At 39.0% G+C, this 72,089-nt stretch overlaps 1 protein-coding gene across 1 annotated transcript; it reads right to left on the minus strand.

Moving 5' to 3' along the window:
• Nucleotides 1-218: 218 nt before the first annotated feature.
• On the minus strand, nucleotides 219-35,693 carry ERAP2 (endoplasmic reticulum aminopeptidase 2; the record flags this gene model as incomplete). The annotated part of the gene is made up of 18 exons (XM_079701961.1): nucleotides 219-362; nucleotides 1,238-1,319; nucleotides 3,060-3,200; nucleotides 3,742-3,903; nucleotides 6,642-6,826; nucleotides 6,903-7,044; nucleotides 11,191-11,374; nucleotides 12,687-12,766; nucleotides 14,872-15,047; nucleotides 16,051-16,119; nucleotides 18,348-18,479; nucleotides 18,709-18,840; nucleotides 20,193-20,306; nucleotides 23,161-23,315; nucleotides 25,435-25,555; nucleotides 27,573-27,707; nucleotides 31,243-31,381; nucleotides 35,143-35,693. The coding sequence occupies 18 exons, from the start codon at nucleotides 35,691-35,693 to the stop codon at nucleotides 219-221; spliced, it is 2,844 nt and encodes a 947-aa protein (XP_079558087.1).
• Nucleotides 35,694-72,089: the final 36,396 nt, after the last annotated feature.

The following is a 72,089-nucleotide window of genomic DNA, read 5'->3' on the forward strand; positions in this document are numbered from 1 at the left end:
TTACTCACAAAGTTTACTTTAAAATAGGCTACTGAACTGGACTTCCCTCACCCCAGCATCATACATCTGTCAGCTAGAGATGATAGCTGAGCACAGGTATCTGTGCTGGCTGATTTCTTGAGGCTTCTCACTGGTTAAACTATCTCGGACTTTAACTTGAGCTTTGCCCACTTCATGTAGACACAGCCTGCATCTGATGTGCTGTTTCTATTGACCATTTAAATACTAATCAGTAGCCAATTCCTCAGGGTGGGAAGATTCTTCTCCAGCCACTTAATATTTTTGGATATGGTTTCCAGAACAATTTGAAAAATTTCCAGATGTGATCCTTGGGCCTTAAGAGATTCAAAGAACAGTTTCACCTGAAAAATAAGCAAGAAAAGGATAACTGATATGGTTCATAAAACACTTTCTCTTCCAAAGGGTTTCAAAACAGCTTATATATAAATTACACAAACACAGGCGCAAGCATTTCTTTGCCAATCTCTGAAAGGTTATTTTCTTCTTCTCTTTTTTGGGCATAATTATTATTTCACTTTACCTTCAAACAATAGATAAAATAAGACAGGAATGACAAATCTTACAAGTGAACACACTGTGGGTAAAGAAGTTAAGAGATTGAGCCAAGGGCTTCCCTGGTGGCGCAGTGGTTGAGAGTCCACCTGCCGATGCAGCGGACACGGGTTCATGCCCCGTTCCGGGAAGATCCCACATGCCGCGGAGCGGCTGGGCCCGTGAGCCATGACCACTGAGCCTGTGCGTCCGGAGCCTGTGCTCCAAAAAAAGAGATTGAGCCAAGTCATAGAGTAAGCAGTGATCTGAGATTTAAGTACTAGAATTCTGAATTTGCTTGTAAAGTAAATAAATTTGAGATTTATTGTGGAAAGAAGATGTAAAACACTAGAATGCTTTTTTTTAAAAAAGTAGAATTACCAAAAAGAGTAACTTTGTTAAAAAGACCTTTATGCACTCTTCCAAATTTCAATATAATCACTCGAGTGATGATACAATATGAATGAAATAATACAAAAAGACTCATCCCTCAAGTATAATTTCCATCTTGAATGCTATGAACATTAGTCCTATCCCTTCCATTTACTTGCTATGTGACATTGGACAAACAGCTTATTTTCTTTTAATAAAGTAACAACTTCAAACCAGATTGCATCTAAGTTTACTTTCAATTCTACAGCTTGAACATTTATTTTTAAATTGTTAGCAATATAGAGTCACAAACCTCTTGCAACTCATCCTTGGAAGAAAAGTGAGATGTTGTGCCAGAGATGATCATTCTTATGGGAAATGAGCCCAACTCAAATCTGAAAATAAAAGGAACCTCATAGATTTAAGTAATAGAAATAATGACCTTATGTTTATAACATGCTATATATTTAAAATATATAACATTAATAACTATATGATAAATTTGTGCCTTGCAATGGATACTATTAATTACCACAAGAATAACTCATATTCATCCAGTAAAATCTGAAAGCTATGAAATTTATCAAATTTGACCATAAGATTAAAATGTAAATAAAGCTTTTTTTAGGAAATATGACCAATGTTTACGTTTAAATTTAAGTTTATATTTAAAGCAGCATTCTCTACATTTTGGATTATACACTCATCAATAAATATTTTTTGACCAAGAATTTCCCAATATACATATTTTTATTTATGAATTATATGCATGTACTATGTTAAAGGTAAAAAAGAAAATTTAAGAGCATAAGATAACAAATAATACATGTAGTATTATTTTCTTCTTGCACTGTAGGGCATTGTCTTACATACTTCCCCACCTCATTTTGGACACCACTGTGTTTATACATTATGTTTATTGGGCATTGTTCGTTGAACTCTCATTCAAAGCCACAGATGGCATCCTTTACCCCAGTGTCTTATATAGAGAATTTGTACCGCAGGTCAAAGAGATTCATGCTGTAAAGCAGAGCATAGATACATCTCAGAAATGGTCCCAAGTCTGGACTGTGCACCATGGTTGGGCAGGAGGATAATTTCCAGTTATGAAATAAATCTACAGCATTGCAGAAAAGTCTGACCATTTCAGGAGGGGACAGACAGTCATGCAAACAACCAAACCGATGATTCCAGTAAGGTCTTTAAGGAAAGACATTTTAAAAAAGCAGTTTTTTAACTATTTAGTCTCATGTAGATGTCAACCCCTTGAAGGTCCGGGAGTGGGGTAGAAATGTGCTTTTTACCGACAAAAAGCTGTCTGTGAGGACTGAGTTCTTTATGGCTAAGAAATGATAGGGAAGAGGAACTGAGAATGACTGACATCAGAGATGCTAACTGATACAAAGATAAACAGAGCATTCAGGGTATTTTCCATAGAGTTAATAAGTGACATTTTGGATTTGGATGAGGAATGGCTGAGCACTTAGCAGGAGGTTTGTTGTGAGAGAAAGCAATGCCATCCTGTACATTCCAATGGAATCTAATCATTGTTGGTTTTTCTGGGACTCTTTTAGGTTCAGGAGCATACTGAGTGAGCTCTAGTTTTCCCCAAAGTTGAAACCCCAGAAAAGACTCATAACCTATCCAGTTTTGGAGGGGAGCTCCCAAAACATTTCTGATTGAATTTCTTTTAGCTACTCCAAGCTCTCCACTGTGCCACCTCCCCAGGGGAACTGGAAATAGGGATTATTTCTCTTCAGAATTCCTGAAGTTTTTTCCCCCCAGTGTTTGATGTACTATATATGGCTTCAATGTATTCTTCAGGGTTGTGGAGAGAGCCAGAAGGGAATGGGGGGATGGGGCTGATGACTGGATTTAACTCAGCTCTTACTTGTTCCCAGCAATTCTTCATTGCCTGGGCTGAGTAAGAGAAATCTGTTTCCCATTCCCTTTATTTCATTCCTCTCACTTATACCTGGACAGGACAATTTGGGCTAGTGAGTTTTAAAATTGACAGACTTCATCAAACTATTTGAGTAAAAATGGTATCACTGGGATCATTTGGTTATACATGGTTTTAGGCAACTGAGATATCTGGGTGGAAGAACACACACTGGATGTAAACAAATACCAACTTTTTAAGGAGATGGATCCAATTTTCTTTTACAAACTTCCAGGCTAATTGCTGCCCCTTTGGATTTCTGGCAATTGCATGAAGAAGAGCTGCCAAGTCCTGTGTCTTGATAACCTTTCCTTCCATTCCTAGTTCAATTAACCTGAAGAAATAAAAATCACTTAATTTTTCATGGTTTGTGTTTTATAATGGAAATTAACTCAGGCTATCAGTATATTAGAAGAATCAGAGAGAAAGAGGCATGACGAAAAAGTGTGATGTACCAAAAACAGTAATAAAGTCTCTACTGGCTAACATTTTTACTATTCCAATTAAACTTTTACTTTTTTCTAGAAGTAATTTTATTCACTTATTATTTCAAAGAACTTTGATTAGCATCTTATATACATCTTATATTAGCATCTTAAAATACAAGATGATTAGCATCTTGTATTTTGTACAATAATTTTCTGCCAAGGTTCTGAAAGTAAAACATAGCTATTTGTTTAATGTCAATCACATGTTAATAACTAAGGAATATCTGTTTTGCATTTTGTCAATATATATTTTTGGAAGTAAGGTCAAAGCGGTTCAAATTCTGATTCAGTTATTATTATATGCCTTTGAAATTGGTGGCTGAAATTTTAGTATCTTCCCTGAATATGTGTAAGTTTACTTTTAACAATTTAGTTAAATTCACTTACTTCATTAACTTTTCCTGATGTTTGCTGGTTGACAATGCATACATAATTTTGTTTTTTTCAGCACCTGACAATGACAATTTGTATTGCTCTAAAAGGTAATTCCATGCTGCTGTTGTTTGAGCACCCACGGAGTACACAATCTTTAAAACATCTGTTGGGATACTGTAATATTGAGCACAAAAGTGAAAAAAAAACTTCTATGAAAGAAAAAATTCTTTTTTTCTTATTATGATTTTAAATTGCTATAACAGAATCACCCCTGAGTTATTTCCAGTACCTAGCATATTAAACCTTTTTTTCTGGCAAATTTTTAAAAAAATATTTTATGTAATTCTACTTTGCAAATTATTTGTGGTTTTTTTTCCTCCTGATGATAAAATGTTAACAAGGATAATAATCATAAAAATGTAAACTACTTGGAGCTGAAAACAGAAAGTTGATGGAATGAATAAATAAAAAGGTGATTTCTGAAATATAAATGCACTCGTTTATATAGAATTCTATCATTAAATAGCATATATTGGTGCTATATGATTTTTTTATAAAGATTATTACTTGCTGCTTTAATGTCACACTAGGAGTATTTTCTAGCCTGTCTGAGGGTTATCTGACTCTCTAGGTGTAGAGAATTATATTTTAGCACAGCTGTTTAGAGTTCAGTCATTTTATAATTCTGTAAAACTGATAAGATGCAATATTATTAGTTTCTGTCCACCTAAAGAAGACACCATGGTTTTGGGGTTTTATTGTCCTATAGGATACTAACTAGTTTTGATTTTAATTTGTTATGATTTTTAATCCCAAATATCATTAGATCAATAATAAATGATATTCATATTGATGGTGTGGAATAACCAAAACACAGAGAAGTAGGGATGGGACAGGAAATTTGTATTTATCATGCAGGGACCATAAGATTGTACTAGTCTCTATACAACTTATTTAACTGTCAAAGCTACCCAGTGAGATAGAAAAATTATGCTAATTTTTAAAAAGTGGAAATAAAGCTTGGAAATGTTAAGTAACTTGCACCAAGCTGACATACTAGCCTTTTTGGAGATGGGATTTAGACCTATGGTTCTAATACTGTGCTATTTCCACTGTACTATATGTATTTAAATATCCCAAGAGACTTTGAATCATAAAACAAAAAGTAATTAAATTACATTCCACGTTATTTTGCTTTAGTGTGTTTTACTGTACAAATTTATAAAAATTGGTAACAAATAAATTGTAAGTTCCTTGAAGGCAGAATACATAGTTGTTTTGTTCACTAGTTTATTCTTAGCACCAAATGCAGTGCCTGGCACATAGGCAACAGGCAAAGCATTGTATTTTGAATTCAAGAATGAAGTAATCAATTAATCAATAAAAGGAAATTCCCCTTTAGGATTAATACTAGTGCTCTTGAAGTTTAGAAAAAAGAAACCTACAATATATGATTATGTGTTCTTGATTACAAGCTTAAATGAGATTTACCCAGAAATTTTTCATAGGCATAGCATCCTATTCAACAAGTTGAACCATTGTATCTACTGGACTTGAGTTACTGCAGGTAAGATCATCCCTCTTATAACTAGCATAAAGACAGAATAATATTCTGTTGTGTTATAGGGCAACAGATGTTTATATTTTAGCCTTACTCATACAGTTCATTTAAACATGAACAAAAAGAAGAGAAAGATATAGCTAAAAGAAATTTTTGTTCTGAAACTGATTTTAAGCCTAAATCCCAAAGAGTGAAAAAGTCCAAAAAGAAGAAAATGAATTACTTTTTTTTAAAGAAGAATTCAAGAAAAGATTTCAAAAAGCTCACTGAGATTTAGTTATGTGGAGATAAATTATAATAGCATTTCATAACAATTTGGCAGAGGGAAAATTGACACCATTGCTTTACATGGTACTAAAGTTGTGAATTATTTTTTCTATTTTAAAAAGGAATTTTCCTTAATTCATATACAGATTTGATTTCTCAAAACATCCAACTGGAGAGTTAGAGTTTTAATAGCAACAATATAAAATCATGTGTTGGACAGAAATCAAGGCTTACATTGAAAAGATCGTGGCGTCTTTCAGTACTTATGGGTTGCAGCTGCTAAACTAAACTGCAACATAATCCTTTTGATCACCAGGCATCTACTTGATTACAACCACCACTGGAATCAATTTCGCCACCATACACATCCTTTAGATGGCCCAAATCATCAGTTTCCTATCGAAGTTGAAACTTGGGGCTAAGGCTGGGGTGTGGTATTGGTTAATTGGTTAATGAAGAAGTAAACACATTTAAAAAAGGCACGCTCCCCCCCCCCTTTTTTTTTAGTTTCGTCAACTGATCACTGGTGTTTGGATTGCATAAACATTTCACATTGCTTTTTACCTTTAAAAGGCATTACTCTTGGAGATTGGGCAGCCGCCCTGCCGGCCTCCACCCTCTGGCCATCTTTCTGGTACCATGCTAATGTTTATTAGCTCTCCCCTACAGGGACTTAAACCTCACTTCCCACAAAATCTATCCAGCACTTGCTATGTGGGAGCATGAAACAAGGGTATGTAATTCCCAGCATGTTTTTTTTTTTTCTATCCTCACTAAAAGGTTTTAGATCTAATGTCTTGCATGATCAAAGACTTTTACATCAAAGTGAAAGGAACAGGGTTTCCCTGGTGGCGCACTGGTTGAGAGTCCTCCTGCCGATGCAGGGGACGTGGGTTTGTGCCCCGGTCTGGGAAGATCCCACATGCCGCGGAGCGGCTGGGCCCGTGAGCCATGGCCACTGAGCCTGCACGTCCGGAGCCTGTGCTCCGCAACGGGAGAGGCCACAACAGTGAGAGGCTCGCGTACCGCAAAAAAAAAAAAAAAAGTGAAAAGAACAAAGAAAAGGACAGAAGTCCAGATCTACTTTAATTTTCCACTGGATTCCATCCACTGAGAGAAGAGTTCAGTTGCCTTCTGGATGCAAGGAGCATGGTTCAAATAACAGGCCAGCTTCAAGAGAGCCGAACGAAGCCTTCTGTCCCAGACGGAGCCCTCGTCGCGCCAGCTTTGCATGTCAATTACTGGCTTAAAATACTGGAGAAGATAATGCTGCAGAAAGCATAGGATGGTTTACAGAAAGGCACTGTGTATTTTACTTAATGAATTTTCTGAAAGAAACACAAACCTTGAGATTTTCAGTGACATCTGAAACATTCCTTCTTTCCATGATGTGGTATTCCAGGCCTTTGAGAAGTGCAGGGATGCTTGTTTCATGTTGGAGATAGCGGGTCAGGTCAAGGGCTTTGTCTAGAGTCAACCTTCCTGCACTGAGGTATAAAACAAATGTCAGTGGCTTGTGCATATCTTACAGTTCTTAACATTTTAAATAGTAAAACAAATATGATATAGAGAGCAATAACAGAAGCAGTTCATTATATTCAGGCCATTTGGTTTAAATCCTTGTTCTGCCACTGACTTGGGCAAATTAACCTCTCTGGGCTTCAGCTGCTTCCCCAATACAATGGGGATAGTAAGAGTATCTACTTTAGTCCTCTGTTGTAAGGTTAAATGAGTTAATACAGGTAAAGTGCTTAGACTAATGTCTAACACAAATAAGAGCTTTGTAAATGAAAATGAAATAAATATTAGCTAATATTAATGTTTAGTACCAAATAATATCAAATTTTCATATATTTGTCATTCTCTAATTGCCTAATTTGTGGGTCTGACTTGTTCCTCCAAGCACATTTGGAACTTTGAGGACAGGTGCCATGTCTTTTGTTTCTTTGATGTCCCTCCTAGAGCCTAACAGAGAAGCAGCACTTATTCTGAGTGGGTCCAAACAAGGATTTTCATTTTTTTTAAAGAATCTATTTAGATTCTAAAGTGATATGCTTTCTCTACATTTTCCTTTAATGAGAAGAACAAACAACAAAACTATTATTCTGAATATCAAAACATTAGGATCTCTTCTGTAGAGGAAATAAACCATTATCCTGTCACTTTTGTAAAGTGGTTTTCACATGTGTTTCTGAGAAGACCTGTGTCCCTGAAGCATCTATAAACCATTCTTGCCAGCATCCAACTCCCAGATTAAGCATAACAGTTTTATATGGAAACAGATTCCAGAACAAAGATATCTGTTTTGAATTTTTCATTAATATAATGCCCTATCTCCTATGGGTTTTTAAAATTTTAAATTCTCATCTAAAATGAGGGAACTGAAACTAGAAAGAAGTGACATTAAAAGCAAGCAACTTTTGTTGTGACTATACTCTTCTCAGCCACAATGACATACTGCTTTAAAACAGACTTAACAGTAAATTTTCCAAACATTTCATCTGAAGACAGAGGGCTGGACTATATGCTCTATGATTTTATGGTCTGCTATATTTTTTAAAAAACAAATCCACAAAATGTCACTATTCCTGCCCACATGTGTAAGTGTCATAATACATAGTGCAGTAGATAAGTACAAATATAGTCACAACCTTTAAAATTTTAAATCTAGTGCACAATCCATTCATTACTTTGCTCACATTGGGGAAATCAATATGAAACTGGTAGAGAAATTAAGGAAGAATTGGCTGCTTATGTTTATTCTTCTTTAGACTTTCCTGGAAAGACCAAGTGTTTTCTTTCCTTTTTCCCATTTATCATCAATAGAATAAAATGTAGAATAAATCAGGTCACAAGGTCTCCAACAGAAAAAATATTAAGGATCAGGTGGAGTATTATGCATTGTAAGCTTTTCCTATTCTAAGAATTTCTGTAATGTACTCACTTTACTCAGTGTGACATATTATTTCCTTTCAGATGCTATAAAGTATACTAAGAGGATCAGTAACAGGAAGAAACTAGGTATTATATTCTAGGGTTAAAATTTTAAAAAGAATGTTTAACACATAAAACTCATTTTATATTAATCTTGTTTTTCTTTTTAGCCCAGTCTAATTTATTTTTTACTTAGACAAATGCCATTATTTACTCTTATATTTACCTACTTTAAAACACTTTAATCTTAATATTCATTTAAGAGGGACTCCTTTTCTTTTTATAAGGTTATTATTTAATAAAAAACCAGCCCCTCATTACCTGCCCTCTGCTTCAATCAATGCACAAAACGTTATCTGAATGTCTGTTTAGCTTAAAAACTAAGCCCACATATAAGCATATACTTCAGCCCAACAGGAAAAAGTCTATCTACTTATTTACATAAGGTTTCAGCTAAATGGTACCTTTGTGAAATAAACTGTATTCCTGAGGAAACAATTTGGGGCTTCTTTTTATGGTGTTGGACTTAAAGAAATAAATAATTTACCTGTAAGGAAATTATGGTTGTCATTTTAATTCCACCCAACTCAGAGGAGATCCAAGTCTTAAATTATATTTAATAATAAGTATGAAAACCCAATTGAAATGAATATGCATTCCTGGGTCAAATTCTGTCTCTAAACTAAATGTGATCACAGATTACATCCTTTAACTCTTAAATAGATATTTCACAAAGAAGGGAAGGAAGAGATATATATCACCAAAGCAAAGTAGCAAGTAAAAATATTTAGACCTATTATGAGATGTTTAAATTGTTTTCTTATATAATTACTTTTATTATAAAAGTAATATAAACAAACTACAAAACAATTGGAAATTAAAGGGAAAAACTCATAATTTCATTACCTTACATATTTACTAATAGCACTTTGGAATATTTCTTCCTGTTTTTGTTTCTCTCACTTTTAGCTTATTTTTTTTCATGTAACTGCAAACATAATAATACCTAAGCTTACATTCTGCTTTTTTTCCAATTTCACATTATTTGAAATGCATTTTTCTATGTTATCACTTCACCTTCCCATTCAACGCATGATTTTTTAAACAATTTATATTAGATAATACTAATAATGTTAACAGCTACCATTTATTGAGCATTTATTACTGTACTTAGTGCTTTATCTACATTATCTTAAGCAATCCTCAAAACAACCCTGCATGATAGACATTATTATTATTGGAGTTTTAAAGACAAGAAAAGTTTTAAAGACTAGAAAATTTAGGCTTAGAAAGGTTAAATGGCTTGTCAAAGGTCAAACAATAAGTGAAGAGGTAGTACTTAGTTGATTAGTTTTAAACCAAAATTTGTACTCAGAAGTTCATTAACCAGTCTACCTAGTAAAGAAATTATTGCTTTTCCACTGATGCATCAGTAACTATAGGGTTCCTTCTGCTAAATTTACACTACACATAAATTTAGAGGCTAGAAACAGCAAAAAAGACTTTGCAACTACTTGAAAGATTGGCTTTCATTTGCTGAGTTGTCAATATCCTTCCTTCTGCCTGGTCTTAAATTTGTAATCTACCTTCTTTGCAATCTGCTCAGAGTATCTCCTTTAAGCAGACAAACCTCCCTCAACTAATGATAATCCACTTCTCAGCTAGTCTATCATGCATCCACTCAGACGTAGGATAGCTATGCTACTATGATGCTCCTGAGACCTATGGGACTGAGGATTAAGCTCTCAATCCTCTCACTTTTCTAACTAGGGAATTCTATTGTACAGAGAAGCTGTGTCTGAGAGATGTCTTGCTGGTTACATTTATGTAATTTGACCTAAATAAGGATCGGAAAGGAAATAATATGTCACACTGAATAAAGTGAGTACATTACAGTAATTCTCAGAATAGGAAAAGCTTACATAATGCAAAATATGCCACCTGATCCCCAATTTTTTTTCCATTGGTGACCTTGTGATTTATTCTACATATTATTCTGTTGATGATAAATGGGAAAAAGGAAAGAAAACACTTTGTCTTTCCAGGAAAGTAAAAAGAGGAACAAACATAAGCAGCCAATTCCTCCTTCATTTTTCTACCAATTTCATATTGACTTCCCCAGTGTGAGCAAAGTAATGAATGGATTGTGTACTAGATTTTAAAATTATAAAGGTTATAACCATATTTATACCTTTTGTCCAACAGATTACATTGGTATTTGGTGAAACAGCAAGCTACTAGCATAAACAAATTTAAAATCTAGGTCAAAAGCTTAAATGCCTGGGGGGTCCACCATAAGTGAGTGAAGCAGGCCCCTCATGTGTACCACTTAGGACTTTGGTACATAGGAGAATGTAGGCCTGGCCCAAAGGAAGATCTGCCCACTCTACCCTCCTGTATGGTTGCCCTGTGGGAATGAAGGCCCACAGTTGCCAAATTTTCTCATTATTTAAGAGATTCCAGAAGTCAGGATTTCTACATAAACTTCTCCATATTTTAAAATGTTGGATTAAAGTTTTAAACGCTGGGTGGGTCAAAATACTTTATCAGTGGGTAGGCTGTGGCCTAATGGCCTGTATTTGACCTCCATTCATATCCATATCATGTGAATGATTAACACTGAACGTTTGATTTGAAATCTAATGTATCTGGTGATAAAGCAGTTATTTCCTATGAAATCAGATGAATTTTTGCATTACCTTACTAGCTGAAATGCATCATGAATCAGACTTATTCTGTCCTTAGGTCTGAGAAATGTGTGGTTCTGATTCAGCAGTGTAATGAGTTGGTCCCATCCATGCCCCTCATAGTGGACAATGTAGTAGCCATTTGAGTCCACATTGAATTTTACCCAACTGGTCTTCTCAGGTAAATCCAGAGTATCTAGGAGGAGAAAATTGGTATAAGTATTTCCTTATTGACGTGCACACCAGGAACATCTCCAAAAGTGTTAGTCTCCATACTATTTCTCCATACTATTACTAATAAATAAAGGAGAAGACAAAGTTTTGGAAGACTCAACAATGATCCTTATTTTCATAGTCTGCTGGATGGCTTATTTTGGGGATGATGACCTTATTAAATTAATAAATAAACTAATTCCTAGGAAAAGGACTGATGAATTTGTTCTCAAAAGCAGTCTATGCAGGTTTAAGAGGCATGCAAGGGCCCAGTGAGCCAGATGATGAACATGACTGGAATTTGGCTTGATTTATTGGTGGCCTTGTCTCAAGGTTTATTTACTGCTCATTGAAATATGTATATGTAAATAGGTGATCCATTTGTCCAGTCCTTATTTTGGGCAAAATAAGGACTGTAGGCTGAACACGACATTATGATGGGAACATTCTCAAATTTCAGTGATGTGTTTAAAGGGGAAATTAAAACTGTATTATTTTTAATATGACAGACATTATACTAGGTGGTAAAATAACATTACCATATTCTCTCAAAAGCTCTGTGAGGCTTAATCCCCATTCAAAATAAGATGAGAAAACTGAAACTCAGAAGAAGTTAAAAAATTTTCTTAAGGGCATACATCTAATATGTGACAGAATGAGGATTTGAATCCAGAGCGAATCAATTCCAGAGTGTATGCCTTTATCCACTGAACTAGTATGTATTAAAAGACATAAGATAGGATGCCATCATTTCTTTTTTTTTTTTTATTTTATTTATTTATTTATGGCTGTGTTGGGTCTTCGTTTCTGTGCGAGGGCTTTCTCTAGTTGCGGCAAGTGGGGGCCACTCCTCATCGCGGTGCGCGGGCCTCTCATTATCGCGGCCTCTCTCGTTGCGGAGCACAGGCTCCAGATGCGCAGGCTCAGTAATTGTGGCTCACGGGGCTAGCTGCTCCGTGGCATGTGGGATCTTCCCAGACCAGGGCTCGAACCCATGTCCCCTGCATTGGCAGGCAGATTCTCAACCTCTGCACCACCAGGGAAGCCCCATCATTTCTTAATATAAATATAAACCTATCTCTAAGTGCTAGAAGCACAAGAGAACTTTCCACTGAATAAAAAATTCAGACTTTCTAGCTAAATGGTTCTTTTAGTAACACATATATGGAAAAATGAGAACTTCCTCAAACATATATCATTCATTGTCAGATTGACTTACAGTATCTTTCCTCCAAATATCTCAGAACATGTTTAATTTCAGAATTAAAACAGCTATTGGCTAGTTAGTTCATTACCTGTCTTTGATTTCAGAACGTGTCTGTGAATTGCATTAGAGGAACTTGTGGAATAGGTCACTGGGATATGCCAAAGGTACCTATGTTAGAAAGTAAAGACTGTTACAGACTAAATTAATGGCCATTTCAATTTTCACATCATCAGACTTGGATAGGCTGTAAAAGACACTTAATCACTCATCCTTCACACCATCATAAATTTTATAGGCTAAGACTAGCAGATCCTTGGGTGTGCAAAAGTTCTTCCATAATGATTATGAAGGAGCAGCAATGTATACCTAGTTGAACTCTGTCACAATTACCTGTGCCATTTGCTGTCCAAATATCATACCACAACAAGTTCTGCTGATTGTTTTCTTCTAAGTAAGAGAAAAAAAAATCAATCTTCCTTTCATATTTCCAAAAATTATGACAGCCTGATATTAATTCAAATAACTGAACCAAAGCTGTAGGAAAAGCCCTCCAAGGTAACGATCTTACTCCAGTATGATTTTCTACTTAATCCTTTTGTTCGACAAAGCTACCCACATTCAATCCCCCAATTGCTAAGTGCCTGCAGCAGTGTGTCAGGATCTGCAAACCAGCCAAGTCCAGACAGCAGAGAAGCAGAATGGATTGGAGGAAAAGGCCTCAGTTACTTTTCAATGGCCCTACTATGGTAAATAACTGAAATTGGCTATTTTTTTCTGACTATTTTTTTGGCTATTTTTTTCTAGCAGCTTCTAGAACTCATTTCGTCTATCACAGCAAGCCATATTAGCTATAGTAATCCTGTAAAATCACATGCTTGAAAATACCAATAGGTATAAAACATAAAGAATAGTAACTGAGAATGTGCCCAGTAGTCTTCAGAAAAATATAAAATAGTGAAAGAAACAGCAGACACAGACTCGATCTAATAAAGGGTCAGAAGGGATAATCTACCTGCTAATCCAGAGAGTACAGATAATTAACAAAGCAACTGAAAAATTTATACAAATTGGTAAAAATAGACACATAGATATCACCAAGACTTAATGGATCGAGATTCCTGGATGGATCTTGACTCTAGAAAGAGATTTTTCCAGATAAACATGTTTGGGAGTAAAGAGAGGAAGAGTAGCATTTCATGAGTTTGGATAAGCATGGATCAGAGGATAATAATTTTATAATAGTAATCTAAATACTGCTTCAGGTAGAGGAAAAATACAGATCACTGCAGTAGATATTTGTTATTCTGGGCCAACCACACTATTGAACTCTCTCTGCTGACATTTTGATAAGTTACAGAATTATGAATCCTGTTTTTGCAATAGTAAACCAAACATTAAATTTTCCAGTCTGTGTTGCCAAGCTTCAAGTTGTTTAAGCTCTCTGAAGTTCAGACTTCAGAAGGACATACACAGAAATGGAAGATAAATGGCATAAGAGTTGCTGTTGGATCGAAATAGACATCTGATGACACAAAAAGGGAAAACAGTATATCCTATGTGTTAAAGGCTTTGAATTTGCTTCTGATTCTCAGAAAAATTCTAGAACTGTTATTAGACAGCTAGATCCTTGGGAAAAAATAATAATCAAAAGAGCCAGCACGGATTCACTTGGATTAATTTCATTTCAATTTAACCTCATTCATCTTATTGATAGGGCTAATAGATCAGAGGAAGGTGGACAGTGTTGTATACCTTGATTTTAGTAAAGCCTTTAACAAGTTTTCTCAGGACAGATGACAGTGTGGGTAATTGGATTTGCTTTTATTATCACCAAGAACATCATGTTTTAAGACATTACATTTATAGTCTCTTACTGAAAAACAAAAGAGAGAGGAAGGTCTTAGCATCTAATTTATCAAATAGGGAATGCCTTTTCTGATCAGGTGTATAGCTGTCATAACATTTCCTAGGTATGGGCCAGTCACACAATTTATTAGGGCCCAGAAGTCTAGTATACAGTCAGGGTATATTATATTAGAAATATTACCGATGACCTTCTGCATCAGAACTGAGGTTCTAAAGGTGCGCCCAGGATTACTAAGAATGTGCCCCTCAACAATGCAGTCTGGGCTGATATCAAGGCTAGTTTAGGCCTTTGAGTCCTGTGTAGAAATAGCACCCCATAAAATTGCCAGAGAAGCTGAAAGAAAGCTAATGCGATCACGAACAAACTGAGATGAGGTAAACTAGACCGACAGAAGGAAAGCAGTCACCTTTCCTGCAGGGCCCCCCATTCAGGATCCTCTTTGAACACCCCGTTCAGGAAGCGCTCCTGCTGCAGTCTGAGTGAATTCCCTTCTCGGTTAACCACCACGAGGGGGATTCCTTTCTGCAGAGTCCATGTAGCCATCATCTGCTTCACCTCCATATTTTCCTGCAGAAAGGTGAGCTGAAATGACAAGTGACTTTGGTAACTCAAGACAGAGGAGAGAAGCCAGAGAGAGATGAGAAACTTCGACCTCCTTGGATGCTGGAAACATGGGTGGGACAGGAAGCGGGGACTCTGGCTGCAATCTCCCAGGGGAGCGATGTGGAAACTAGAATGCTGCTCCTCCCCACGCTGCCCGGGGCTGTTCTGCAAATTACCTGAAGCAGGGACGTGTGTGGGAGCTTGAGGGTTAACACAGGGCAGGAAAGGTCAAGAGGAAGGGCTTGAGACTGAAGCCTCCCTTTCAAAACAGAAAAAAAAAAAACCCACCATAAAACCAAAAAACTACTCTCCATTTTATTAACGACAGAATCCAGAGAAGTGGCTTAAGAAGAAATGTCTCTCTTTAGGGAAGCTTTTTAAAAATTCCAATAGAACAATATTATATCAATAGAAGTATATGGAATGGAGAACAAAACCTCTAGCTTTTTAGCTTCTGGTATGTATTGCTGATCACTGAGTGATGCTGAATCTCCCTTTAGAAACTATAATTGATGGGATTACCATAATGCTTTTTAAAAAGTTTGCCTTTTCTTTTTTCCATGATGACTTTCTTTTCTCTTTCCTAAAATGCTCCAATAACTTCCCAGAAGTAAACAAAAAGGGCCTCAAGAAAGACATTCACTCTATTTCCAAACTTAACAGATTTGGTTTGGCATTTTTCAGAGCCTAGAGGATGCCAGTGCAGCAGTAACCACTCAGAAGAATTTTGAGCTGAGATATTTTTAGCTAGCAGCGGGGTTGTGGGAAAGCTGAATTACAACAACAAAAATATAGTAGTAACAGCGTCACCCCCCTAAATGGCCTGAGCATTCTTTCTTCAGGCAGCTTTGTTTCAAGGAAAACTGTGGAGTCTCTATTTCTCTCCAGTTATTTAAAGGGACAGTTGGGCGACTTTACACACTCACTTTGGGCCAGGCGATGAGCCAAATCTCTTCTACTCTACAAGTCTCTTTCTACTTACTGTGTTACTTGTTGTCTTGGAATCGGAATAACAAAATCCACCAGATGTAGAATCACTTTCTAAACAATCCTATAAAACAAGAGTAAAAGAGCACTGCCATTCTGGACACTGATAGTTGGCTGAATATGCATATTAGACATGAATGCAGACATTTATTAGCATGGATATATGAAAATTTAATTCATCTAAACATGGTAATAAGCTCAGCAATTCATTAAAGAATACATAAAATTTACTCTTTTTGTTTTATATGTATAATTGATGTTATGTGACACAATGCTGAGTTAGGTATTCTCAGGAATTTATCATTTTCCTACCACAGTCTCTTTTTTTATTTTTGGCTGTGTTGGGTCTTTTTTGCCATGCACAGGCTTTCTCTAGTTGCAGCGAGCGGGGGCTACTCTGGGCTTCAGTAGTTGTGGCTCGTGGGCTCTAGAGCGCAGGCTCAGTAGTTGTGGCGCATGGGCTTAGTTGCTCCGTGGCACGTGGGATCTTCCCAGACCAGGGCTGTAACCCGTGTCCCCTGCACTGGCAGGCGGATTCTTAACCACTGAGCCACCAGGTAAGTCCCCCACAGTTTCATTTGGCATCAGAAGGGGGTCACCTAGAACTTAGGACCTTTAGGGGAAGTTTGGATGGGAGACTTCCCTGATAACTAGGAAGAAGTTGTGATGTAATTGAAAGAATGAATACTGGACTTAGAGTCAGAAGACAGATTTTAAGAAATGACTACATCATTCACTTGGTATATGGTCTTAAGCAAATCTCTCCCTTTGCATTAGTTTTCCCATCTGTAAAAATGGGGTAAGAATGCCTACCTTACCTTCTTGAGATGGTTATAAGCATGAAGTGACAAAAATTAACATAAGATTGCTCACAGTTAACCTAAAAGAATCCTGTAATTATTGCCCAAATATCTCCTTTAGTCCACTTTACACCCACTACCCACACCAAAGACAGATTCTTCCTTGCTGAAAAAAGGCTTGGTTGATGTCTACACACAGAGACACATACACAAGTACACATCATAGCAAAGGAGAGGGAGAAGAAGAGGGGAGAGAAAAGCAATGTAAGGCTTGTTGTTGACAACCTGAGGGAGAATTGTGGAGAAAGAACATCTGGATCAGCTGCAAGAGGTGATGAAAATGGATAAGGAGAATCTTTATAAGTATTACAAAGGATCGTGTAATTTGATCCCCTTTAGGGTTTTCAAGAAATGGGGGTAAAATGTTTGAGCTACTTTGAAAAAAATTTTAATTATTGCATTTGTCTCTTTAACCACAAACTCACACATAAGTTAAACCTTGAGGGTCCAGACTTAATAAGGGCACAGAAAAATCAAATGAGATAATGCACATGAAGTTTCTTTTTAAACTGTGAAGTGCTATACAAATATTGAACAATATTATTACTGTCCCTGGGACATACGTGCTTATAAAGGAGAGGGGACCTCTTCCGTGTACAATGACTTAGGGTTCTTCTACCTGCAGGCACAAGCTCTGCCAGTTCATTACTTCTATAACAAAGTATTGTCCTTGCATTTGAAAATCTAAGAATATTTTAATAATTATTAGAATCATCTGAGTTGACTGCATGTTTTCTCTGTTTTACCTACTATACTACGTGAATCCCAATGACAGAGAGACCATATGTTCTTTAATCAATCATTAACTGATTATAAGGTCAATAGAATGCTAAGGGCCTGACATGATTCTTTCTCTTAAGCAAATTTTGTTTATTATTATCATTGTTATTATTGAACCAATGGAAACCAATAAAAGAGAATGTCACTGGATGGAACAGATTCATAAGTGCACTTCTAGGCATTCAGCAGAAAGGCAAATCAATGAGGGCTGGAGCTGTCTGTAAGGAGGAGGTGAAATCTCAGCTAGATCTCAAAAGATGGACAGCACCTGAATTGTTGGAAAGAAGAGAGAGCCCTTCAGGTAGCAAGAGCACTAGAAACAGAGGCATGACAGGGATTGAACAGGATTTCTTCCTATGAGGGACGAGGTGTGTCTCACTCAACAGAGAATACAGGCTGGGAAATACATTTGAGCAAGTAGAGTTCAACCTTAAATTTGGGAAGAGAAGATCATGTGTTACATGAAGGAATTACAAAGTTATGAAAGATTTGGAAAAAAAGACAAAAGTGTAGGGTCAACCATAAAAGGGAAACCAAAGAGAAGGAGGTCAAATATTGTTGCCTGACAATGTAACTATTTATAAACCTTCATAATTAGCTTGTCATTTTTTAGGCTTAACAGCAGTCTACTATAACTTAACAGAGGACTTACATTTGAAAAACTGCTCCACAAATCATCATTCTTAGCATTTCTATAGCTGAACTTCTTTAAGTAGTGAATAATTCCTTTCTTGAATTTCTCCTCACTCAGAAAATCCTTGAGCATATTCAAAATACAAGCTCCCTAAATTACAAATAAAAGCAAAGAAAAAAAAGATAAAGGAAAAGGTAGTATATGTTTTTAAAGGAAGCTTATATTTTATGGAACATGTGTAATGTCTGATAAATGAACAGCAAATAAAAAGTGAAACAGGTAGCAATAACCTGGCACCAACAACTTAAACTGTTGATGTACTGGCCTCATTATATTTCTCCCAAAAGCAGAGCTTCCACTAGTCCACAGCATTCACTACCTTTTGATAGGAAACAACATCAAACATTTCCTGTATTTGAGTAGAGGTTTCTGCTTGATTGGAGATAGGATGGGATGAATTTAATGAATCTCTTTTAATTACTTCAAAACACGTGTACAGAAAATCGTCATCCTAAAGAGGAGAGAAATTTTTTTTCAATTTCCATTTGACATTCTCAAAGCAATAGGAAACACGATAGGTTTTATAAGATATTCTCAGAAGTAGGTATTCAATATTTCTTACAAGATGTTTCTTTCCCCTTATATATTCCCCTTTCACCAATTCTCTATTTTGTAAAGGTATAAATTCGACATTCCCTCAGATGCTGCCTGAATATTTACCATGAGCCAATCCCTTCGATACAAAAATAAAACTAAGGTTCCCATTTAGTGAACACGTGCTGTGTGCTAGGATCTTACATCTATCATCTGCAATCCTTTCAACACCCTGCAAGGGAGATGCATTATATACATTTTACAAGTGAGAATGCATGAAGCTTTGGGATTAAACCACAGATTCAGCACACAGCAAATAAGAAGACACTGACTTTGAATCCATGTCTGTCTGTAATTGTACTGGACCAAATGTCTACCTCAAAGAGCTAATTATCCATTACTAACTACCTTGATATGTGCTGTTCAGACCCTCTTGTGCCTATTAAAAAAGACATGTTTGAAGAAATCTTTTCACACATTTTGGGGAAATTAACTAACCCTTTGGAAATTCTGGAGGAGTGTGTCCCCAGTCACGCTCAATTCAGGTTACATGCCAACAACTCTGCACAGGATCTATAGCCATGGGCATTGTTTTGTCCTATATCATTGTTTATGGACAGTGATCCTTTCCTCTCACCCCACATACACAGCTGTATATTTGTGCTATTTTCACTATGTATCCACAAACTTTAGGGTGAGGGATTTATGTTGACTGTTCTCTAAAACCTCCAGTGTCTCATCCAGTTCTATCATCTGTGTTATGTGCCTGCCACCCCATTCATATGCTGAAGCCCTAGCCCCCAGATTGTATTTGGAGATAGTGCCTTTAAAAAGAGGGGACTGAATTAAAATGAGGCCATTAGGGTGGGCCCTCATCCACTCTGACTGGTGTAAGAAGAGGGCATTTAAAAACTCACACACCAGAGATGTGTGAGCACAGAGGAAAGACCATGTGAGGACACAGTGAGAAGGCGGTCATCTGTAAGCCAAGGAGAGAGGCTTCAGAAGAAATCAAACCTGCCGACACCTTGATCTCAGAGTTCTAGCCTCCAGGACCGTGAGAAAATAAATTTCTGTTGTTTAAGCCACCCAGTCTGTGAAATTTTGTCATGGCAGCCCTAGCAAACTAATACAACCTGCTTATACAAAACAAAACACCATAGATTCAATGACTCAATGCTATGTTCTCTTTGGCATTCTCTAAAAATTTTAGTAGTAAATTAATGATTCCTTAGGGCATACAGTATGACATACAAAATTGTGACTTACCAGTTGTAGCTCTGGATATGTGACGTTAACAGAGATATGTTCCATGTATGTTGCAAAACCCTCATTGAGCCATATATCATTCCACCATTCCATTGTAACCAGGTTGCCAAACCACTAGGAGGAAAAAACTCAGTTATTAGAAGGTAAACAAATATAAAAAATTATTAACTATAGCAAAAAATATAATGGGTGGTAACTTCTTTCTTTTAGTAGCTGAGGCCTCTTCTCTATCTTTGCTACCCTTTTCTCTCCGCACAGCCTCCTTCTACTGATTTCCCTGCCTTCGCCTCTCTCCACATTTTTGCTTCCTTCACTTCTCTTTCTCTGTGTTCATATTGTCTCCAACTCCCCAACTTCCACTATATCCTCGCTATATTTCCTAGATATTAGATTTAGTATTAAGGAAGAAAATGAAACATTTCGTAGGGTACATTTTGCACAATAAGTATAATCTCACCTTGTCATTGACTTATGGTGATGGTCTAAGGAGAAATATAAGTCAAAATATTTTTGGTGAAGTCACCTTTTTATATTAAGTAGCAGGTACTTAAGAGGATAAGAATTCATTTAGGACTTTCAGATTGTTACACAATATTAGTGATGACCAAATTTACTTGCTGTCCTCTGCCCCAATTTACTTCTAGGGATTAACTTGGCCACTAAGACGAATAAAAGTCTGAGATTTAAATATATATAAATAAAATTAAAAGGATGCAAAAAGACAATCTAAATAGAAATTTACCCTTGACCTATATTTAATCTGTAACACATTTTAAATATTATTATTTTTATGTATTATTATATTTTATCTATTTGGCCTTTGTCATATTAGTGTGTGTCTGGTTTATCTATTTTAGGATTGCAGTCTCCAGAAGGACTGGAAGCTTAAACAATAAGATTCTAAGATTCACAAGAGCCTTGTTACAGTTACAGAACACAAATCACTAGATCTGTAGCTTCTAGAAACAGTTCAAGCTCTATACCTTTTCTTACAGCCCTCCTATCATATTGCAAGTGGGCTCCAATCTTTTGAGGGGGTTCTGTGAGAAGGGACAGCGGGTGTTTCCTCAGTTTGAGAAGTGATGAACACAAGAAGTACAAGCTGGTTATGGTCATTTCACCAGTCAGTAAAAGTAGTTTATTCATTCATTCAATAAATATCTATTGAGAATCTACTATGTTTCTGGCTCTATACCATACGTTAGAAATACAAAGATGTATGTAAGATAGCCACTGCCTCAATACAAATGGTGGAGGTCAACTGGCAGGCATATACATGCAATAAAGCATTATTGGCACTGTGATCTATGTCTGTACAAGGGACAGAGGAGATTCCAGAAGGAAAAAATCAGTTTTGCTGGGAGAGTGTGTAGAATAACTGGGAAACGATTCATTTCCTTAGTCTTGCAAGGGGTCCTCAGGAATATTGGAAGTGGGGTGTGCTCTAAGCAGATCAGGTAGCAGGAGCAAAAACACAGAGGAATGATACAACCTCACCTGTTCAGGTAATGGCAGGTAGTCTGGGATGGCTAAAGCTAAAGGTGTCATTCAGAGATGAGGCTGGAGAGGTGGAGGCAAGCCGGGTCCTCGGGGCCTTGTTTGCCACGCTATGGATCCTTTACTCACCCAGGCATTGAGAGTCTTTGCCAGGGTTTTACGCAGAGGAGTGACATAGTCATATGGAGATTAATGGGGAAACAAAATAGTCAAGGCCACTGGGGCCTGCTGCTTCAGCCCTGAACACTGCGTCCCCATAAAAGATAAGCTATTAAAGGAAGGCCTTAAGGGAGGATGGAGCCTCAGAAGTAGAGCTCTCTGATTATTTCCCTATGAACATTGGGTAGAAAATTAGGAATACCCAGACTCAGTTAAGTGCTTTAGAGCTTCCAGAGACTAATGATCCAAACCCTTAAGATGGGCCAGAGGGGAGATGATAAACCAGAGGAAGCTGTTCCTATGTTCTCAAAATAAAGTGCTGAGCATGGCTCCTATGTAACTGGGTTCTTAGTTTGCTGCTTAAAAGAAAACAAACAAAAACAAACAACCCCCCCTTATTATTATTATGGTCATGGTAAAGGATAAAGTTAAACATTTAAAAATAAGAGATTTTACCAGCTTCTACAATGGAATGATATTTGCCTACATGGTAAAAGAGAGTTTCCGGTGCCTTTAATAATTCACTGCATAATGGGGAATTTTCAGAAATGAAATAGAGTGGAAAAAGTCTCTGATATCTGTAGAGCTAGTTTTACTGTTTCATATTTGTATGTAATACAGTGTTGATAGATGGACCTTGGAAATCTTATTCTGTAAGAAATGGTAGCAGTGGTGGTCACTGTAACCATCATTAATAACTAACACTTACTGAGTACCTACTACATGACAGACATAGACACTTATCTGTAATCCTCACAACAGTTTCAAGAAGCAGGAGCTATTATGAACTTAATTTTATAGACGAGGACACTGAAGTTTAGAGAGTTAGGTAATGTGTCCAGGGTCAGCAGCCCATGAGTGCACAGACTTGAAAATACTTCATTATGGCTGAATAATCACAGATTCCAATTGAAAGGAGATTGATTTTGCCCTAGATTGGAATGCCACCATATTAGAGGGTATAAGGGGAAATATTTTTAATGGAAATCTCTATTTGTAGGGTTTCTAACTCTGTGCTTTATGTATCTGCATGGTCTTCACTTTTCTTTACTAAAAGACATTTGGAGGCTTTGCCTTGAAGGGTTTTAGAGGATATAGTGGCCACTTCTCTTGTGATAAAATTCCTGTATGAGACCCATTGTCTAGAGATTGAACATTCTTCTACTTGACATATCATGTTTGGCTTGATAATCCCTAAGGTCCCCTCTAGAAGTAAAATGACATGATTTTACGTTGTTTCAGGAATATTGGTGGTGTTCTGCATAATGCTCTTTTGAACTGATGCTAAGAGAATGTCATGAGTGCCAGGTACCTGGTGTGCTAGCTCATGAGCTATGACTTTGGTGACCCACAGTTTGTCAGAAGTAGAAGAGGTCTTGGGATCAAAGAGCAGTGACGTCTCTCTATATGTGACAAGGCCCCAATTTTCCATGGCTCCACTTTCAAAGTCAGGAATGGCAACTAGATCTAAGAAATAAGAACAACCACACTTGATCATTATGGCTTCCACACCAGAAGTGGGATTTGCTTCCTCCTCAAATATGTTATGAACCATTCAGTGTATATAAGCAGATTTTCTGAAAACATCAAGAGTGTCTTAACATTGATATGGTGTCTTGTAGTTGCTGAAAATAATCAGTATCCATTATCAAGCAGAATAAAGTCTATCAGTGAAGTTTTGGTTGTAGGTAAAGTAACCTATTGACATTTAACCACTTTTTCCTAAAACTAAACTATGAAAATACCTTGAGTGCATTACTGCTGAGAAAAAAATTCATTTTAAAACTCTCCTATTGTATTTTATATTAGTACTACAGAAAAACTTTGAAAATATGAGGGATCAAATAATTTCTAATATGTCTGGAATTCAACAAAACATATAATGAACTCATTTCTACAAAAAAGAAAAAAAGGGGATTTTAATTTCAGGGGAACACCTTTTAGGAGCATCTCTATAGTCAATATCTCAATTAATATTTCTAGCGCATACAGCCTCTAAGTGTCCTTCTAAGGCAGTAGAGGAAAAAAGCTGTTGGCATCACTTCTTTCTGAGCTCAATTTCCTTTTCAACATTGATATTTCCTCTACTTCTTGACAAAGTCTTAGGGAAAAAAAGTGAAATTTAATCATGTTTAAGCAACTGGGATATAACGTAATTTATATCATATCTGTGTGTGAGTATATATATATATATATATATATATATATATATATATATACCCTCTGCCAATGACTTCATGTAAATCAGAAAACTTCTGGCTAATATTTAATCTTGGACTTCTTTCTGTTTATTCTGTCAGGCCATATTGGAAAAAATACTGCTCTTTGGCTGAAAAGAAAGGTAATTTTTTAAAAGTTTGAAATAAATCAAGTCACTTGGCTTGCAATTACAATGTCTGGAATTAGTATTGGTTAATTCTAGTGGATAAAATCAAATATTTATAATGCAATCAAAAAGCAAACTAGCACTAATAAAGATTAGTATTCATTAGCACTTCAAATGTGGGAATGACTCCTTTTCTAAATTGCATTGATGATTTTATATTAGTTATATTATTTCCCAAAGCCATTAGAAATGCTTATATCTGCTCAATTTTTTCCTAAGCTGCGTGTTTCCTTTCAGTTAGTTTTATTTTAAATACATTCACTTCATATGATCTTCAAGGTTGCATTTTTCAAAAGCAACTTAAGATTGTTGATAGCTGTTATTTGACCTTTCCTTGATTTTTGACAGAGGACAGCAGTGGACTGTGGGTAAACTGATTTAGTATATCCGTACTAAAAGGTGTATAGAACCTGTGCTATAATAATACAGTGAGACTCAGGAACTGTAGGGACAACCACCTGGAGATGTCTTCTGATGGTCCCTTTTAACTCTCTAAAACTGTATGGAGGTTGGGCAGGAAAGGGGAGGAAGGACATGATAAGGTGTGTGTTCTAAAGTCCCAAAGAAACACAATGTTTTGTCATTGTCAGAAACTCTAAAAATTAATCTATATAAGTTATAAAATTTGAGTCATGGCTTTTATATATTCTGCAACATAAGAATAACAATTTTTAATTTTTAAGATAGAAAATTAAAACCAACCAAGATAGACTATGTGTATTTTCTCATATAAAGATCTACGACTACTACATTCAAATTATCTATTTCCTCCAAATCTTTTTTTTTTTAAGTCTGTGCCACAGTCTTATCTTCCAGCCTCAGACCCACGGTAGATAATAGATGGAAGGACAATTTTCAGCTATTTACATAAACCTTCGGCAACTTTTATGAAAGATTGCTAGTCTTGTACAAATATGGTACAGAAGAAAATATATGCTCCAGAAAATTCATCCATTTAAATCTAATATAAAATGCAGATATTTTAATATTAAACCTTTTAAAAGAATAGAGAAATGAACCACAGTACTTGGGCTTCTCATAATACTTTATTTTCTACACTCTAGGACCATCTCTGAGGTACAAATTATTGCTTTCTGGGCTAACTGAACGTCTTTAGTGCTCATTTAAATCACATACTAAGAGGGACGAAATCAAAGTATGTTCTAAAAATAAAGACGATGATGTGGAATTTGAACCTACCCAGTTTTGCGAGTGGATAGCGGATATCAAAGTAATATTCGTAAAAGTCCAGCAGCTTCAATGATGCTTCCAAAGCATAATGTGTTTGACTCCATTTGTCTGGGGCTGCATGGATGGACACCTGGGAAATGTTGGTGGGAAGAAGTGGTCTTTGAAGGACAGCTCCTTTGCACAACTCCATTCCTAACAGCCCTCACCCAAAGAAAGGCAGACTGCATTTTTCAAGAAATTATTGAGATACCGTTAAACATGTTGTCAACAGGGGATAAGATGTTCTGTAAAGTATTAAAGCAAGAATCACTCTTGAAAATTATAAAGAACCCTGTATTTTCTGTTACAGTATATTCCCTAGATGCTAATCTGTATTTTAAGCTATATAAACCCATCACCTCATGAGAGCCTACTTCAGTTCATCACTATCATGTACTCTAGCACTTGAGAATAAACCTTCCAAAATTATGACCACCAACACAACTCAAATAAAACATAATTGTATGAGGTGGAAATCCTTCATGAACCTATTGGAACCACCCTCTGTCATGTTTTCTTTTCTTTTCTTTTTTTTTGATTATTGGGTTTTTTAAAAAATTAAATTAAATTAATTTATTTTTATACAGTAGGTTCTTATTAGTTATCTATTTTATGCATATTAGTATATATATGTCAATCCCAGTCTCCCAATTCATCCCACCATGTCGTGTTTTCTTTAAACTCAAAAATGCCCAAATATGTTCATTGACTCCCTGCAAACTATTAGCTATTAAGTGGAAGAAATAAAGTTAGATTCCAATCTTCTTGGGTTTCAAGTACAGTGTTGCTCTCATTTCATAACCTGCTTTCATACTCTGAGTTAACTGAAGTTCCTCAGAAATTTTATAAGAAGGATATATTAGTGACCACAGTGGCGTACCAGGCACTGTGCTAAATGCACACATGTAAAATCTAATTTAATCCTCTCAATCACCTCATGAAATAGGTGCTATTGTCTTCATTTTACAGATGAAGCAATGGAAACACATGGAGATTAAGTAACTAACTTCAAGCCCCCCGTGTAGAAAACTGTAGAGCTGGGATGTGAATCCAAGGAAGCTGACAGGACCCTGTCCTCTGACGTAAAGTGCCATCTGACCTCTCACACATCTATATCTCTGCACATATATATACGTGCAGAGATGTATGTAGACACATTGCTGATAACATGTATCTACATATCCAAAGATATAATATGTATGGAAATTGTAATAGCCATTTTATTGCTATTTTTCATAGGCATTATTTTATGGTTCTTTGAATATGGTTTTTTGTTTTGTTTTGTTTTTGCGGTACGCGGGCCTCTCACTGTTGTGGCCTCTCCCGTTGCGGAGCACAGGCTCCGGATGCGCAGGCTCAGCGGCCATGGCTCACGGGCCCAGCCGCTCCGCGGCATGTGGGATCTTCCCGGACCGGGGCACAAACCCGTGTCCCCTGCATCGGCTGGCGGACTCTCAACAACTGCGCCACCAGGGAAGCCCCTGAATATGTTTTTAGGTCTATAACTTGGTTCCTCAGGGTAAGGAGTTCTTTTTTATTTTTCATGTCTTCACTGATAGTCGCAAAACTTTATAATTATTGGGTACTGTAAATTTTTGTAAACAATGAACGCTCTAAAAATTATGAAGACCTCCTTTCACTGAGGAAATAAAGTTATAGAAAACAATTGGAAACAATGTAAGTGTCCTAGAATAAGATGCTGATTAAAAAATCCTTATGGTACCTCTATGTAGGAGAGTACAATACTATTAATTATTAATATTATAGAAATATTTAATGGCATTTAATTTTTATGGCATATTATGGTGAGCTAAAACAATCATATATTATTTTGTAAAATGTATATATAGTTATATATAGTATATACTGTTACTATATACACCCATATACTGACAGACTTATAGAAAATACTTGGAAGGCTGACATAAATATTACCAGTAATTATATCTTGGTGATGGGATTGTGGGTAACTTATTTTTTATCTATCTCTATTTTTGTAAATAAGCATGATACTTTGATAATAAGGAAAATAACCTTAAAATAAAGAAAAGCTCATTGCCTTCAGGACACTCTTCTGCACTGTGTATGAAATGAGAACCCAAACTCACCTTGACCCCTGACGAGGCTGTGCCACTCACAGAGTTGAAATCACAAACTATGTAGGCTACAAGGTATGTACTCATTTTTACAGTAGTTTCAAAATGATCTTCCAAGAGGCCTCCTTCAAGTTCAATTGTCTTAACCTACAGGAAGGGAAAGAATCAGTATTTGAAAACTGGAGTATTTTACAAGAATGCCTATGACATAGGCTACGTAAGTTAGAGGAAAGCTTGATGTTCCGAAGGACATGTGATCCCCTTATAGGAGATCAGTGGACCTTTCACAACATTCTGTGGCTTCACCTCCCTCCATTTCTTTTATCTCTAGACTTCCTCAAAGACACAATGTACTACTTTTGGGATCTCAAAATGATATCTATTTTGTTGCTTGAAAGCATAAAAATATCTTAGATGCTTCTGCTTTCTTGAGATGCAATCATCTCCAACACTGGTATCAATTCAAGATTTGTACTTCTAAGCAAAAATGCCAGAGAAGAGTCCCTTTCCCTTTGTTATATAATAAATAAATCTCTGTTGCAGAAGGAAATGGGAAGCAAAACTGTGCTAGATTTTTTTTCTGTGCTAGATGTTTTGCATTATCTTTTAATCCTCCTATTATGTGTGTGTGAGGTAAGTGTTATTTCACAGGTGAGGAAACAGTCTCAGAAATGTTAACTGAATTGCCCAAGATCACATGGCTAGTTCCACGGCAGGACCAAGATGTGGATGTGACCGTGTGACTCTAAAGCCATTGCTCATTCTTTCACTCGCTGGTGACAGCTTGAGTCATAGTCTTATTTTATCTTTGCTTCATTGATTCAGCAATGAAAGCAGTCAGGCCAAGGAGATCATTAGTGATTTGAGCTTCTGCCTATCTACTGAGGAAGTAAAGAGTTTTAAGGCTATAGACTGGTCAGCCGCATCCATCAAATTCACTGAGTAATTACTGAATTCTACCTTTATTTGCCCTGGATAGCTTGTCCCAGAGATGGTCTTCACCACGGTTTGATGCCCCTAAATTCTGAACGGACACAGATCCAGTCATCTGAAAATACCACTTTCTTCAAATTGAAAACAATTCTTAGACTGGCTTGTCCCCCACCCTCTCCAACCTCCTTTTAAGGCATCTGGTTTGTGGCAGTGCTAACCACGGACTATTGAGCATATTTTATGTGTTTGTATAAGATTGCAGTTTGCTTTGGCGAGAAAAAATAGCTTGAAGTATTATCATAAACTGCCTTGCCTACGTCAATGACAAATGTGTGTGCTATTAAATTCTACAGAGTTCTATCAAAAACTCAATTCCTAAGTTTCAATAAAGTAGGAAACATTGACCAAATACTCTAGGAAAGGTGGCAGCATGCATAGGGCTGTAAGTTTTACCTCTGTCCAGCAAGTTAATTTTGTCCAACAATAATCTTTTTTAGGGGTCTGATTCAACCAGAGTTCTATGGGTACATAGAATCCTAGCAGATGAGAGGGTTATGGTAGGAGCTGGGGAGGGGACATTATGACTGTGGTCCTCTGACCAAACTCAGCAGCAAGACCCTTTTGTCAAGTGTGTAGATGGGTGAGGGGAGGAAGGGGAAAGGTTGTGGGACTGTGGGGAAACGAGTCTGTGACACTGGACAGCTGGTGGCAGAGACAGGAGACAGGTGGGCAATCCCTCTGATTTCTCCCCTCCCCCCCAGATGAAGACGTAGTCCACAGAAGCTGAGTTTTGTTCAGGAACCTGGAGTGACCCATGTTGATCAACATTGCCTTAAATGGAAGTATTTGGGCTGTTAGTGTTAAGTCCTTCCAGGATGGTGATGTAAGCTCTAAGTATAAAACACTTGTTGCTAGAGAAGGATTTAGCTGTCTTCTCAATTTTGGCAGGAGTCTACTTGCATAGCAAGTGTCACCAGCAGGTGTGTGTTCCCTTAAGGAATGAAGGGGACAAAGACATGCCCAGTATATATGCTGCCTCTACTAGTGCTTGGCTGACCACCTCACTTCCTAGTGTTCTTAACTTGTATTCCTACCTTCTTAACTAAACAAATTGAGAACTTAGTATGTGTTGCTTCTTCTCACCAGTCCATAACCCATCTTAAGCGCTGCAGCTATTATCCAAAGAGTATGATTGTAGCATCACTTCTGTTCTCCTTTTTTTGGATCACCGTGAAAGCCTTGGGTTGGGCATGCCAATGAGAAGCAGAAACTAAGCCAATATTTGCTGGAAAAGGCATGATCCAGAGAGCTGGCCCAGTCAACTGAGGCAATGCAAAGTTCAAGGATTATATGAAATATTTTGAAAGTGTTCACTTGTTTTTCCTAAATATGAGAAGTTACTGACGGTTTCTAAAGATAGAAAACTGAGATTCTAATATAACGAACTGACAATTTATGTTTGCATCACATTTTGATTAAAAGGCATTACTAACTGTATTTTTACTTTATCCTCCATGATTATTCATGTGAAAAATTCTGTTAATAAAAAGCTGCCAGGAAAGAGACTGAACTACCCTTAAATGAACATTCGGTTCATAGAAAGAAGACTTGGAGCTAAGTAGCAAATCCTTTTTACCTGAAAATGAGTAGGCAAATTAAATTGCTGTCTGTATGATCATGGAAAAACTGTGGGATATATGTCATGTGGAGTGTGTCACTTTTCCCCTTGATCTGCTCTGCAAGTATTTCAAAGCAAACACTTTTCTAGCATTAAAGAGAAATCTGGGGGAAATTCAGCTTGTAGCTTATGGACTCATTTCCCCCGTTCATCCACAGAGGACAGTCACTGTGGAGGGCAGAGAGGAAAATAGGGTGGAGTCACTGGCTGGGTTATGATGACCTGGCTGCTTTCTGAGCTCATCCTGCTGAAGCACTGTCAGGAGAGCCTCTATTTTTATCCTACTTTCTAAGTAGCAATGGGGAAATATTTTACATTTCGTTCAACAGCTCAAAAGGCAAGCATATCATTAGTGAGGAAATATCAAATGAGGCTCAGTGTCTACTGTGTCATTCAGAGTCTCTGCATTTTGAGTATAAATATGACACAAATAAAAGTGTTCAGAGGTCTCTCTATTAAAAAAGTTGATAACTATGATATATAATTTTCATAAATAATTTTAAGCACTACTCGTGGAACTTAAAAAAGAAATTTCTATGTTATATCACAGACTACTAGATCAGAATTTCCAGGATGGGGCCCAGGCAAGCGTCTCTAGATCCTTACCACTCCAAATGTGGTCTCTGGACCAGCAGCAGTGGTATCACCTGGGAGCTTGTTAGAAAGTCAGAATTTTGAGCTTTACCTCAAGAACGACTGAATCACAATCTGAATTTTAACAAGATCCTCACACAACTCATCTGAAAATTAAAGTTTGAGAAGTGCTGTTCTGGGCGATTCTGAATTTCATCGCTAGCCAAGTAACACTGATTTAAAAGAACTCTGCTTCCATATAAACACAAGTAAAATATAAATCACTTTATTTAAAAAATAAAGCTTCTTGTGAAACAATGCCCAAACAGAATGATGTTAAAATCTAGATGGATTGGGGTAATGTAATATGTAGAAGGATCAAAAACAAATTAATGGCTTAAGTGCTGAAAACAAAACAAAACAAAATAAACAGAACAAAACAAAGACCAAAGTTCATTTTGAGAACAATTCCCCAAAGTTTCTAAAATTGGCAAATACCTTTGGCATGTTGGATAGGGCAATGTGTCTGCTCTCTCTTCTTATCTTGATTGAAAAGTTGGCTTTGAACAGTGGTTCATCAAAGCAAGGGAAAGCCATTCGTGCCTGGGTTGGCTCAAAATCTGTTACTGCAATTGTTCTGTGAAAAGAAGTACATTCCAGAAAGAATACACAAGTGAAGTCAAAAAAAAAAAAAAAAAAGAAAGAAAGAAAGAAATGAATTTGTACCTTCAGAACACAGCTTATCAAACCTGGAGGTGATACATTTGATTTCTCAAACTATAACCTTACAGAATCCAGAATCTATTTTTGAAGAAAATGACGGTAAAATTTGTTTAGTAGCTGCCAATCATGAATAATGCAGGGTACTGGGCACTCTATTTTCATGATCACCTTCATACTCATAGCAGAGAAGGATATTGAGGCTCAGAGAATTTGAGTGACCTTACCAAGACCCTTAGCTAGTAAATTTGCTGAGCTAGTCATGCCCAATTTGACTTCAAAATTGACTAGGAAGTTAGTAGTTTAGTGTCATCACTAAACCTGAGTGGGCTTCAACCAGACATTTGAATATCTGTGAGATGAGTGATGCCTTAGGTTGTGTTCCCAGGAAGCAAATCCTGATTTATAAGAACATGCTGCCAAGAAAAACAGGTAGGGCTTCCCTGGTGGCGCAGTGGTTGAGAGTCCGCCTGTCGATGCAGGGGACACGGGTTTGTGCCCCGGTCCAGGAAGATCCCACATGCCGCGGAGCGGCTGGGCCCGTGAGCCATGGCCGCTGAGGCTGCGCGTCTGGAGCCTGTGCTCCGCAACTGGAAAGGCCACAACGGTGAGAGGCCCGCGTACCGCAAAAAAAAAAAAAAAAAAAAGAGAGAAACAGGTAAAGGAGGGAGGGAAGCGGGACAGGGAAGAGGAAGAAGTCAGGCCCGGTGCCAGCTTCAGCTTCATCCCAGCGGAGCTCTGGAGTGGAAACTACACCTTCAAGTTTTCCCCTACTGGAGGCAAGGAGCTGGGCTTTTATATTCTGTATCGTCATTGGCTAAAGGTCTTCCTGCGGGACCCAAGCTTCCCCCCAGACACGTCTAGCTCTCTCTGCTTGCCGGCAAAGCAGATCCAGCCTTCAGACTATAACAGGTAGATAGATACTCTGACAAATCTCTATACCCCATCACCTTGATAATGCTTGAAATGATATAATTACAGATTTATTCTTTGGGCTTTAAAACTTTAATTAAGCAGCAACTCTGGAGAGCATATTTTGATTGAAGAAGGAGAGCAGAATAGAAAAGCTCGAGGGACAGATAAAGGGTGAGAAGGGCCAGGAGGAGGAAAAAGAGGGCCTGTCACGATAATTTTGCCTCAGTCTACTGTATTTCTATAATACAGACTGGAAAAGTGAGACTGGGAGCTAAATGATTTGTTTGGGGCCTCGGTATTACTTGGATTCAGTAACAGGTCCTACAGAAGTAAAGGAATCCCAAGTACCTGGAATAATTTTTACTAATGTGAAATTTTGATTATAGTAAGTCTTACAATGGAAAAGCCAAAACTTTAAGATCTTTTTTGCTACTTACACAATTTTAGTGCTGCATGCAAAGTAGTGACTTCCTGCTTCTCAAAGAATTATTGTTGACTGAATTATTTTTGTATTTTAAGTTAAGTTGTATGTGTATGCATGTGGGTGTGTACTGTGTGTGTGTGTGTGTGTATGAAAAAAAGAGAGAGAGGTAATAAAATGCTGTTGACACTGTCCTGCAAATCATCCTACATGCTAAGACCTACTAGGTGACTGAGTATGAAGAGAGCTGACTAATTAATCATAAGAAGAGTCAGAAATAGTCTGCAGTTAATTATGGGAGGCATGTTACTTTCTAAGCTTCTACTCTAAAAAAATCCCCCCTCTGGTCTCCTTCATTTCCCCAAATTATATCCTTAAAATGTATTTCTTTTAGGTGGAGGTTTTGTCACTTGAAAAAAAGTGAAATAAACCATCACTGGTCACATGGTACTTCAGTGAGAAGTTGACGTTTCCTATCCAATACTGTGCTGGACCTGAGAACTGAGGCCTCTGAGAATTGAGGCTGCAACGAGGGGAAGCGTCCCCAAGGGAAGGCGAGGTGGGCCTGGGGAAGGGCTGTCCTCAGTGGACTGCTGGGGGCTGTGGAGTGAGCATGTGACCTGCAAAGGGCAGTGAGCACCTGAAGTGGGGAAGGAGAGGTAGGCAGCAGACACTGTGGGGCTAAAGTCGCCTACCAATATCCACTCTCCTTCTTCAGTTCCAGTAGAATCCTGATTTTGTTCAGGAAGGCAATGTGTCTGATGAAAAAATCACTTCTCTAGATTCTCTTGCAACTTGGTGGGCACATGACTCGATCTGGCCTAGTTGAAGTCATTGGGTGAGAAATCTTGGTAAAAGGAGTCAGACTCAGCTGGAATGTTTCTTTTTGCATTTTCCTCTCCCCCATTTCCCCCTTTTCCTGCCTGGAATGTGGACTTGATGCCTAGAAGTGCAGAAATCATTTTGTATTAGGAGGAAAGTCATATGCCAAGGATGGCTGAGCAGAAAGATACGAGGAGCCTGGGTCCTGGATAATATTGGTAAACACTGTAGCAAACCTGGGATGCCCTACTTCTGGATTTCTTGCTGCATGAGAAAAACAAGTGTGTGGCAAAGCCATTGTATTGGGGATTTCTCAAACTGGCAATTGAATGCAACTGATAAAATGTAGGAGAGCACTGAAACCAGACTCCTCTCCCCTCTGAGATGGACCCTGGCCCTGGACAACCAAATCATCCCCTTTATGAAGCATCCTTGGTTCCTCTCTTTCTCTTGCCTTACATAGTCAATGTCAGCAAATTCTGTCTGTTTTACACTTGAAAACAAATGCCAAGTTCAATCACTTCACTCTATAAGCTGCACCACTGGCCTGGCCCAAGCCAACATCCTTTCTGGCCTGAACAATTGCAATGACCTCCTAAAAGACTAATCTGCTTCTACTTTTTCCTCTCTATAATGTACCATCAACATATACTTGATCTTTATAGAGCGTACATCACATCAGAACTTTCCAATGAATTCCTATGGCCCCTGAGTAAAAGCCTAAAACAAGAGGCTCTAAGTCTCTCTCTACATGATCTGACCCCTCTCTACTCTACTTCTCTCCCTCTCTCATTGTCCTTCGTCTCTCAATCACTCCCGCCTTACAGACTTTGCACTTGCTGATGCCTTTGCTGGGAACACTGTGCCCTTAGATGTCCTCATGAAAGTTCAGGTCTCAGTTTAAATGCACTTCCTCCTCACCAAGAACTTCCCTGACCACTCAGCTAAATTATTCCCAATCCCTAGTCTATATCTCACTACTATACATTCAGTGCCTAGAACGGTGCCTGGCACACAGCATGGGCTCAATAAACATGAGCTGATCAAATAGACCATATTTCTCAGTTCTCCAAACTGACTTGTTTCTGTCTTCTGGATTTGAGTCATGCTGTTTCCTGGGCAATGTACATGCTCTCATTTCCTCTCTCCCAACCCAAATCTTATGTATATTTCCTTTTGGTCTCAGATCAAGTCTAACCTCCTTTGAGAAGCCTTCCATATTTCAGCTCTCTCTGCACTGACCATCCTTTCCCCTAGGAGATAAACATGTCAGTCTTGTCATAGTCATATATTGGCTTTTCCTCCTGGTTATTCTCTCTCTAGCCACTTATGCCTCTGCATCCTGTGTTCCCATTTTTATTGTGATTTCATTTAGGAATGGCAGAGCTTCTCCTTCTGAGTTTCCCCATAGTTTTTTGGGCTTTTCATAAATTGACTACTGAAGCATGCTCCTGGTAAAGAGACATAACCCATAAGGAAAGTATCACAAAAGACTATAAATAACTGGAGCTACATCTTACCTTGTTTCACCACCAAGAGTTCTGTATGTGCTTTTATAAAAGCCTTCAAAACCCTCAGCTAGCTTGGCCTGGAAGTCAATAGCCACAGAATATCTCAGGTCAGCCATAAGTTTCTCTGGAACCAGCAGTGCAATTTGTTCATGAGCAGGATAACTCAAAACAGTTAGCTTTTTCCCTGGTTTCCTGTATCTCAAATCTTCCTCTGACTGAAGAGTAACATTCATGATTTCAAGATCTTTGCTGTGCAAGATGATGAATTGGGTGGCATCTCGAACCAAGACTTCGATCTTCTCAGATGCAACAAAGTCCAGGGAGGTGAGATTTGGGTGGACAAAAAGGTCATAGTGGAGGGGAATGACCATGGTGGGGAGCCTTAGCTCATGCCAAGGAAATATTTCCCCATTGATGGCTACTGGGAAAGCCCCACAGTCCTTATTGGACTGATCAAAAGATGAACTTGTGAACTGAGAACAAATACATATTTGGATGACTGCTGAGCAGTAAAATCCTATGTAAATATTAAATATTAGTTTTCTGCATGAATTAGCCATTACAGCAGAACGGAATGCTAAATCTATTCTCTAGAAGACAAGTTAATATCCAGGCTAAATCTCATAGTTCTCCATAGCACCGTGTTGGCTCCAGTTATGTCACTCAGGATCTGAAAAATATGTTCCAATAAATGGATTTAACCTAGAAAGAAAAAACAACAACAACATTTATAGCATGAAGAAAAAGATTTCAATTTATAAATATAACTTGAAAAATAGATGGGCATATGTGAATTGCACCAAATATCCACAAAATAAAGTAGAAATTGTTATCATCTGGGTATTATAAATAAAATTTTTTTAGAGATCAATTAAAGGGACTCTGCCTTAAAATTACATCTATGGAATCCCCTCTGCATTCTGTGCAATGGGCAGAAGGTAGGTGTGTAAATTCATTGCATGTTGAGCATTTTTAACATTTGGTTACATCATTTTAAGAGTGTGTCTGGATACCGGAAGGTAAACTGCACAGGTGTCTCTATTTTGTCTTAATAAGTCATGAAGAATGCTCAATATTCTTTGGATACCAGATATTACTATTATCAATGGCCTTGAACTTCACCTCTTTCAATAAATAACATTAGCTGAATGGCCCAATTCTATGGTTGCTGGTATAAAGGATGCTGGTCAAGCTAAGTGTTTACCCTCAGTTTATTTCCAATATATCAAAGGCCATGGAAATAAAATTTCATTTATAATATTCAAACAGAGTATTTTTAAAAGTTGCTTTGGTCTTCCTTATCTCAGGCTACCTTTGAAAACACAAATCGAACTGAACTCACTGCCTCTGTAAATAAAACGGAGACAATCTCTTCTAGTTAGAAGGGTAACACTACAAAACATAAAATAAGGACAAACAATATATGTGGTTAATTTAGGTATTCACTTCTGACACCCACCCTGTCACCTGCCTCTATTTACCTTCTCCCTGCTTCAACTTAAACCCATGAATGGTTTCCTTTCCTTTTCTTTTTTATCATTAACACATTCTTTTGAATTAATCGTCTAAAGTTATTTCAATTTTCCAATTTGCAATATTAATGCAGATCAACAAATATTGTTAAAGAAAAAGAAGAAAATCATGGTTAAATAACAACTCTCCTCCCCTCTTTTTAGACAAGCATTAAATTATTGCTACCAAATCCCAATGTTCCAAGGGCCTCTGATATATCAAACCATAATTGGTCTATTAGCTTGAATTTCTGATGGTTTGAAAAATGAAATTACTTGTTAGGTCCTGAGCTTGGGAATCAGAGTGCCTGTGTCCCAACTCTAGCTCCATTGTACTTAACCTGAATGATCTTGGGCAAATTTTCTGATTTTTTGAGCATCAGTTTCCTCGCCTATAAGATAGGGTAATGGTTGACACTAACATTGAGAGGACTAAGTGTAATAATTCATGTGAAGAATATGGCACAACACAGCAACTAGCATGTAGGAAGCATGTAATGAATGTTAAACATTAAATTTTTATTGTGGTTACTATAACTCACATTCTCTGGCCTAAATTATGGCGCTTTCCCCCCACCTGTAGCAGACATACCCAAAGGAAGTTATATTTTTTAGGTAAGAGAGGAGAAAAAGGCCTTGATATTTACTCATGTAGTCTTTAACTTTAGAACTGATAAGAACTTTAAAGGCCAGCTAGTACAAGTCCTCAGTGTCCAGATAAAGAAACCGAGGGTGAGTGACTCTCCCAAAATCACATAGGAAGTTTGAAGGAAAATTGGGACTAAAATACAGTTCTTTGACCCTTTGTCTAATGGGTTTTCCATTATACTGTGCTTTAGTGTTTTGTACAAAACATCCGGAGATGGAAGATAGAAGAACTGCAACAAACATTTGGGAAAAGCTAAGAGAATCTCCAAAAGAGAGTAAGTCAGTTAAACAGATTCTTAAATAAAATGCTATCCTTAACTGCACTGCATGAACTTTCCAATACAGTAGTGCCAGATTCACCCACCTTCCCCAGATCCCCACCTTAGGCTGCAAAAGCTCCTTAAGACAGAAGTTCTATACCTTCAGTTCAGGTCATTATTTTCACTGAAAAAATAATGATTTTAAGACAAAGTCAAGAGAAATGTTGATTTGTTACCTTAATCCACGCTGTTGCAGATTTGAATGGAGGGGAATTTCTTTTTGCTTTCACTTTCTATTAGGGTAAGGTTCAGAAATTTGCATAACTGAAATTAACAAGCAGCTTCAGAATAAAAGTCACCCCATGGCAAGGCCAGGTGGGACTCCAGCAATCCCAGTGACTGCTGCTCCTGCTGTTTTATCCTCCCCACCCCCATGTCCCCAGGTGAAGCCTTCAGAAACTAGTGTTTTTTGTTTTGTTTTTATTTTTTAATGCTGAGTTATTTTAAGACACGATCTTGAATGCCTCACTGTGCTGTGTCCATATTACCGTGAAATATGACCTCTGTCCATCCACCTGGAAAAGGTAACTCCCAGCTGGCTTCTATGGCCTTTAACAGAGATGATATATACCCCTTTCCTATGTCTATAACCTCCTGCCTCCTGGGCATAAAGGAGCTATCGCCCACCTTTATGTCTCTCCATCTTTCTTGGGCCTCCTTTTCCTCACCATCCTGGATATGGGCCTTCCACAAAGATAAAACCTCTGTTCTCTGCTCTTTTCCCACTTTACTCTTTCCCTCGGAGAATATGTTCAAGTGCAGAGATTTCTTATATCCCCTCACCCATCCCACATTTCCCTCTCCTGATCTCTCCTTCCAGGTTTCTGCTGCTGCAGTTCCAACAGGCTGATGGACTGTCTTCATGTGGATGTTCTGCTAACAACTCAAGCAATGTCTTCGTCCCCAGATCAGAGCCTTTTGCTTTAACTTCATCTGCTTCGAGCCTTCCTCCATTGTCTATGATTCATCCTTTTTAATCTCTTTTTATCCAGCTTAAAAAAAATTTTTTCCCACAGTCATTAAAACAGTCCAGGTCCTCATCACTCCTCATATCAGCCTTCAAACAAGTTTTGCTGCTTCTCAAGATGTGTCCTTGCCGTCCTCTTGTATGATGCCCTCCAGCTGATTCTTTCAGCCACTGCTTGATCATGCCACCCCCTGCTCCATATACCTTTCCATGGTTTCCCCCTGTTTAGACAGAGAGGCAGCTCCCCGTGTGGAGACCCTGCGAGGCCCACTGACAGCCTAAAGTCCACATGACCTCTTTCAAGGCCTGTCTGGTGTTTCGTTTAGATCCTAGCGCATTAAAGGGCCACGCTGGCACACAAGTGTCGTTCTCGAGTGAAGTGTAACGAGCTTGGTTCCTATTGTCTTTAGGCCTCCTTCACACACTGGTTTTCGTGCCTTGTCCTGCTGTGCATCTCTGTTTGCAACCTGTGTTTGGTTCAACATTCAGTTGCTGCCGTGATTAGATCCTAGTTAGCTCTTGATCCTCAATTTCTTTTTCCTTGTTATATTCTATCATTTCAACCTGGATGAAAAACTTAATAAAGTAGGAGCAAAACCAAGGAGGTAGCCTATACCTAGGGCCAGAGGCACAGACCTGTATAGAGTCCCTTGGAGTGGCATTTCCTATAGTTAAAGGGGTACAATGGGTGGGATTTTGGAAACAGGTGACTGGGGAAAAGGGGACAAAAAAGAGGAGGCACCATGGGCCAATTCTTGGAAATCGAATTCTGCAGCGGAGGAGGGGAGGGGTGAAGGAGGTAGAGGAAGCTGGGGGTAGTTCTGTGACATTGTCACAAGCCCCAGCCCAGTTGTGTGTGTCTGTGTGCACTCAGAACTCTACCCCACCCATGAGAACAGAAGTGATGACAGAGAATGAAGAAAGAGGGCCATCAGACTGAGCTACTGAGTCCCAGAAGAGGAAGCTGAGTAGGGTTTAGGTGACTTCAGAGTTTATTGTTTAAAACTATCTCTCGCCAAAAGGGGTTTCTAACCTTTTTATTTCCTGCTAAGAGAATAAGCTTTGGGAAGCTTGTTGCTTAGGGAATTCACATGTCACTTCACCTGGTCTTCTGATCTGTCTCTTGCTCAGAGTCTCTCCTTATTGACTCTATCTAAAAGGAGTAGCACTCCCCCCTCAACCCACCCCTGCCGCCAGCCAGTGTCTATCCCCTTAGCCTGCTTTTTTTTTCTTAGCTTTTATCAATTCCTGAGAGTAAACTATGTATTGATTTATTTGTTTGTTTTATGTCTCCCCATTAGAACACAAGTTCCTTGCAGGCAGGGAGTTTGTCTGCTTTGCTTGCCTCTTTTTTTCTTTTTTTATAAATTTTATTTATTTATTTATTTATTTTTGGCTGCATTGGGTCTTTGTTGCTGCACGTGGGCTTTCTCTAGTTGCAGAGAGCGTGGGCTACTCTTCGTTGTGGTGTGTGAGCTTCTCATTGCGGTGGCTTCTCTTGTTGCGGAGCACAGGCTCTAGGCACATAGGCTGCAGTAGCTGTGGCATGCGGGCTCAGTAGTTGTAGCTCATGGGCTCCAGAGCACAGGCTCAGTAGCTGTGGCGCACGGGCTTAGTTGCTCCGAGGCATGTGGGATCTTCCTGGACCAGGGCTTGAACCCGTGTCCCCTGCATTGGCAGGCAGATTCTCAGCCACTGCGCCACCAAGGAAGCCTGCTTTGCTTGCCTCCTAACACCCAGAGCCTAGAGCAGAGGCTGGTATATGAGACCCTCAATAAATATCTGCTGAACAAGTGAGTGCATTTTCAATATTTGTTGTTTTTTCTTTTTCTTTAATTTTCAGATTGCCCTTCGCTTGCTCCAAGCTTCAGACAAAGCAGGGAACTTTCCATTTCTGGATGAGCCCAGGATTCCCTTACCTTTACTGAGGCTGCCACTCTGTGTTCCATACTTCTCTCTCAGTGTCCTCTGTGTAAACTTATTGCAAGGCAAATGCCTCCTCTAGGAAGCCCCCTTGGAAGTGACACATGCTTCCTTTCCAGTCCTAACTGCAGGCACTTGTTTAGTCAGTTCAATTGGGCCTTACCTTACACTAACATACTTGTTCTTCACATCCTTCCTTAAATTATCGACACCCAAAGGCTAGGGGCCAAACACTACGCCTGGACCTCTCTCCAGCACCTCTCAGAGTGTTGCACACCTCGTAGGCCCTCAACAAACAGATGAGAATAAATGAGAGTGAATTTTCCAAAGACCTGAAACACTTAATTTTCAGAATGTTCAAAGATTTTTTTTTACTAATTTTAATGGAAATCTTTCTTATGTATATTACAACTATTTCCATCCCGCTAGGGTACACTGAACAGATTTAAATTGTAGTGACCCAAGTTTTTAATTACAAACTGGACCTAGAATCAAGAGAATTGGACTCAAACCCATCTTCTGAAAATAAGTCACTTCATTTCCTAATTAGAGACAGTAACACTTTCCTACTTATTACATAGGATTATTGTCCATCTCAGTATCAATTTGAGATAACATGTGAAAACAGTTTATAAATGTTTTATAAAATAAACTTTAAAAGTTTCAACTTGCAACAGTTACCTTAATAACAATAATCTGTGACTATGCTGGGTTGTAATACAGTGCTGCCCTTGAGGGGAATGAAATCTAGTAAATACCCCCAGGTTGCTATATCTTCTTGAATTCTTATGGGTACTCTGCAAAGTTTATTCCAGTTCCTCCATTATCCTCAAATTTTTATTTACTTTTTGTTGTTACCTTCAGCCATCCTCAGCTTCCACCCTAGACCTGTTTCTAGACTGTGGCTTCTAAAGCACTGCAAGCTGAAAAATTAGCAAATGAAGCTAGTTGGAGACTATCTCAGGCACTCAGGTGCCTCAAAAATTATTTCCTAGTGCTGCTGCCTGTGCTGCAGGTGGGGAGAGTTCAGGAGAAATGAAATGATAAATGGCCTCCTTACAAATGAAATGTTCCTGAATCTCCTCCTCTCTTTCTGCAGTTGAATTTCCTGTCCTGAACACAGGCACAGCTTGGCCTTTGTCCCGGCTCGATGCTATCACTCTGAACACCAGCCAACTTACAGTCTTAAAAACCACTTCCTCTCACTTCTTTTCAAAAGGATCTCTAAAACTCTGTTGAAAGTACTTCACAGAATTATTGCTATGTCTCTGTACAATTTCAAATAAAATGGAGGCAAAATCTATAATATGGTTTTAAAATGTTTTAATTAAAAAAAGGTTTCTGATAGTACAAAGACCCAGGGTCTACGCAAAATATGAGGGGGCTGGGGGCTGGAATTCACCTAGTGAATGCATTCTATAGCTTTTTAAAAATTCATTCAGTTTCAGCAGAAAATTAAAAGAGCATGTCAGAATTTTAAGTCAAGAACTGACAGAAAGGTGGTCTTCCAAAAATTGAGAGCTTTAGTAAGCCTTCCATGATATTTACTAAAAAATAAAAACAGAAGACTGCAACAATAAAAAAAATCTTACATTGTTGAAGTAGAACACAGATTAAGCAAACCTGACTTTGGATAACGAATGATCTGCAGGTGGGTGAACGTGCGGATGCAAAGCCTGCAGGTACTGAGGGCCGACTGTACGATGCCATTTCGTAGAAGGGACTTGAGCACCCAAGGATTTTGGTGTTTGGGGGGCTCCTGGAACTAATGCCCCAGGCATGCTGAGGGATAAGTGTACCCACATTTAAAATTTGTATTTAATAACCAAATGAAAATTTCTGGTGCTTCTGTCATTTTCCAATTAAAGATTACCTAAATAACTGATGACATTGTCAAACAACATGGTTGCAAAATAAACAAGAGTGATTCTGGGCTTGTGAAATACTTTATTTTGAAAGGAAAAATTTATGCTTCCAACTGCTAAAACCAACTGATAAGTAAATCAGTATTTCTTGGCTTCCTATAATTTAAAGACTTAAAGGTATATAAGAACTTCCACTCTGGCCAAGATAGAATAGGGACTGGAATTGTATCCTGTCACTTGGAACAATGCCCCCTCACCCCCAAAATGTATAAAAGACAGTTTGCAAGACGAAGACTATCTGGCAACTGAAAGTAGTGATCCCCGAAGAGATGGAAACAAAGGAGATTAGGGCTGCAACTGGCCCAGCTGAGTGCCTTGAGAGAGATTCCTCGCAGCTGTGCAGGGGGGAGACCCGAGGCAGAGCCTAGCGGACCTTATGAGTTGAGGTAGGCGCAGCTGAGTCTGGGCGGGCAAGAAAGTAGCGTTCACAAGACGAATACCAGAGAGGACAGACCTGCAGAGCGAGAGAGAGCGAGAGAGAGCGAGAGAGAGCGAGAGAGAGCGAGAGAGAGCGAGAGAGAGCGAGAGAGAGCGGGGAGAGCGAGAGAGAGCGGGGAGAGCGAGAGAGAGCGGGGAGAGAGAGAGGAGAGAGAGAAAGCGGGGAGAGAGAGGAGAGAGAGAAAGCGGGGAGAGAGAGGAGAGAGAGAAAGCGGGGAGAGAGAGGAGAGAGAGAGAGAAAGCGGGGAGAGAGAGAGAAAGCGGGGAGAGAGAGAAAGCGGGGAGAGAGAGAGCGGGGAGAGAGAGAGAGCGGGGAGAGAGGGAAAGCGGGGAGAGGAGAGAGAGGGAAAGCGGGGAGAGGAGAGAGAGGGAAAGCGGGGAGAGAGAGAGGAGAGAGAGAGAAAGCGGGGAGAGAGAGAGGAGAGAGAGAGAAAGCGGGGAGAGAGAGAAAGCGGGGTGAGAGAGAGAAAGTGGGGAGAGAGAGAGGGAGAGAGAAAGCGGGGGGGAGAGAAAGTGGGGAGAGGGAGAGGGGGAGAGAGAGAGAAAGCGGGGAGAGAGAGAAAGTGGGGAGAGAGAGAGAGGGAGAGAGAAAGCGGGGGGAGAGAGAGAAAGTGGGGAGAGGGAGAGGGGGAGAGAGAGAGAAAGCGGGGAGACAGAGAGAAAGCAGGAAGAGAGAGAGAGATAGCGGGGGGGGGGAGAGAGAGAGAGAGAAAGCGGGGGGAGAGAGGGAGAGAGAGAAAGCGGGGGGAGGGAGAGAGGGAGAGAGAGAAAGTGGGGAGAGGGAGGGGGAGAGAGAGCGGGGAGACAGAGAAAGCGGGGAGAGAGAGAGAAGGAGAGAGAAAGCGGGGAGAGAGAAAGAGAGAGAGAAAGGACACTTTGGAGCTCTGCTGAGGGCTCCCTTTGAGTATTCAGCTGATCACTAAGCAGCACATGCATGTGCAGAAAATACCGGAGCCAGAGACTGAACCACTGGAAAAGATTAGAGGTCTTGGCGAACAGCGCGCACACAGAGCTCGTGGAAGTGGAAGGACCTGCGTCCGCCGGTCAGCTTGGAGAACCTCAAGATGCCCACAGGTCGAGTACCCAGAGGTGTCTTGCCTCAGTAGTGGAGAGCAATTAGCCCTAGATAAAGTACTGCTTCAGTCCCATTGAACAAATCTTAAGGCAAGATCCAAAAGGATCAAATTGTTTCCAGGTAACTGTGTCCCAGCACAAAGCTCAAAAATATTAGAGTAATAAAAAAAATCCCCTGCCCAACTATGTAAAAAAATGATTAGTGGTTTTTTAATAAGTTGGGTTTTTTTTTTTTTTTTTTACTCATTGCAGCAAAGGATAATATACATGGTGGGGAACCATGGGGCCCCTCAGGTGTTAGGAACGACTTACGGGATGTGGGAAGGCTGTCGAAGCAGGGCTTTGTTTTGGTTTAGATGTTCTCAGGAAGGGGGGTAATTCTATGATTAAGCATCTTAATAAGGAGAGAAGAGCAGACCAAGCCTAAGGCTGTAACTGGTAAAGAAACAGCTGTCACTCATATCAGTCAGGATATGAAGGTGTTTTGTCATTTTTGTGGCTATGACAGCGTTCATGTTTTGCCTGTGTTCAAACATGATTGTGGAGTCAGCTTGTTTTTGTCTTCATCCATCATAGTCTCAAGAGTGGTCTTGGCTGATGGTGATGTTCCATGAAATTATTTATGTTTGACAGGAGAACACCAAGTCTGCTGTGAGTGCCAGTTCATCTCTCGGATGTCAGGGACTGCTTTTCTCTTTTTCTTTATGCTCAGCAGGTCTTGGACTCAGATTTTGTTTCCCTTGGTTCTGTGAGGCTATCAAAAGCTTAGCTCAGGGCTTCCCTGGTGGCGCAGTGGTTGAGAGTCCGCCTGCCGATGCAGGGGACACGGGTTTGTGCCCCGGTCCGGGAAGATCCCACATGCCGCGGAGCGGCTGGGCCCGTGAGCCATGGCCGCTGAGCCTGCGCGTCCGGAGCCTGTGCTCCGCAACGGGGGAGGCCACAGCAGTGAGAGGCCTGCGTACCGCAAAAAAAAAAAAAAAAAAAGCTTAGCTCAGCTCCTCGGTTTCTTTTTCCAAACCTGCATACACCCCAGGTACAAAAGAGCATCCTTAAATACCTCTTGGATTTCCGTTCTCCCTTGAGTCTTGGCTTGATAATTCTGTCTTTGATGCTTTAAAGATGTTTTCATATTTTGTCAGCGTTTATTGTCATCTTGAGTAGAGGGAGGTTGGTCCAGTTACATAGCCAGCCATTATTGCAAATGGAAACACCCTACCCCTGCCCTGGCCCCTCCCCATAGACTTCCCTAAGCCTCAGAAAGGGTCTTACTAGAACTTTTGCCAAGTCACCATCCTCATTTACCAAAACTGTTTCAGTCTCACAATATGTCTGATCACTATGCAGTAGCTCCACAAAATTAATGGTCGGAAGATTAAATAGTTTTCCTCCCACTCACATCTAATCTTTCCTAACTCAACACTCATTGCCTCCTTCAGCTCTCTCCCTGAACTATCCAGAGAATCATCTAACCATGTTCTTTATATGCAATTTTAACTACAAATACCCTGTCCCTTGTCCTTCTTCCAGCTGGATTGCTGCTCCTGCAACTTTCTCTTATGGAAATTCTTTTTTTTTTGCGGTACGCGGGCCTCTCACCTCACTGTTGTGGCCTCTTTCCCGTTGTGGAGCACAGGCTCCGGCCGCGCAGGCTGAGCAGACATGGCTCACGGGCCCAGCCGCTCCGCGGCATGTGGGATCTTCCCGGACGGGGGCACGAACCTGTGTCCCCTGTATCGGCAGGCGGACTCTCAACCACTGCGCCACCAGGGAAGCCCTGAGCTAAGCTTTTGATAGCCTCACAGAACCAAGGGAGACAAAATCTGAGTCCAAGACTCAGATGGCTCATGGGCCCAGCCGCTCTGCAGCATGTGGGATCCTCCCAGACAGGGGCACGAACCCGTGTCCCCTGCATTGGCAGGCGGACTCCCAACCACTGTGCCACCAGGGAAACCCCTCTTTTTTTTTTTTTAACATCTTTATTGGAGTATAATTGCTTTACAATGTTGTGTTCGTTTCTGCTGTATAACAAAGTGAATCAGCTATACCTATACATGTATCCCCATATCCCCTCCCACTTGCGTCTCCCTCCCACCCTCCCTATCCTACCCCTCTAGGTGGTCACAAAGCACCAGGCTGATCTCCCTGTGCGATGCAGCTGCTTCCCACTAGCTATCTCTTTTACACTTGGTAGTGTATACATGTCAATGCAACTCTCACTTCGTGCAAGCTTTCCCTTCCCCCTTCCGGTATCCTCAGGTCCATTCTCTACGACTACACCTTTATTCCTGTCCTGCTCCTAGGTTCTTCAGAACCTTTCTTTTTTTTTTTTTAACATTCCATATATATGTGTTAGCATACAGTATTTGTTTTTCTGTTTCTGACTTACTTCACTCTGTATGACAGAATCTAGGTCCATCCACCTCACTACAAATAACTCAGTTTCATTTCCTTTTATGGCTGAGTAACATTCCATTGTATATACGTGCCACATCTTTATCCATTCATCTGTCTGTGGACACTTAGGTTGCTTCCATGTCCTGGCTATTGTAAATAGAGCTGCAGTGAACATTGTGGTACATGACTCTTTTTGAATTATAGTTTTCTCAGGGTATATGCCCAGTAGTGGGATTGCTGGGTCGTATGGTAGTTCTATTTTTAGTTTTTTAAGGAACCTCCATAATGTTCTCCATAGTTGCTGTATCAATTTACATTCCCACCAACAGTGCAAGAGGCTTCCATTTTCTCCACACCCTCTCCAGCATTTATTGTTTGTAGATTTTTGGATGATGGCCATTCTGAATGGTGTGAGATGATATCTCATTGTAGTTTTGATTTGCATTTCTCTAATGATTAGTGATGTTGAGCATCCTTTCATGTGTTTGTTGGCAATCTGTATATCTTCTTTGGAGAAATGTCTATTTACGTCTTCTGCCCATTTTTGGATTGGGTTGTTTGTTTCTTTAATATTGAGCTGCAGGAGCTGTTTATATATTTTGGAGATTAATCCTTTGTCCGTTGATTCGTTTGCAAATATTTTCTCCCATTCTGATGGTTGTCTTTTCATCTTATTTATGGTTTCCCTTGCTGTACAAAAGCTTTTAAGTTTCATTAGGTCCCATTTGTTTATTTTTGTTTTTATTTCCATTTCTCTAGGAGGTGGGTCAAAAACGACCTTTCTGTGATTTCTGTCATAGAGTGTTCTGCCTATGTTTTCCTCTAAGAATTTTATAGTGTCTGGCATTACATTTAGGTCTTCTATCCATTTTGAGTTTATTTTTGTGTATGGTGTTAGGGAGTGTTCTAATTTCATTCTTTTACATGTAGCTATCCAGTTTATCCAGCACCACTTACTGAAGAGGCTGTCTTTTCTCCATTGTATATTTGTGCCTCCTTTATCAAAGATAAGGTGACCATATGTGCTTGGGTTTATCTCTGGGCTTTCTGTCCTGTTACATTGATCTATATTTCTGTTTTGGTGCCAGTACCATATTGTCTTGATTTCTATAGGTTTGTAGTATAGTCTGAAGTCAGGGAGCCTGATTCCTCCAGCTCCATTTTTCTTTCTCAAGATTGCTTTGGCTTTTCTGGATCTTTTGTGTTTCTATAAAAATTGTGAAATTGTTTGTTCTAGTTCTGTGAAAAATGCTGTTGGTAGTTTGATAGGGATTGCATTGAATCTATAGATTGCTTTGGGTAGTATAGTAATTTTTGCAATGTTCATTCTTCCAATACAAGAACATGGTATATCTCTCCATCTGTTTGTATCATCTTTAATTTTTTTCTTCAGTGTCTTACAGTTTTCTGCATACAGGTTTGCTCTCTCCTTAGGTAGGCTTATTTCTAGGTATTTTATTCTTTTTGTTGCAGTGGTAAATTGGATTGTTTCCTCAATTTGTCTTTCAGATTTTTCATCATTAGTGTATAGAAATGCAAGAGATTTCTGTGCATTAATTTTGTTTCCTGCTACTTTACCAGATTCATTGACTAGCTGTAGTAGTTTTCTGGTAGCATCTTTAGGATTCTGAATAGTAACATGCCATCTGCAAACAGTGACAGCTTTACTTCTTCTTTTCCGATTTGGATTCTTTTATTTCTTTTTCTTTTCTGATTCCTGTGGCTAAAACTTCCAAAACTGTGTTGAATAATAATGGTAAGAGTGAGCAACCTTGACTTGTTCCTGATCTTAGAGGAAGTGCTTTCAGTGTTTCAACATTGAGAACAATGTTGGCTGTGGGTTTGTCATATATGGCCTTTATTATGTTGAAGTAGGTTCCCTCTATGCCTACTTTCTGGAGAGTTTTTATCATAAATATGTGTTAAATTTTGTCAGAAGCTTTTTCTGCATCTACTGAGATGATCATATGGTTTTTATTGTTGAATTTGTTAGTATGGTGTATCACATTGATTGATTTGAGTATATTGAAGAATCCTTGCATTCCTGGGATAAACCCCACTTGATCATGGGGTATGATACTTAATGTGCTGTTGGTTTTTGTTTGCTAGTATTTTATTGAGGATTTTTTCATTTATGTTCATCAGTGATATTGGCCTGTAGTTTTCTTTCTTTGTGACATCTTTGTCTGGTTTTGGTATCAGGGTGATGGTGACCTCATAGAATGAGTTTGGGGCTGTTCTTCTCTCTGCAGTATTTTGGAAGAGTTTGAGAAGGACACATGTTAGCTCTTCTCTAAATGTTTGATAGAATTTGCCTGTGAAGCCACCTAGTCCTGGGCTTTTGTTTGTTGGGAGATTTTAAATCACAGTTTCAATGTCAGTGCTTGTGATTGGTCTGTTTATATTTTCTCTTTCCTCCTTGTTCAGTCTCGGAAGGTTGTGCTTTCCTAAGAATTTGTCCATTTCTTCCAGGTTGTCCATCTTACTGGCATATAGTCACTTGTAGTAATCTCTCATGATCCTTTGTATTTCTGCAGCGTCAGTTGTTACTTTTCCTCTTCCATTTCTAATTCTGTTGATTTGAGTCTTTTCCCTTTTTTTCTTGATGAGTCTGGCTAATGGTTTATCAATTTTGTTTATGTTCTCAAAGAACCACCTTTAAGTTTCATTGATCTTTGTAATTGTTTCCTCCATTTCTTTTTCATGTATTTTTGAACTGATGTTTATGATTTCTTTGCTTCTGCTTACCTTGGGGTTTTTTTGTTCTTCTTTCTCTAATTGCTTTAACTGTAAGATTAGGTTGTTTATTTGAGATGTTTCCTGTTTCTTGAGGTAGGATTGTATTGCTGTAATTTTCCCTCTTAGAACTGCTTTTGCTGTATCCCATAGGTTTTGGGTCATCATGTTTTCATTGTCATTTTTTCTAGGTATTTTTTGATTTCTTCAGTGATCTCTTGGTTATTTAGTAGTGTATTGTTTAGCCTCCATGTGTTTGTATTTTTTACAGCTTTTTTCCTGTAATAGGTATCTAGTTTCATAGCGTTATGGTCAGAAAAGATACTTGACACAATTTCAATTTTCTTAATTTTACCAAGGCTTCATTGTGACCCAAGATATGGTCTATCCTGGAGAATGTTCCATGAGCACTTGAGAAGAAAATGTCTTCTGTTGTTTTTGGATGGAATGTCCTATAAATATCAATTAAGTCCACCTTGTTTAATGTATCATTTAAAGCTTGTGCTTCCTTATTTATTTTTATTTTGGATGATCTGTCCATTGGTGAATGTGGGATGTTAAAATCCCCTACTATGATTGTGTTACTGTCGATTTCCCCTTTTATGGCTGTTAGCATTTGCCTTATGTATTGAGGTGCTCCTATGTTGGGTGCATAAATGTTTATAATTGTTATATCTTCTTCTTGGATTGATCCCTTGATCACTATGTAGTGTCCTTCTTTGCCTCTTATAATAGTCTTTATTTTAAAGTCTATTTTGTCTGATATGAGAATGGCTACTCCAGCTTTCTTTTGATTTCCATTTGCATGGAATATCTTTTTCCATCTGCTCACTTTCAGTCTGTATGTGTCCCTAGGTCTGAAGTGGGTCTCTTGTAGACAGCATATATATGGGTCTTGTTTTTGTATCCATTCAGCCAGTCTATATCTTTTGGTTGGAGCCTTTAATCCATTTACATTTAAGGGGATTATTGATATGTATGTTCCTGTTACCATTTTCTTAATTGTTTTGGGTTTGTTTTTGTAGGTCTTTTCCTTCTCTTGTGTTTCCCGCCTAGAGAAGTTCCCTTAGCATTTGTTGTAAAACTGGTTTGGTGGTGCTGTATTCTCTTAACTTTTGCTTGTCTGTAAAGGTTTTAATTTCTCTGTTGAATCTGAATGATATCCTTGTTGGTAGAGTAATCTTGGTTGTAGGTTTTTCCTTTTCATCACTTTAAATATGTCCTGCCACTCCCTTCTGGCTTGCAGAGTTTCTGGTGAAATATCAGCTGTTAACCTTATGAGGATTCCCTTGTATGTTATTTTGTTGTTTTTCCCTTGCTGCTTTTAATATGTTTTTCTTTGTACTTAATTTTTGATAGTTTGATTAATATGTGTCTTGACATGTTTCTCCTTGGATTTATCCTGTATGGGACTCTCTGCCCTTCCTGGACTTGATTGACTATTTCCTTTCCCATGTTAAGGAGGCTTTCAACTATAATCTCTTCAAATATTTTCTCAGACCCTTTCTTTTTCTCTTCCTCTTCTGAGATGCCTGTAATTCGAATGTTGGTGCATTTAATGTTGTCCCAGAAGTCTTTGAGACTGTCCTCAGTTCTTTTCATTCTTTTTTCTTTATTCTGCTCTGTAGTAGTTATTTCCCCTATTTTATCTTCCAGGTCATTTATCCATTCTTCTGCCTCAGTTATTTTGCTATTGATTCCTTCTAGAGAACCTTTAATTTCATTTAATGTGTTGTTCATCATTGTTTGTTTGCTCTTTAGTTCTTCTAGGTCCTTTTAAATGGTTTCTTGTATTTTCCCCATTCTATTTCCAAGATTTTGGATCGTCTTTACTATCATTACTCTGAATTCTTTTTCAGGTAGACTGCCTATTTCCTCCTCATTTGTTAGGTCTGGTGGGTTTTTATCTTGCTCCTTCATCTGCTGCATATTTTTCTGTCTTCTCATTTTGTTTATCTTACTGTGTTTGGGGTCTCCTTTTCACAGGCTGCTGGTTTGTAGTTCACGTTGTTTTTGGTTCTGCCCCCAGTGGGTGAGGTTGGTTCAGTGGCTTGTTCAGTAGGCTTCCTGGTGGAGGAGACTAGTGCCTGTGCTCAGGTTGGTGGGGCTGGATCTTGTCTTTCTGATGGGCAGGGCCACATCCAGTGCTGTGTTCTGGGATGTCTGTGAACTTAGTATGATTTTAGGCAGCCTCTCTGCTAATGGGTGGGGTTGTGTTCCTGTCTTGCTAGTTGTTTGGCATGAGGCGTCCAGCACTGGAGCTTGCTGGCTGTTGGGTGGAGCTGGGTCTTAGTGCTGAGACAGAGAACTCTTGGAGAGCTCTCACCGATTGATATTACATGGGGCTGGGAGGTCTCTGGTGCACCAATGTCCTGAATTCAGTCCTGATACCAGGTTGGGGCACCAAGACCCTGTGAGCCACACAGCTCAGAAGAAAAGGGATAAAAAAAGAAAGAATAAAAAGTTTTAAAATTAATACATTTAAAAAATTATTAAAATAAAATAATAATAATAGAAGAGAGCAACCAAACCAATAAACAAATTAAGCAATGATAACAAGCACTAAAAACTAAACTAAGATAAACATAAAAATCAGAAACAAATCAGTTGCAGTTAGCAAACCCAAGTCTACAGTTGCTCCTAAAGTCCACCTTCTCAAATTTGGGATGATTGGTTTTCTATTCATGTATTCCACAGATGCAGGGTACATCAAGTTGATTGTGGGGATTTAACCCGCTGATCCTAAGGCTGCGCGGAGAAATTTCCCTTTCTCTTCTTTGTTCTCACAGCTCCTGGGGTTCAGCTTTGTTTTTGGCCCCGTCTCTGTGTGTAGGTTGCCCTCAGGCATCTGTTCCTGCCCAGGCAGGACCGGGATAAAGCTGATTAGGGGACTCTTGCTCATTCAGGCCATGGAGAGGGAGGGGTACGCTAGTCACAATTGGAATGCAGGGTGAGCCTGCGGCGGAAGAGGCCGGCGTGTTGTTGCAACAGCCTGAGGCACACCGTGTGCTCTCCCCAGGGAGCTTGTCCCTGGATCATGGTACCCTGGCAGTGGCGTGCTGCACAGGCTCCCAGGGGCCTGTGGATACTGACCGGTGCTTGCATACAGGGTTCTTGGTGGCTGCAGCAGCAGCGTTACTGTTTCATGCCCATCTCTGGTGTCCGCGCTGTTGGCCGCGGCTCACACCCATCTCTGGGGCTCGTTTAGGCGATGCTCTGAATCCCCTCTCCTCGCACATCCCGAAACAATGGTCTCTTGCCTCTTAGGCAGGTCCAGACTTTTTCCTGGACTCCCTCCTGGCTAGCTGTGGTGCACTAGCCCCCTTCAGGCTGTGTTCACGCAGTCAACCCCAGTCCTCTCCCTGGGATCTGACCTCCAAGGCCAGAGCCTCAGCTTCCAGTCCCCACTTGCCCCGGTGGGTGAGCAGACAACCCTCTCAGGCTGGCAAGTGCTGGTCGGCACTGATCTTCTGTGAGGGAATCTCTCTGCTTTGCCCTCTGCACCCCTGCTGCATCATTCTCCTCCATGGCTCCAGAGCTTCCCCTACACCTACCCCCCATCTCTGCCAGTGAGGGGCTTCCTAGTGTGTGGAAACTTTTCCTCTTTCATGGCTCCCTCCCAGAGGTGCAGGTCCCATTCCTATCCTTTTGTCTGTGTTTTTTCTTTTTCCTTTTGCCCTACCCAAGTACGTGGGGAGTTTCTTGCCTTTTGGGAAGTCTGAGGTCTTTTGCCAGCATTCAGTTGGTATTCTGTAGGAGTTGTTCCACATGTAGCTCTATTTGTGGGGAGGAAGGTCATCTCCACATCTTACTCCTCTGCCATCTTGAAGGTCCCTCCTATGGAAATTCTTGATCTACCTGTTACACTCTAGTTAATCTGTAAACTATGTAAAAGTGGGAGGGCTCATGTTTATACTTCTGAAATTATGTTAATTCTCAATTTTATCTAAGAGGAATTAGAGGCTTTCTCTTTCCACCAGTGTAACTTGTTTATACCTCCCGGAAGCCAATAATTGGTATAAAAGTAGTCAGTGGAGAGTAGAGATTGATGAGTCTATCTTTTGAAATAAAAAATTATCAACTAGAGAAGTCTTGGGTTACAGTGTTAAAGCCATTTATGTGCACTTTAATACTTAGCTCTCTGAACTTTATTGAACTTAACAAAATAGACCCGTCACCTTACTCTCAGAGCAAAGCAGCTTTTGAGTAACCCTAAATTTAAATTCCACATCAATGTCATTTAGTAGCTAACCAACAAATTCTCTTGAGAGGAGAGTAAAAGCAGTGGTAGCTTCATCTAGTGGTGACAAGTGTAACTGCAGAGAATCATTTTTCATAGTGCTTGCTAACGCCTCATGCAAACATACATACTGTGGTAAATAACACAATCCAAAAAGCAATTAGACACATTTACCTAATGTACAACCCAGACCTAAAATAATCAGATTTACAGGCTTGGATTTCTGATTTGTGAATTTGAGGACTAGGGATCAGAACTTATAGAAGTCTACTACTAAATATAATTTGTATACTCGAATAACTGTGCTTTGGGAGTATAGTTTTCTTTATATCAGTGGGGACATTAGCAATGAAGGAATTGTACCTCCCTTCAAACCTGTCCTGGCTGGGTGCTTTAATCACATTTTTCAAATAGAAAATTTTTTACAAGATGCAGATCTTGAGTGATTTTCCTGTGTCTGCAAGAATATTCAGAGACCTCTTCCTTTATTTAGATAAGAATTTCACTCCTTTTGAAGATATAAGGAGGATTGAAGAGGTTACATATCAGTTCAAGGCAAGAGAACCCAACATTATCTCAGGGACCACACCCTCATCACACCAGTTGTACCTGTTAATTATTGACTAAAAGACCATAGAAAGAGTTCTGGAAAGAGAGAGCACAAAAGGTGAAATACTAAAATAAAATTTTAGCTTTAATCCAAGATTGTTTTCTTCCAGAGGGAAATATACTTTTTATTTTTAGCTCCAAATATGATTTTTTGGTATTAAAAATATTTGCTACAGAAAAAATACTTTTTTTCCCTCCTTTTTCTTCTTCTTGTGTTAATTAAAAAAATTTTTTTTTTAAATTGTGCAACCAGGTTGATTAAATGGACACAAGTCAACCGAAGTTAGAGGGAACAGTTTCCTGCCCCTCCTCCCCCCATTGCCTTCAATAATGTGTTCTTTCTCTTCATTTTTTTCACCTCCTGTTTTTCTCTGGATCTTCTCTGGATCAATAGTAGAGGCAGGTGACTAGAAGGAAAGGGGAAAAATAATTTTGCTTCTCAGGATACTGCTTACCCAGCTCTGTCTTGGTCCTTGAAGCTCTCCATGTGTGAAATGCTTACATGTTTTCTCTCATGTGGATTTGTTCTTAATGTTTTTAGTTCTCTGATCAGTTCCCAAATGTCCTTCAAATCACTTGGTTAGATTTCCATATATCTATCAATAAGATTATCACTGAACACACACATAGTTCTATGAATTGGACCTCTGATAAGAAAATTTTTAAAGTTTTAACCTACACCTAAGTAAGTCACTTTGAAAAGAATAGTATTGTTCCCTTGTTCAATCTATTAAATCTTTCCAGTATTCTAAGGAAGTTACTACTGAACTTGTATCTTTAAGAGACACAAATCTAAACAATCAGATATAATACAGTTGACTCAAAAGCAGAATTCCTTTTCAATGCATTGTATCCCTCCAAGGGTTTATATAAGTCTCTTTTATAATTGATTGACTTAACATTTTGCTTTACAATTATATTTTGTGAAAAATAACCTTAAACCCTGAAGTATGACTTCTGTTTATCATTTGGTAGAACATTTCCATGCAGTTTGTACCAACTTTATGCATACAAAAAGTAGCAAAGTAACCCGGAAACTTACCACTATCATCTTTTTTGTACTGAGAAACATATTTTCAATGTACATTCATTTTCCTTGAAGTGCTGAGAACACTGAGTGTTACTTTGAGAGAAGAAGGAAGCACTTATTTGCTAATCTAAAGGAAAACACAAAGACACATGGGTTGACCTATTTGGCATAAGTTAAATAATGTTTAGCTTAGTTACCATATTAATAGGACAATCATATTGCTTTGGAAGGTAACAGTGTCAAATAACCACCAAACCTTACTTAAATACAGGTGAGGGTGGCAACATTATTTAACAGACAGTTATTGTGTATATGTTTTGGCAAAGTGCCATATTAGGTACAACCAGAGAGTGAAACAGTTCTTGTCCCTGTTTGAAGTGTCTGTGTACATGTGAATGTGAATATGTGTATGTATGAATGCTTTCACCTTTTAAAAAATCCCAACAATATGTGCACATGAAAAGAAATCAAGTAGCAGAAAAGTCACAATGAAAAGCAGCGGAAGCTTTCCCTACTCCTTCCTCCTTCAAGTCACACTTCCCAGCAGCGACCAGTTGTAAGCTTTTCTGTTTTGTTTTCTGATGGTTTTTACCCTAATTCTAAATAGTATTTTGGACCACTGTATCTTAAAATGGTGTCTATTGACTCCCTGGTTTGAAATATGAAGATTTAGTTCATTTCTACTTTCCTCAATTTCCCCTCCTACTCCAAGTTTTTTTACGACTTCTATTTTAGTTCTTCTGTTACCTTTATATCCTTATGCAATACATGTAAACCTTGTTTTCTGATTCCATCAACTTTAGATACTATCTTTTTGTGCTTGAATATATAAGATAATAATGACTGAAATTTATTGGGTATTTACTATGTGCCAGACACTGTTCTAAGCATTTTACATGGATTATCTTATCCCTTATAGCAACTCTATCAGGTATCATTCCTAAATTATGATGAGAAAAGTAAGGGATGACTTGCCCCAGGTCACAAGGGTAGTAAGGTGGGAGAGGGACCAGGCAGTCTGAATCCAGACCCACAAAGCTCCACTGTTTCCCACATAAGGGTATTATCCTCCCCCCTTCTCTTCTCCCCACTTCCACTCCCATCTTCTACCAAGCAAATCTTCAGTTTTACAGTGTTAAAATAATATTTATAACCTGTCATATAATCATATTTAAATATTCAGCTTTTTTCCTTATAGGTCAGCTCTAAAGGTTGAAAATCACTAAGTACAATTATATATTGTAATTATGTAAATATCATTCCCAGCAGAACCAAGAAGTGTGCCAGGATTACATTTTCTTCTCAATCTCTTGAAATATTTGAAGTCCTTCCTTCATTCATTTCTTCATTTATATGCCGAGGAAACATTTTTGAAAACTTACTAAGTTTTGGGATTTGGATAAAGGAGGTAGAGATGAATACAGTAAGAAATACAGTGTTGTTCAGCCCCGTGCCTCTGCCCTTAGGGATTTATGTATAGAATTTATAGTATACCTGGGGTCAAAGAAGGCTTTGAGGAGAAGAGGGAATATAAACTGGACCTTAAAGGATGATGAGAATTTGAAAAGGGGAATGATACAAAATGAGTAAAGTGATAGGAAAAAAAAAAATCCCATCTCTAAGAGATGAGATTGCTAAGTTGCCTTCTTCATATAAGTGGTTTGCACTAGATGAGTATGTCGATGAAAATTCAATTAACAATCAAGGTTAAGAAGAAAAAAAAGAAAATTTTATTCAAGCCAAATTGAGGATTATAACCTGGGAGACAAACTCTCATAAGCTCTGAGAACACTTTGGTCAGAAGGTAGAGATGCAGTTTTATACATTTTTGGGACAAAGAATTATGAATTATGTTGACAGGTTAACATTATACATAAAGTTCATCAGAGATATTTTGGTCAGGTATGCATATACAGATTGAGCCTTTAGGTCAGTGCGACCCCTGTACCGGATGAAAAAGTAATATTAATCTTAAAAATAACAACTCTGGCATCAGGAAATAGGGACCATTTTTCTCCAAGATTGATTATATCTTCCTGCCTTAAGGAGGTCTCGTTAATATATAGTGCGGATGCACATAGCGTGTTGAAAAAGGCCCATCACAAATGGGGGCATGTGTATTTCAATTCTGACTTAGTTTTTCCTCATTATCCCCCCCCTTTGGAGCATAAATCTTTCAATAGAAAGTGTTACGTGACCAAACGTTTGGTCCCTTGCTGCCAGGGTGGTTTCTCACCTGCCCTGAATCCATGATGTTCCTCTAAGCTGGGACTTAACAGCCCAGTTTTTTCTTTCTTTTTCTGGGGGTTATACTAGTAGAATGCTTGGCAAGGACTGGATTGTCAATTCTAGGATGTCCAGTAGGACTTATGCCAATTTTATCCTATATGTGCATTGTGTGTGTCCATTATCTTAAATAGAACTATAGATATGATCAATAGTTTCAAATCATTTAAGCATTATTATTTTAGTTGGAGTTTTGAACATACATTGAAAAGCACAGGGATTATTACTCTGTAAATAACGTAGAACACAATCAGTATAGCCAACAACAACAATAATAAAGTCATGAACAGAGATTAAACCATAAATGCCAGCACTGAATTATTTACCTGAGATTTCATTTAGATTAGGAAGGGGATCCTTCAATACAGAGATTTGATTTTTCATGTGTCATTAGATGAGCCATATTAGAGGGCTCATCTGATACAAAAATGCAACATTCAGTTTAGATTAGAGCATAAATTACCCCTCGTAAAGCTGCTTTAAAATTAAGAGCCATTCAGTTTTGTGATATTGTTTCCCTCATCATAGAACTTTAGAATTGAGTAAAATTAATCAAATGTAGTAAACAAGCATAGAAGTATATGTTGATAGGGAAACATTTTGTGGATTGTGCACTTGATCAATCATCTCAGTCTGCTGTGCAATCATTGTACACCAATGCTTTTGGTAGTAGACTTGAAGCAAGCGATGATACATGCCATGTGTAACTTGATAGCTAGGAAAAGAATAATGATACTTATTATGAAAATAATAATCATTTCTAAAGCAGAGCAGAAAAAGTTGCCTAGTTCTGAAGGGAGCCAAATAAACAGATCATTTAAAGGGTCAGTCTTTCTTACATCTTGTAACCATTTTGCGTTTTGGAAAATTTTTTCTAGGAGCATCTCAACTTCTCCAGAGTTATTGATATAAGTGCAACAAACAATGTAAGCAATAGTACAAACACTCCCTTTTTTGGCCATTAGAAAATCTAAGGCGATTTTATTACCTAATGCTACTTGGGCTAAGGAATTTAGGGATGTCTGTTGTGCTGCAATGCTTTGTGCAGTCTCTTTAGCCATTTGACCAATGGTGACTGGTAGATTTCTGTGCCTATCCCAGTTTACATATACTCCTGCACTAGGAACTAATATTCCCCAAAGATTTTGCCACCAGGTACCTTGGTATCCTGCTAGTATGGATGGATCTCTTGACTTTATTGAGAAGAGAATGGAGGTCCATCTGTCTCTTTGTATATACACAGTGGGGTAACATAACATCCCAGTAAGCATAAACTTTCTACCTGCTAGCTGTTAAGATATTTATATGCCCATCCTTGGGAAGGTGGATCAATTCCAATATTACATATGGAGACAAAACCTGGGGGAGCACAAATGATTCCTCTCAGAGTGCTCTCATTGATAGCTTCATCAACTGGAAGTTTTGTTAACAGATTAAATCATGGGTCACTTTTTTTGCAAGCTTTCCGAAATCTATTTGTAGGTTATTGGATGTGGGAGAGTTGCTGGCATAAGTGACTTGTATTTTTCTCTTTAAGATGTTTGTTAATCAAGTAAGGGACAGAGTGGTCCTAGGGTAAGTTGTGTCCAGTCTCTAAGGACTTAGGATAGTGTCAAAGAAAGGATGGACATATTAATATGTTGGAGAATTTGGACCTGAAAGGTTAGGCCAGAGGGAAGCCAATCTAAGTAAATGGTAATATTAGGAACATCTGAAATCAGTGATAGGAATTACAAGGGGTCTAAATCAGCCTTGAATTGAATGAGAAATTTGATAACAAATCCAACAATCAGTTAGATTGTCCCTGGTAGGCATACTTTGTGATAACTTTACTAAAGAGTTTTCTTTCCATCTGAAACACTCGGGCAAAAACACAGCTAGAAATAAATCAATAACTTTCAATTTTGTTAGACAGACATTTGGTAAATAACACAATTTGAAGAGTAAGATAGGTGTTAAAGGCCTGGTCTGGACTCTTAGGTTAGCTGTCTACCACTGTTTTTGTCTTCTTCTCGTCCTGGCTTGGTGGTAGCTGTCTTAGTCCAAGCCAGGTGTCAGGAACAGTCCCAGCCAGGTGTCACGAGAGGAGGCCTTTTTAGGTGAGAAATGTGAATCCAAGAGCTTAGTCCTTTAAGTTTTGCAGCACAGGGATTTGTTTGTAATACCTGTTATGGTCCCTTCCAACATGGCTGTAAAGAGTCCTTTATTTGATGTTTTTTCCCAATAGATAAAATTTCTAGGTTGTAATCTGTGGTCCTTAAGGTCTTTGTCTCCTGGGAGCTCACTGTGGAAGGAATCAGTTGCTAATATCTCATTTTCTTTAAGCACTTTGATGAATCCCTGACAGTAATATAAAATATCCCCTCGAAGAAGTGCCGGTTCATATGTAACTTCATCTAAATGCATAGGTCACCCATTAATTATTTTAAAAGGAGGCAATTAATGTTTATCAAAAGGGGTAGATCTAAGGTTGAGTAGTACCAAGGGAAGAGCTTTTGGCCATGGAAGATTAAAAGCCTCTGAAAATTTAGCCAATTGTGCTTTAGTACTACTATTGGTCCTTTCTACCCTGAGGATTAAGGGTGATAAACACAGTGAAAATGCTGCATTATCAGCCAAATCTTACAAATGGATTTAATAGTCTGTCCAGGAAAATAGGTTCCTTAGTTGCTATGCAACTCAGAAGGAATTCCCCAAACTGGAATTATTCTTTCCAGTAGCAGTTAGCCTACTGTTTCTGAAGCCACCTCTTGAGGCTGCAAAAGAAATTTCTTAAGTTTCATCAGAATCATGTTTAAGTAGGGGGCATTCTCGAAATTGGGCAGGGGCAAGGCTTAAGGCATCTTGTTTAGCTACAGCATCAGCCGACTGATTCCCTTTGGCTTCCACTGATTCAGATTTGAAATGTCCAGGTATTTTAATGATAACCAGCTGTTTGGGAAATTGAATGGAGTCTAATAGTTTTGAAACTATCTGCCATTTGTTATGGTCTGGACAGAAGAGGTGAGAAATCCTCTTTTTTTCCATAGCATTCCAAAATCATGAGCCACTCCAAAGCTTAGTGACTGTCACTATAAATATCTGCTTGATCCTTGGATAATTGACAAGCCCTAATTAATACAACCATTTCAGCTTGTTGAGTCAATCTGATATCTGATAAATAAAAACTTTCAATTATTTATATCACTTTCAATTATTTATACCATCAAGGTTATTGTGCACCCAGTTTGATAATGCCCCTCGTCATCCTTTAAATAGGATCCATCCATAAACCAAATTAAATCAGTATTATCAATGGAAATTCCTTTAAGTCAGTCCTAGGAGTAAGAAGTTAGGCAGTTAGCCTAATGTGGTCATGGTTGTCATCATCTTGAGGTGCTGGAAGCAAAGTTTCAGGGTTACAGTGATTACATGGAGCAAAAATAATATTGGGTGAAGAGAGTCACCATACCTCATAAGAAGCCAGTTGCCTCACAGAATAGTGCTGAGTAAGGTGAGAATTTAAAAGAGATTCAACTGAGTGAGGAACATAAATAGTTAGAAGAAAACCCATTACAAATTCTTCAGTAGCTTTGCATAAGAGAGCTGTCACTGAAATAGTTCTCATACAGGGTGGGAGACCATTTGCCACCTAATCTAACTGCTGACTGTAATAATCTGTGGATCGATGCTGGTCGCTGTACCTCTGAATTAGTACACCCAGGGTGTTTCCTTTTCCTTCATACCCAGAGAGAAAAAAAATGGTAATTTATAATTAGGATGGCCTAATGCTGGAGCTTGAGTCAATGCAGAGTTTTAAAGTGTTTACAGCCTTTTCCCCTTCTGTCATCCATTCAGTGGGTCTGCTTGGTCAGATTTAAGTAATGCACAGAGAGGCTGGGCAACAAGGGGAAAACTAGGTACCCAATTCCTACAATATCTGGTTAGACCCAGAAATCCCCCCAGTTGCTTCTTTGTTTTGGGAAGTGAGAAAGCTAGGATTCCCTTAATTCTACCAGGATCAATTAACTATTCTTCCGTAGATATCAAATGACCTAAATATTTCATAATTGCTTAACAGAATTGTAGTTTGTCTTTGGAAACCTTAGTTCCCTTAGAGGCTAATTGGTGTAACAGATGGATGGTATCTCTTTGGGAGTCTGTTCAGTTCCAGAACACAAAAGCAAATCATCTACATATTGAATTAAAGCAGAGCCATTAGTAAAGTGTACATCAGCCAAATCAGCTTGAAGTATTTGAGAAAAATAAGTAGGGCTTTCAGTATAGCCTTGGGGCATAACCGTCCAGGTATACTGACCATCTTCCAACATAAAGGCAAAGAGCTATTGGCTTTCTTCTTCCACTGGAATACTAAATAACATATTACCTGAAAAACAACAGGTGGCTGCTGGAATGGCTGAGAGCAGGGTGTGAGGGTTAAGAACCACAGAGTCGTAAGGGATCACAATGTTATTCACAGTGCTCGCATCCTAAACAAATCTCCAGTCTTTTCCATTTTACTTTCTTACTGGTAAAATGGGGGTATTGCAAGGACTGGTACAAGAAATTACAAGTCCCTTCTCAAGGGATTCCTGAATAATAGGTCTTATTCCATTTAATGCCTCTGGTTTAAGTGGAGATTGTCGAATATTGCATAGAAGCTTGGAGTTATTGATAGTTAGGAGTGGCTGTCTTTATTTTCCCAATATCTGGGGAGGAAGATGACCATAATTTCTCAGGCACTCATAATAGTAAATTGTTAATTTCCTCCTGACCTGTTTGAGTTTTTGTTTTCATAACCAACAATTTCTCAGTAATCTGATCTGTATCTACATCTTCTAAATCTAAAATCATTCCACCCTTAGGTGAAAAAGCAATATGGGCATTATATAACTCTAAAAGGACTCACCCTATCATATGAATTGGAGCATATTTCACCAAAAGAAACACATGTTTTCTTGTGATAGTTCCTAGCTGAAAAGTTACTGGCTCTAATTTAAAAACTCACATAGGAAAATTTGAAACCTCTGCCATTTGAATTCATTGTTTACTCGTAGGGAAAGGGCAATGAATAAGGACTTTTGCCAATCCATTCTCTTTGGGAAGACTTTTGGTTTAGCCTGATATAAGTTGTGGGCAATTTCTCTACATTTCTGGTGGTCTGCAGCCTCATGTTTATGAAAATCTTCCATAGGCATCTTTTAATTTAACTCTTTGAGCCATTCTTTTGATTTACTTTCAGAGATTAGTAAATGTACGAGCTGGTACAAGTCTGAATATCCAGGCTCCTAAGTTCTTACTGTAAGATCTAATTCTTTAGTAAACCCCAAAGGATCCTATAAAGGATCTGGAAAATCCTTAGTTAAGTTCTGCCTTAGTCCAAGGAGTATAGGTAAGAGTGGGTTCCCCTCTGCTTGTGGGCCTCTCCTTAAAGGGAGCTGCTATTACCTTGGGCTGCTTTCATTTTCTCCCTTGGACTCAAGAGATTTTTCTTCTGGTGTTAGAGGAGGGAGAGCAGGAAGGTCAGGGATAGGGAAAGGAGAGGATACAGAGGAGGGGGAGGGGGAGGTGGGGTACAGAGGAGGATGAGGAGGGAAGGAGGAATGGCTTCTGAGGTTTTTTTCTAATTTTGCCGCCGTTACTAATAATTTTCAGTTTGTCTCATTCAGTCAAGCCACTTATTATTTCCTCACATTGAGGCTTCCAGGTACCAATTAAACATGCCTCCCATTCTGGTTGTTTGATTCTATAGCTGGCTTTTTCTAATTGAGTGTACAAATAAACCGTTTAGGTAAATCCGAAGTGCCTCATTTTGGCCATCTCAGGGACAAGTTATCTTTAGTCAGATCTTCCCATTTAGTTAAATACTTGCAAGTGTTAATCCCATAGGTGTTATAATTAAACCCAACTGGCGTTCTCATATGTGGCTGTCTGTCAGGTTGCTGTACTGCCTTTGAAGCATGCTTTCCCATTATTAGGTAGCCTAATTCAGATATGATCTGAATAACTTTCTAAGCACAATGTGATGGATTGGTTGTGTGCTGCTTCTGAGTCTAGCTCTCCAAGGAGTTACCCTGGGTTGGTTTGATTCTATTACGTCTCAGTTTCTTCTTCCAACAGTCTAAAAGCATGGTGGGTTCTCTGAGCACTAGGTGATGAGCCTCTGTCACGTTCTCTGGAAGAGCAGTGTTTACTTAATGGTTGGAGTGGGGTTCTCTGTGGGACCACTGTACATCACCAGGATTAATCCTCAGCCACTTCCACTAGGTTCTCAGTCATCTGAGGATGCTTTGTGGCAGAAAGTTTTTGCGTTTTTTGAAGAAGCAAGTGTCCCTTTTCTTCAGAGCTGAGCAGGCTCAGCCTCCCATTTCACTAGCAAATGATTTGTTCAGACCATATATCAACTTGTTTTTCAATTTAAGCCAAATTTAACAAAGATTAGCAAAGTATGTTTTCCTAGCTGCCTGCCTAGATCCCACTAGGTCCCTGCCTAGGAAAATGCACTGGTGCCCCGGAAGACTTCAAGTAAAAACAACTCAAACAAAATTTTTAGGATTGTCACTTAAACAATGATATCCTTATATCAGGAGAACTCACCAGAATACCTGAGGGATACCAACGAGTTGGTGGGGCTCAGTGGGCCTGTGCTGGTACTGAGCACAGGTTCCAGGCATCCTCCAGGTGTCCTCTGGTGGGTGTCTCTGATATTCTGCTGACTACACCATGCAAATGTCTACAAAACCCAATTAACAATCAAGCTAAGAAGAAAAAGAGAGAATTTTATTCAAGCCAAACCAAGGATTATAACCCAGGAGACAGATTATCAAAAGATCTGAAAACTGTTCCACTGTTTAGGTGCTAGAGATAACAGTTTTATACATTTTTGAGACAGAATTATGTATTATATTGACAGGTTCACATTGTACATAAAGTTAATCAGAGATGTTTTGGTCAGGTATGTACATACAGAGCAAGCCTTTATGTCAACGTGACCCCTCTTCAAGATGAGAAAGAAATGTTAATCTTAAAAAATACAGCGCTGGTGTCAGAAGTAAAGGACCATATTTCTCAAAGGTTGATTATAGCCTCCTGCCTTGAGGAGGTCTGGTTAATGTATAATGTGGATGCACATTGTAGGTTGGGACAGGCCCGTCACAAATGGGGGCATGTTATGTGTGTTTTAATTATGACTTAGTTTGATTGTCCTGCCATAGAGAAATTTATGATTTTTCCTTGTCAAGTGGCAGGTATAATTAGATTCTGGTCCTATGTGGCTTGAAGAACTGATGAAAATTTCCATGTAGAAATCAGTGGGTGATTAGAAATGTGATCAGAAATTCATGAAAAATTCAGTGCTGGAAATCACATTAAAAGGTGATAAAGTCATGACTGGATAAGTCTGCTAAGAGAAAGTAGAGATCAGAAAGAGGAAGGAACATTTAGGGGGCAAGGAAAGGAAAATGGAATAGAGAGCTCAGGACATGGGGAGGATCCCAAGAATATGACACAGCAGCCAAGGAGTGATCAGGAACAGCAAATGAAAGATCCATGAGGATGATGATTGAGAAAAACCCATTGGATTAGTGGCTCAGGTTACACCTTTTAGAGACCACTTAGCCTCAGAAGAAGGTGAAGGTTGAAACCACACTGCAGAGAGCTAAGAGAGCATATATGTGGTTAATTAAGGGAAAACAGCTAATGGAGAATGTAGACGACTGTTTCCAGGAGCTTGCTGTTAAAAGGAAGAAGAAAAACAGGACAGTGGTTGGGGAGGGAGTGTGTGGCCAGAGGTTGAAGAAAAGATTTTATTACAGTAGAAGAAACTTGAACATATTGTTGAACAAGGGAAAAGTGAGGAAATGACAGAGGAGTGAGATTCTGAAGGAGGCACATGGAAATAGGGTAGAAGTTTAGCTTTGGAGATAAGCCCATAAAATAGGCCTTGTGTGTTTTTCTTAAGTGCATTGGAAAGCCACTGGAGGATATACAGCAAGAACGTGACATGATCCAATTTGCATTTTGAGAATACCATTTTGCTGTATGGAGGCTAGATTAAGCAGGAGACGATGGTGCTTATCTTAAATACACACACCCAATACTGGTATTAGAAATGTGATCAGTGGACTTTTCAGTGTATTCCAGAGTGGTGAGTGGGTTGGAGGAATCATAACTTGAAACCTGAAGATCTAGACTCCCCTTCCACATTTCTTAAGTTCCAGCGTACTATGTATAAGTAAGTGGCTTCTCTAAGTGCTGATGTAGAGTGTTACCTAACAGAGTGGACTTTGACAGCAGACAGTTTTGGACACAGTTCTTCGTTCTGCCATTTACAAATTGTGGGATTTGAATTACCTCTCTGAGACTCAAATTCCTTCTCTGGAAACTGCTGATAAAAACTGCTTACCTCATTGTATTTTTATGAGTACTAATGAAATATGATCAGTCTCTCAACAAGAGTCATACAAGGAGCCTCTTTATTATTTTTCCACATTTTTCCACAATTTTTTATAGTGTCTCAATTTTTAAAACTTAATATATATTCATCTTAAAAGGAAATGAATAAGAAAAATAAGGTAAGTGCAAGAGGTAGAAAGTTCCATGACTTCCAAAAGAAAGAGCAGCAGAAAAAGAAGAAGCTAGAAGGGTGAGATCAAGCCAGAGATAAGTGGGTCTGGGGCTGGTGTGACAGGTCCCAAGATGAAGACAACAGCAGGAAGATAGGAGCAGAGTGATTGGCAGCAGGAACCTGGGTATCTGGCAGCCTGGGGGTGGCTGGAGGGAGGCGAGCTGGTGATGGGAATCTGTAGACTGTGGTATAGAGGCTCTGCCACTGACAGAGGGTGACTGTGGTATAGAGACTCTGCCACTGACAGAGGGTGACTGGGCAAGGGGGCTGTGGCCAGTAAGACTGACTGGGAAAAAACTTGGGGGACTTAGGAGAGGAGCCTGAGGAGAGCATGCAGGGAATGGGAAGTTTGAGAGGCCAAGATTAAGGCAAGGTGGTGGATTTAGAGAAGCGAGGCTTGAGTGGATAGTGCAGGTGGGTCTTGAAAGAAAAAATATTTATTTTAAAAAAGGAAGTGAAGTCTAAGATTCCAAGAAGCATAAGTTAACGTGACAATCTTGCCACTTTTATTATACAGTAAGTCCCCTACACACGAACATTCTAGTTGCAAACTTTCAAAGATGCAAATGTGCGTTCCCATGTCCAATCACATAAGTTAGTTCACGTGTCTGGTGTACACTGTCACGTGTGTGCATCCTCTATGAGTGGTTGTGCTTTTGTGTACTTTATAGAGTACAGTAGTACAGTATCTTTATTTCAAGCCCAGGATGTCCAAAAGCAAGTGTAAAAGCAACGGTGATGTAGCTGGCACAGTACTACCCAGATATCACTGGATCATTTTTTTCAAGAGGGTAGATAGAATTGAATCCAGCAAGGAACCAGAACCTGTGCCATCAACACCAGGCGTGAGTGAAATTGCAGCTTGCCCTCCGTCTCCTATTGCTGGCGATCCTTCAGCTCTACCATCTCCCACCTCCTCTCCCTCCTCCAGTCAGTAACTCTTCTTGCCTGTTCACTCGATGCCAGCTGCTGTATGGAAGCTGTTGTACTTACTACTGTACTTGTCAAGGTACTGTACTGTGAGATTAAAAGTGTTTTCTTTATTTTTTGTTTGTTTTTTATGTATTATTTTTGTGAAAAGTATTATAAACCTATTACAGTATGGTACTATATAGCGGATTCCTATTGTGTTAGTTGGGTACCTAGGCTGATTTTTTTGGACTTACAAACAAATTGGATTTACAAACGTGCTCTCAGAACGGAATTCATTTGTATGTAAGAGACTTACTGTATCCTGTTTGACCTGGATACAACTGAGGGTAAGACAGTTAGCTCTGAAAGGTCCGAGGCAGCTCAAGAAACGAGTAACAGCAAAATGGCAGGGAAATGGATAGGGTCAAAATGAGACCCCTCCCTGTGGATGGGCCTGGAGAATGGTTCAGGGAGGGTCTTGCGAGGAAAATTATTCTTCCTATTTACTCTCTCAGTTGTTTCATATCTTTCTTGGAATGCAGCACGGCCTAAAGAATAATATATAATCAGTCCATGGTGGCTTCAGAGAAGGTGACCTTATTGCCATCGGGAAAAGATCAGCTTAAAATGTAACAAAGGAGGTCTTTAGAACTCATTAGCTACTAAATATCAACTCTTTACTAGATAATGAAGGAGTCTTTTAATGTCCTTTGTTCATAACCACTCAAATTTCAGAGAATTTCTATCAAAAGTTCCAAATCTCATTGCTGGCTGTCATATGCTGAGATATGTGCTAATTGCTGCCTTCTGATTGTCTGTGGCTGATTGGTTTAGCTGATTCCCAGGCCACCTTTACCTTGTTTGGCAGCCTCAATTTCCCTAATAAGAAAGCACGTTAGTTAGTTAGTTAGTTAGTTAGTTAGTTAGTTTGTTTGTTTAAAGAGTTTGCTTTTTATTGAGACATGGCACTTATGTGACAGTGTCTTATCAACTAAAGAGCCTAATAGTAGTGATTGCCTTTTACAAAGATTAATTTAGTCTCCTATTTATGTGAGTGATTTCCTGGTTCAGGCCAAGAATCACAATATTGTGAACTTGGTTCACAAATCACACAAGTTATTTTAGAACAAGAAAGGCATTGGGATGCTTTAAATTGAAAATTTATTTTGATCATAAAATGTACTGGCCAAAATTACTACTGGGTAAATGCCATAGAATTTCCACAGGACATTACCTCTTCTCTACTAGTGGAGTGTTGAACACAAGGGCTTTGGAGTTAAATGGCCTGGATCCAAACCTGTGTCAAGCACTTATGTCAATTAGCTAAGTTCTCTTGCCTCAGTTTCCCCATTTGTAAAATGAGGATAATTAAAGTACCTCCTACCTTGAAGAGTTATAGCTAGATCAAGTGACATGGTATGTGGTAGGGCCTGGCATATAAGTACTCAGTATATATTAGTCATTACTCTTACTGATAGTGACCGATGTTAGCAGCAGCATCAGAGGAAACATTGCCAAATCTGATTAAGATTTTCAGAAATATCTTCCAGTATATTTGGAGCTGCTTATGAACTTTGAGACTATTTTGATGAAATCTTTAAATAAGAATCAGCAAGTATCAGTCGAAAGCCACTTAGATTTTTACTACTGGGGTTCATGTTCTTCATAAACTAAGATAGTCCTTTGTTTTGCCTGAGAGTTAGTTGCAGATTGCCCTGCTGAAGTATCCATGAGTTCTTTATCTCTGTGACATCATGATGTTTTCAGGGAAACCTCACACCTATGCCAGCTGCTTCTGTATGCTGCAGCAGATAATAAGACCAGTAGATCTTATGGTCCAGCAACCTTCCTCACACCTCCTTTGCTGTGAAATGATTGGATGCAGTATTTGTGGTGTTAAAAGATAAACTGAGGCATATTAAAAATTGTAATAGCTTACTTGCACAAAACTAGATTCCAGTGGACCAGTGCCAAAGCAGAAATGGTTAGGAGCACTCCACTGACAGGCTCTGGGGTGGGGACAGGTTGGGAGGGGGTACTTCTATAGAGAAGAGGTAGAAGCAAAGTGAGGAAGTTATTTGACTGGTTATAGTTTGAGCCATTGCCTTGTTTGGGCCAGACTTGTTGGCTGTTTGTGATTGGTTGTCCTTAGGTTTCCATTTCTTAACCTTGAGGCATTTATAGGCTTAAGCTTTGGTTTGCTTATGTAGGCTGCTAAGATAATAGAATTGCCTCAGACTAATGGCCTCTTTGTTTAACTCACTTGACAGTGGGAATTTATTAAAGGATTTTTGGCAGCTCAAAGAATTGTTACAAGGGCTGTAGAAATAAATAGACTTGTACACTTCTCAGAAGACAACACCCACAATTTAGTCACAGAATCATGTCAGAATTGTGACTTTACAATAATTGCTTTCAGTAACTAGCTAGATGCCTCTGCCTACACTATTTTTTTGGTGGGGGGGGAGGGGAAGCCATAGCTACCTGAAGGCTGGTTACCATGGAGTGCTGCTCACTTCTGAATCAAAGTTGTACATTAGCGCATAAGATTAGCAGAGCAGCTTAGCTGTGAAGGAGGCTGAGTATTTGAGTGTACGTTCTTTGGGGTAGTGGGACTGCAAACATGAGACAGTCATTCTGAAGACAATAAACAGCTACCGAATGACACAGTCCCAGTAGGCTCTTCCACTTCCGTTTTTATCCCACTTCCCAGGATTCCAGAAAACTCCTTCTCATGGAAGTCTTTTATAAACTGACTCTTGCTGAAGGAAACCTTCCTGATGCCCTAGACTACGCTGGGTTACCAGACGGTAATTCATAAGGGTGGGGGCATGTCTATTTCGCTCAGTGCTGTGTCCTTAGTATCTAATACAGGGTGCCTGGCACTGTAGCTATAAATTTGTTAAATGAATATAAGCTATTTATTCTGTAAATAAAAGCCTGTAAATCCAGCCTAATATCACTACAACCAGACACCCAGGCCTGATTTATAATTAGGACATGTGAAATGCAGCCAGATTTGTAGATAACATGTATTTTGAGGATGTATTTTATCTCAAAATGATGCTAAATCACAAACTTGGAATGCCGGTCTATGTCAGGTAACTAGATCTTAGTCCAGCCCAACTGCTCAAGACAGACAATATGCTGGCCATCCTTTTATACCATTTGGACTGTATTTTAAATTTCATATGTGAAAATCCCCTTCATACAGTAGCACAGCCCTCTTGACCTTACTGATTTTATGAAGCTGAGGTCAGTAGATCAAAGTCAGAAACCAGCCAACGTTGATAATCCCACAAAAATTACCAATAATACCAGTTATATTCATTAGGCTTGCTTTACAGTCAAAAAGCACTTTCATATATATTATGCCATTGATCCACAGAACAATTCTGTGCAGAAATCATGGCATGTATCATCTCATTTCACACATGAGAAAACTGAAGCTCAGTGAGATTAAGTCACTTGCTGGGATCTTAACAGTGACCAGTAGAAGGGTCAAGGCAGGGGTCTAACATTCCAGCTCTGTCCGGGGCATTCTCCACATTACGAGACAGCTAAAGTGACACTGAGGCACAGACTGTCCCCATTCTGGAGAGACATGAGCAGGGATCCCTCTCCCCACAGGGGAGAAAATCCCTCCTGGTCCAGTCCATCTAGCATCACAGAGAACAGTCTGGCAGTGCCAGGCAGCACAGTGGCCAGCAGAACTGTTCCCTGGTCTCAACACACACTTGCAGAAGAGCAGCTAGTAGCTAGGAGGGTGAAGCCAGACACTGGCCTGCTGTGCACTGCTGCCCTGTCACTCTTAGGGGCTTTGTGCTCAGGTGGAACAGAGCCCGAGAACAGCCCGGGACAAGGAGAGTGCTCCTGTGTGGCTCAGAGACCAAGTCAGCAAACATCTGATGCCTAATAAGCCAGGCTCTGTGCTAGTCATGGGGGTCCAGAGATGAGGAAAAAAGTTCTGCTCCCTACAGAGTGTGTGTGTGTGTGTGTGTGTGTGTGTGTGTGTGTGTGTGTGTGTGTGTGTGTGTAGTGGGGAGGGTCATCCAACATGAGTTTCACCTTTTCATTTGACACCTAGCAGCCAGTAATATGTTTGGGTTTTTTTTAAACATCCTTATTGGAATATAATTGCTTTACAATGGTGTGTTAGTTTCTCCTTTATCACAAAGTGAATCAGCTATACATATACATATATCCCCATACTCCTCCCTCTTGCATTTCCCTCCCACCCTCCCTATCCCACCACTCTAGGTGGTCACAAAGCACTGAGCTGATGTCCAGTGCTATGCAGCTGCTTCCAACTAGCTATCGATTTTATATTTGGTAGTGTATATATGTCCATGCCACTCCCTCACTTCGTCCCAGCTTACCCTTCCCCCTCCCCATGTCCTCAAATCCATTCTCTAATAGGTCTGCGTCTTTATTCACGTCCTGCTCCTAGGTTCTTCATAACATTTTTTTTAGATTCCATATATACGTGTTAGCATACGGTATTTGTTTTTCTCTCTCTGACTTAACTTCACTCTGTATGTCAGACTCTAGGTCCATCCACCTCACTACAAATAACTCAATTTCGTTTCTTTTTACAGCTGAGTAATATTCCATTGTATATATATATGCCACATCTTCTTTATCCATTCATCTGTCGATGGACACTTAGGTTGCTTCCATGTACTGGCTATTGTAAATAGAGCTGCAATGACATTGTGGTACATGACTCTTTCTGAATTATGGTTTTCTCAGCGTATATGCCCAGTAGTGGAATTTCTGGGTCATATGGTAGTTCTATTTTTAGTTTTTCAAAGAACCTCCATACTGTTCTCCATAGTGGCTGCATCAATTACATTCCCATCAACAGTGCAAGAGGGTTCCCTTTTCTCCACACCCTCTCCAGCATTTATATTTGGATGATGGCCATTCTGACTGGTGTGAGATGATATCTCATAGTAGTTTTGATTTGCATTTCTCTAATGATTAGTGATGTTGAGCATTCTTTCATATGTTTGTTGGTAATCTGTATATCTTCTTAGGACAGATGTCTATTTAGGTCTTCTGCATATTTTTGGATTGGGTTGTTTGTTTTTTTGATATTGAGCTGCATGAGCTGCTTGTAAATTTTGGAGATTAATCCTTTGTCATTTGCTTCATTTGAAAATGTTTTCTCCCATTCTGAGAGTTATCTTTTTATCTTGTTTATGGTTTCCTTTGCTGTGCAAAAGCTTTTAAGTTTCATTAGGTCCCATTTGTTTATTTTTGTTTTTATTTCCATTTCTCTAGGAGGTGGGTCAAAAAGGATCTTGCTGTGATTTATGTCATAGAGTGTTGTGCC

The sequence above is a fragment of the Hyperoodon ampullatus genome, assembly GCF_949752795.1.
Source record: "Hyperoodon ampullatus genome assembly, chromosome: 4".
NCBI lineage: Eukaryota > Metazoa > Chordata > Mammalia > Artiodactyla > Ziphiidae > Hyperoodon > Hyperoodon ampullatus.